The sequence below is a fragment of the Rattus norvegicus genome, chromosome 4 (genome assembly GCF_036323735.1).
Source record: "Rattus norvegicus strain BN/NHsdMcwi chromosome 4, GRCr8, whole genome shotgun sequence".
NCBI lineage: Eukaryota > Metazoa > Chordata > Mammalia > Rodentia > Muridae > Rattus > Rattus norvegicus.
In genome coordinates, this window is record NC_086022.1 from 60,767,526 (window position 1) to 60,839,614 (window position 72,089).

Genomic DNA, 72,089 nt, shown 5'->3' on the forward strand with positions numbered 1-72,089 from the left:
AGAACAGTGTCCTTCATACTGCCAAGCAAGACTTGCTAAGAATGGAGAAAGGCCTAGACACCAACCGTCATGAGCTCCAATCCCCTCAGCTTTTCTCTGATACTTTCGCGAAAGCTCCTCTTCCCTCACCCCTTACAGATTGTTCCAGACTGTCGGGCTTCCCTCGGCCCAACTGCAGGTCCTCCTCCCAGGAGCCACAAAACCTATTCTCCAACCCCAAACAAAGCAACTCTCAGTTGCAAACAGCAAAATTCCCATAAATTTATGTAACGCTGGTCTCTCAAACTCTTAAAGAATAAGAACTGAAAAGTGCGCCCACCCCTTAAAAACTGGCCTTGAGTGTTACTACTGGAGGGCTCCTTCTACCAGATTTGAAATTTGGAAGATCTGGCCTTGAATGAGTATCCACCCCAGTTAGCTGAGATGCCAAGCATTGGCCTGGGGGCCTGAGGAGGCCCCGGTTCAACTGCAGCAAAGAACAAAGTACAACAAACTATATCCCAGACCTGGGAGGGACCCTCCTCAGTAATTCCGCTCCAAAGACCAATCCCCACCTGGTAACTAGGCGGTATCTAAGTCAAAGCTCAGGCTGCTTAGCCGATTTTCCTTCCAAGTCACCTGAGTTTTTGATACAGGAATATTGTTTGCCTGTTGTCAATTATGCTACTAGCCAGCTATGTCATTTTAGGCCAACTCTATGACGCAGGACTAACAGGACTGCATCTCATTAACTCTGGAGGTCATAACAGCTAGACTGTGTGCTCATCCAACAGTGGTGTTCTACACAATTTGACTGTTATGCTCTTCATACCAAACATGATTTAAGCAATTTAATAACACCGCTTGAACCCAAACAGTATTTTTGTTCAACAAATTTGTTAAACAGTCCTGAAATCTGTTACTTAAAAGACAGCTTAAATTCTAGCAAGTCTTCAAGCACGCCTCTGAATCCTGTCTGAACGCCTCCTGAAGAGCAAAGGGCATATTTCACACCTACTTTCCATCCAACCAGGAAGTAACCTATTATCAACCAATTAAAATTTCAGAAATACTTCCTGTTCATTACTATCCATCAGTGTTTATAGACTAAAACGATCCTAACATTAGAGTCAAAGTTGTCTTCAGCTTTAGATGGTCATCAGTTGGGGTGGGGTCAGGGGATGATGTGGGAACTTCCAGAATGTTTCTGGGAAATTTGTTTTGTGGGGAACTGAACCCAGGGCCTCGTGAGTGGGAGGCAAACACTCTTCCAACTGAGCTATTATGTCTGCAGTCCTGGAAAGAGCACACAGGAAAGGCAGAGAGACAGAATAGAACCCACACCAAAAAGAAAACTTGGAAAACTGAAAGTAGAAAAGAGACAGAAAGAATGGGGGAGGGGCAAAATTGAGAAGGCCAGAGCCACAGCCTACCAGCATCCCACAAGTCTCCCAAGGCACACTCCAGACACAGCCAAAGCCTTCGCCTGTTTCCTTTTGGAACAGAAAGTGTAACCAACCAGAGTTGTGTTTACTTTTAGTTAAGCCCTCCATACTGAAGACTAGGAGGACTCTACTGATGAACAGTCACTCACGTCCACAACCTCAGACATCTGAGGGGGCATTGGTGGCCTGCAATGTCCATGAGTGAGGAACCTTGCCTGAAATGAAGAGCTCTTACTTCAGAGTGCCACCGTATGTTGTTAGCAAGTGTTACATAAACTTTTGCGATCGATCGCAGGTCTGTTCTTAGATCAAGTGATTCCTCCAATACCAACAAAACACAGCAGGCATTTCTAGTCGACTCTTGGGATGTTGCTGTGGCTTTCCTCAAGAACGAAGGACAGCTTTCTGGGTTAACGACCCAGGGTCACTTGGACAGAGGCTGTGCCTCATGTCACCACCTTGCCCCCAACAGAGGAACTAATACATTCCACATCTGTTATCAGGAAGACCATTAAAGACAATGGAAACCAAGTTTGCTGATTAGAATCCCAAATGATCTTTTTGGCTTTTGTAGCGCTGGACTGAACCCAAGGCCCACACTTATGCAAAGCTCTCCCACCCAGCAGTACCCCCAGCCCTGATCTTGTATTTTCAAAAGTTCTGGTCTTGAAAGTATTATGCAGATAATATGAAATGACTAACTAGGACACTGGTTCATTAAGCCAAAGAAGTCCTTGTTGCACATGGCTCATTAGATAGTCACAAAGATGGGTGGCTATGAGCAGAGCCCTTGGGTCCTCTTCCAGAACTAAATTGGCAGCAGGAAGAATCCCAACTTGGAACTCCCTAAAAGTAGGGACAAGGAGGGATTTGGGCATACTTAAAAGGACAGGCACGGTTATGTCTCACAAAGCAAAGGCATACGGTATAAATTTCAAAGATGAAATCCACAAAAGAGTCCTGAATGACCTTTAAAAATGTTTCACTTCTTCCTATCAAAACATAAGCATTTTCATGCAGTAAGTGCTTTTTAAAAAATGTGGTGCCACCATGACCACCATGATGCTCTCTGACAGACCATAAAATTCTGAAGCTAAAAAAAAGAAAAGAAAGAAAGAAAGAAATAAAAAGAAAAGGCAAAGCTAAAGGAACATAAACAACTCTGAGACCAAGGTGGTTAGCTGATTGATTAATCAGCCTTAACTATGCTCACTGGGAATCATCGCAGGCTTTTAACATGGATGGTATGTGCACTAAGTGTGAGCCACCATGCACAACCAGCAAGCACCAAACAAGTGCCAACGGCCTTGACCACAGATGGATAAGCAGCCTGGTGTAGTTGTGAACAGACAGACTCCTCACTGGCAAGAGTTCCCTGAAAACAGGACACAAGCGCTCAAGGTCACGCACAAGTTATGCACAACCTGAGTGCAAAAGAGGTTAACAGAAACGCTGAGCTGACCCCAGAAACTCCCTCATTGGTTCAAATACACAGGAAAGGCTGTCTTTAGAAGCCACTCCTCTTGGGAGCCACAGAGTAGCAGAAATCTTCCAAATCCTGATAGGTGACCTTTCCTGGCTACAGGATTCAACTTCATCTGCCAGGACACTGCAAATGGCCCACTGTGTAGAGGGTGCCCTTGGGACCCACTCAAACCCCAGTGGGAGGGAAAGGGGGAGGGCCAAATGGATGCAATTTCAAGGAAGAGGTGGGAAAAATGATGGAGCCATAACAATTCTTTTGTCACAGAGCCTGCATTAAATAGTATGAAATTATAGGAAAACTACAAAATTCAGAGAGCTAAATTCAGAATGTGAATAAGGCATGGCCAATATGATCAAGTGTTCGAACCACAGCAATGACTAAACTCATTTAAGGGATTTTGGATTCTCTCCCCTTCTCTCCAGGAAACACCCCTGTGAGGATCTGTAACTCTAGCACTGTACATACAGAAGCTGGGGGCCAGGAAACCCTTTGTGCATCCAAACTCTCACAAAGGAAGAGAGTAAGAGGCGGTTTTTTCCAGGGCCCCAAAGCTAAGGGGAGCAAGTGTCAGCACAGCCCTAAGCAACCACACATCACTATTAAAGGGATGGCCAGTCAGCGCTACATCTCAATGCTCAAACTAAGACCAGCCAGAGCACGGAAAGAGGACAGACAGGGAAAGGAAGACTGTGTGGGGACAGACTCATGAAGATCCACACGGAGGCGTTGGCCAACCACACCCAGTGTGAAAGGCTGCATGCAGGGCTACGACAGAATTCTCACAGCTTGGAGTAAAAGGAACTGAGAGAAAATGAGTCCGATGCTCCCGTATAGAAGAAGCATTCCTTGTCATTAAAGACAAGAAAAAGCAGTAACTGTCTTAGCCTTTCAATGCTGTGACCCTTTAGTACACCGCCTCATGTTGTGGTGATCCCCCACCATTATTTTATTTATTTATTTATTTTTGGTTCTTTTTTTCGGAGCTGGGGACCGAACCCAGGGCCTTGCGCTTCCTAGGCAAGCGCTCTATCACTGAGCTAAATCCCCAACCCCCCCACCATTATTTTATTGCTACTTCTTAACTTCAGTTTTGCTGCCATGAATCTTAATGTAAATATGTGTGTTGTCCTATGATCTTAGGTGACCCCTGGGAAAGGATTGTTCAACAATCCTCAAGGGGGCCATTGAAAACTGCTCTGGGGAGGAGGGAGGAACACTCAAGGAGGGACCAGGAGAAGAATCTACAGCAGGCCTGGCTACTGACTCTCTGGGTCCCAGAACACTCAGTCCGCCCATCCCAGAAATTAAAACTATGTCACAAACTTAACTAAGAGTTAGCCGTGTACAGCGGTTTGTGCTTTTAATTCCTGCACTGGGGAGCCCGAGACAGGAGGGGGATGGCTGTAGAATTTAAGGGTGGCTTGGGCTACATAGGTGAGTTCAAAGACTCCTTGGCTACAGCATGAGACCCTGTCGCAAAATAAAAATAAAATCTAAAGATTCAAATAAATAACTGCACCTCAACGCTCAGTGTCAAACACTGACATGTTTTTGTCAAAAATCAAAAACGACTGTAGATCTCGGTAGCACGTCTTTTCGACATAACAGATTCAAGCCTAGAGCTCTATTTATGAAAGTCTAAAGTCAGTCACGTGCATGGAAAATCAGCCCTAAGAGTCTAAGTTTCAGTATTTCCTAAGAACAGTTACAAAATATAAAATTTCAAGATAAAACTAAGTTTCATACAGAGGAGCCAGTCTGGAGGCTGCAGACCGCTCTGGCCCACACAAATCCATCAGACACACTCCGGAAGAAGCAATAATCCTGCCTTCCAGAAATCGGATTTAAACATGCTAATGATTATCAAAGCCATCTAAAAGTGTAAGCACGGACTCTGAGCAGAGCAGAACTATGAAGAAAGTCTGACATGAGTTAAATAACAGGACGTGGAGACAGTCACAGAAAATGAAAGCTCACGACCATTATTTCCTGACAGAGAATACTGTGCTTGCTTAATTAGTCTTGGTAATAAGTCTTAAAGTGTTTTAAAATCTTAAAAGATCTCTTCCTTGCCACCAGTCCTTCCTCTCTACAGAGCCCATTGGATTTCTCTCTCAGAGAAGGCTGTGCAGACTTCAAGTGGGAATCACTTTCCACTGAACTCCCTTGCTTTGGAATAGGCTCTGAAGTCTTACCTCAGCTTATTTCAGACAGACTCACCTGATCAGCATTTAGTGGGCCTCCAGAGCTCCCGTCCTCTTAGAATCCACATTAGAGCATCCCACAGAGCCCCAAGTACACCGTGATGTCTGCTTTAAGACAAGGCCCTGTTATCCCTGACCGACCCCTTGTCACCAGATACCGCTGGCCTCGCCATAGAACTGCTACTGCGCCCGCTGCCTGTTACCTACAGGCTGACAGTGCTCTGACTTCCTACGTATCCTACACACACACCATGAGAATCTCATTCCCGAACATGCCCACTTCCCTGAGTCCACTGTGTTCAGGGGGCCTCTGTGTCACTGTTATCCCTGTCCAGTACAGACTCAAAGCTATATAATCTCAACTAGAAAGCAGTTCTGTGTGATAGGCCCACTTTTTTTCAGTGAGCCCCCAATACTGCTTTGCAACTGCTCTGCCGCTCTATCTTAAAAGACATTTGCTGGACTGGAGATGAGTCCGTGGCTGAGAGTACTGCCTGCTCCTCCAGGGGATGGAGGTCCCATTTCCAGCACCCACACGGTGGCTCACAATCATCTGTAACTCCAGTTGCTTGGCACACTCTGGCTTCTGACACCCTCTTCTGGCTTCCTCAGGAACTGTCAAACATACACTGACAAACGTGCAGGAAAAATACCCACATGGATTTGTTTTTTTTTTTTTTTTTAAAGGTGACTGGTTAGTATTTAATATGTGGGGGTTAAATCAGAAGTTCAGAATTGTGACATTTACCATCAGAAGTATTTTTTTAAAACCATGATCTAAGTAGCCCTTGCTGTGTAGACCAGGCTGGTCTCAAACTCACCTGCTTCTGCTTCCAAAGTGCTGAGATTAAAGACATGGGCCACTAGACCTGGCTATTTTAATGCGTCTTTACTGAGAATCCTCTGGTTACTCAGGAATATCTAATCTGAGTTTGAATAGACCCAAGGTTTTCAGAAAACGTGGAAATTTGTCAGAGTTATAATCATTACCATATGGCAATTTTTAAAATGTCATGATGGAGAAATCAAGCAATGGTAAGGGTTGCGACGTAGCAGAGGGAGGGTGTGTGTGTGTGTGTGTGTGTGTGTGTGTGTGTGTGTGTGTAAAATCTACAAAGAGTTAAGAAAATAAAGTTACCTAATTTCACATGTAGTCCTTTGAGCATCGCAACCAGTAATCCTGGGGATAATCCAGTTTACATTAGTGAGCCTACCCTAGGCCTACCTAGTGAGGTCTGGGAAGCCAGCTGTGTGTGTTCTAACAAGCAAGCCCTCTGTAGTTGGAGAACCATGGGTCCGCTGTAACCAACTCCACAAAGAACCAAAGCCAATCATTTCCTCCTATTCATTTGTGTTTGTTTTTGAGATAGTCTCACTACGTAGGTTAGCCTTGAACTTGTGATCTTCCTGCCAATATGGTCACTGGAAACATACCCAGCCCCCTTAAATTCATATGAACTTAGTGGCCCTGGTCACTCACTGGCAACAGTTCTGTGTGTAAGCCAAGGTTCTTTCATACTGCACCTGAATCCAATCAGTCCTATGAGCCCTCACAGGCGAAATGCATCTTGATTCTGCATCGTCAATCTAACAGCATTACCAGATATGTAGACAGGCAAATGTAAAGTTATTTATACCTAGTAATTTATATTGAATACCTAAAAAGCAGCCTACACACAGCTGACCTCTGAACACGTGAAGTATCAAAGGCTTCCTTTCATTTGTTTGGCTAGGTTCACTTCTGTTGCTATCAGTAGTGTTTGGTTATGTCTTAGGGTTCTGTGTTTGGTTTTGTTTCTAAGGCAACAGGAGGAATTACTGGAACACTCGGTTGACAGTTTGAGGAGCTTACACTTATTTATGTATTGTTATTTGTACCCATCAAAAAAGATTCCACCAGGCGTGGTGATGCACACCTTTGATCCCAACACTCCGGAGGCAAAGGCAGACCAGTATGGTTTACATAGTGAGTTCCACAGGGCTCACGGTCAGACCTTGTATAGAGACCAGGGTGGTTGGAGATTCACTCCAGAATTATTTCAAAATCAGGCACAGAAATTCCTTAAGAAAAGGGTTGCCTGTCCTTTCCTAAGTTCACATTTCACACTGGAATATTTATGACTTTTGATTTTGTTTTGAGGGACAGACAGGTTTCCATTTCCCTGTGTTTTATTTTATAGTAAAATTGGTTTTCACTATGGGACATGCAGTGGGGTAGAATGACAGGCCTCAACATCAGTAGTTCTAGAAGCTGTGGAAAGTGCAGGCTTAAAACCCAGGTATAACGGGGCTGGGGATTTAGCTCAGTGGTAGAGCGCTTACCTAGGAAGCGCAAGGCTCTGGGTTCGGTCCCCAGCTCCGAAAAAAAGAACCAAAAAAAAAAAAAAAAAAAAAAAAAACCCAGGTATAAGGGGCTGGAGAGATGCTCACGGTTAAGAGCACTGACTGCTCTTCCAGAGGTTCTGAGTTCAATTCCCAGCAACTACACGGTGACTCACAACCATCTGTAATGGGATCTGATGCCCTCTTCTGGTGTGTCTGAAGACAGCTAAAGTGTACACATATACATTAAAAAAAAAAACCAGCATACGTCACAGCATCAAGTGGGCCTACCACCTGCTACACAGGATGGAGGGCAGACTTATATATGGGCTTCTGCATGGTCATGCAGCCAGAGCACAGAATCTATCACGTGTAAGAAAATGGGAGTTTTCCACCTTCGAGCTCTTGTTCTAAGTATGTGTGACATGTCCTATACCTTTTTAATATAAATATTCCCTAGTAGTTACTTACATCATAAAACACTTGCTTCTGCCTGTACCATAAATAATCGACTGGGAGCTGAGGCTGAAGGGTCATAAAATGAAGCGTCCATTCCCATTCTTAAACTGAAACTGTTTTCTCAATGCCATGCCATGCTGGGGTTGTGTTTTCAGTCTTCTTTTCAGAATTATTAACATACATAATTATTTTTTACTTCACGGGCCAGATAACCTGACTAGAGCTCTTCAATGCACGGACTTTTACTTTCTTCACCACACAAGCAAAATAAATACTTCCTTTTCTCCGTGTGCATAGAGTTTCCTTCTAACCCGTCGTACACTGAATCTTATGACTTTACTTTTACTCTGCCATCAAATGAGGGTGACAGCTACGGGAAAGAAATCCAGGTCACACTTGACCAGACTGCCTTGGAAGAACGGTGGCGTCAGAGTGACGTGAGAACTGTGTCCTCCGTCTACTCTTCCACTCTTTCAACCTGCACTCTGGGGCTGAAATTACGCGGCCGACTTACTAATATCAGAGTGTTCCTGGGGCCAAGCACCGCGCTAAGCACTGGAGAAATAACCGTCGGCCAGGCACATCCAGCCTGGCTCCTTACAACACACTGAAACACAAAACAAAACAACACCTAACTCAGCTTGTGAGGCATTCGTTTGGTTCATGCTCCAATTACTCCCATCGATTTGTAAATAATTACTCATTGTCATAGCTGTCCCCAACTTCTTCACTCTGCTCCTCAAAGGGAGACCACGGGACCACATACAGTACAAGACCAGCTTATGTAATAACACAGATGTTCTTTAGCCGAAGGCCTCATCCAGGTCAGAAAAAAAATGCCACCAGCAAGTCCCTAGAATCTAGGAATGAGAAGCATTTGTGCCAATGCCCTAGAATCATCAAGGTTTCTCTTTTAAAGGTACACGGCCTTAGCTTCAACGTCTGCTGGTTCTGTGTTAGGACTCAGGGAAGCAGATCCTCCATGCTGTCCCTTACGTAGCCACTAGTGGCTATCCATCCACATTTGCATCGACTCCAAGTTCAGTTTCTGCGTCACACAAGCCACACTTTAAGATGTAAGATGCCTGAGGACCTCCATCAGGTAACATACTGCAAATCGCAGGTTAAAAATGTCTTCTTCATCTCGGAAAGCCCCACAGGGCTGAGGGTCTCTCACATGGCTCTGTAGACTAACTCTGAATATTACTGTGTAATACAATATGACGGAGCATTTGTGCCTTACCACACTCAGCACATAAAAGCACATCCGCTGGTAATGCCTGTCATTTCTTCCCAAATAAGGGGGAAAGTGGCAACAGTAGGAAGTTACTTTCCCAGTGCCTATCTAAGAAAAGCCTCTGTGCATGGGGCCAAAAAAAAAGGGGGGGGAACAGGAAAACAAATGAAAACCATTGGTTGTTACTGTCCCCTTTTCTATTCCATTTGCAGAAAAGCATTACTGGTGCCATATTCTGTGCTGTTCACCTGGCCGCTCATAGCAGGGGTGGTAAAGATGCCTCAGGATGAATATGGGTGAGGGAGGCAAAGATAATTCAATGGTAGCGACCAATGGAAAGAGTTTTGTGCCGGGGGTGCCACTGATACACTTAATTTTTTTTTTAAATCATCCCTAACTTATTTTGGTGACAAATTCTGTGTGACAAAGTGAGCCAAGGTCATGCATAAGACATACTATATGACATTAAAAAAAAAGTTGGAACTGGAGAGATGGCTCAGCAGAAGGGCACTGGCAACTCTTCCTGAGGCCCGGAGTTCAAATCCCAGCACCTACATGGTGGCTAACAACTGTCTTTAACGATAGCCCCATGGGATCTGACGCCCTCTTCTGGTGTGTAGATGTACATGCAGACCCATAGACGTAAATAAATTAATGTTTTCGGAACAAGTTCTTCAAAAGAGGAGGCGCCCAAGAAGCAGATGAGCCCTCTTAACAGAGCTATGCAAGGACCCCCAAGCCCTGGGTTCTTAACCTGGGGACCTTAACCCCTTGGGGGGGGTCAAAGGACCCTTTCACAGGGGTAGACTAAAACCATTGATAAACACTGATATTTATATTACATTTCATAACAACCAAATTACAGATATGAAATAGAAACAAAAATAATTTTATGGTTGGAGGTCACAACACCAGGAACTGGATTAAGGAGGCCAAAGCATTAGGAAGGTTGAGATCGCCAGTCCCTTAACAGTTTGACAATGCTTAAGAAAAAGGTGTCACTCGTGGTGATGGCACCAGAATAGACAGGGGAGGAACCCAACATGTGGCTGGACAATTATTTATTCCAGACCAGCGAAGTTCACATTTATGATGCGTTGGCCTGGGTGTGTCTTCAAGTCGGGTTCACCAGACTGCAAGGAAAGTGAACACTAGCCTTTAAACCTTGGTCTCAAATATACTTACCGTGCCCACCACGCAGCCAAACGTTATTTGGTGGCAGTCATTAGTATGCATATTCAGAGTTCTTTAGGCCACAGAAGACGATGACAAAGCAAATGGTCACAAGATTATTAGAATTATAACTGTTTAGGGAGAAACTTGACTTTAACGTGTTATTTGGTATGGCCTTAGGTTATCAGCAAGCACATTTTCCAAACAAGTACCGGAACCCCCACATCTCGCCGTTCCCACCAAGATCACATAAACGAGAAACAGACCAAGGAGGAAAAAGGGACATCGGTAAAAAGCAAAGCTTCTATATTCCAGAGTGTGTGTGCTTCCTCCAAAATTTTCACGACAGAACTTTTCAGACACTGCACCCAATGAGGGCAACTTTGTCCACATCCAAACTGTGACCCACCATGTCGTCCTTATTTATTGAGCATTGGTGGGACACAGGTGCTCCCTCTGGACGCGTATGTTAAACGACAACAAACATGAAGATATTCTGAGGAATCCATCCACCTGTTAACTTCAAATTGCTAGGAGCGCCCCCCCCTGCCCCCTTCCTCCACAGAAAACTTCTAGAACAGGTAGCCTGAAGGCATTATACCAAATGGTTCTCCCGTCCAAACAAAAGCCGGAACAACAGAAATCCACGTACAGAAACTCAGGCCCTCAGGCTAACGTTCACTGTTCCTAGGCTGTTCACTAAGGTGAAAGGTCCCTCAAGCAGTCCCAAGTAATGATTTCAAATATAAACTCTGGGACCTGCTCCCATGAGCACCAGTCAGGGAGTCCTCAAACATCTCCTCTGCCAGAACCTCCAGTGCTTCCATTCCTCCAAATGTAAAAACTGTTACTCCTCCAGGTTGTCGCCATGTTTGCGCAGTCATCCTGTCTGGCACCTAAAGGCCCCATTTAGTGATAGATCAACACGTTAACCATTGTGGCTATTTTTCACTCTTCGATGCGTAAGTACAGATGACTCAACAACTATCTAGCCTGTCAAGCTGGCTACCTATCAGTTTTTATTCCAACTGCGTCACAATCACTGGAGAAGAAGGAGGTGAAGAAAATGGCCCTCAGTCCAGACTCTTATTTGGATTTCAGTTCCCTAACTATGAGAGTGGGTATCGGGGTTAACTCTAAAGCTCTCGGGTTGATTACACGGTACAGCCTGGATGAAGAGCCAGATGGGTACTTCTGTGTTCAGGGATATAACACACCTGCGAGGTCCGCTGGATCCCTCTGTTGAGTCTCCGGCCCGGAGGAGGAGGGGTGGAGGGGACAGCCGACTGGCAGGGATGCTGTGACGACGATCCCAAATACTGCTCCTGGGGTGCAACTGCGACCAGCCCCACAAGACTGTACCTCTCGGTAGTTTTCGGACAAGACTGTTCAGGGTCTGCGACCCTCCCCCGCGTCCTGTTCGCCGGCGCCCAGCCCCTCTCGCGGCCGCGGCACGTGACTCGACACGCGCCAGCTGCACGCGGGCTCCATCAAAACAAAAACAGAGGAGGCGGGACGGGCGGGGGCGCGCGCGCGCTCTCGCCACCGCAGCCCGTCCGCCACGATCGCGCGCCTCCGCTCGGCCGGGGGCGGGAGGGCAGAGGGCACCACCCTGTTTACCCGGCCCTGAGCCGGAAACGGTCTCCGGGGAGCGGGCGCGTGAGTGCGCACCCACCCACCCGCGGCGCGGCCCTGCGTGGGCAGTGAGCAGGGGCCACGGCGGCTGCGTGTCACCCCCGTCACGACTCTTGCTACGCACTTCGCCCCCAGCCTTCAGCTCGCGAGCTGCTGCGGACCCCTCACGTGGCCGCCTCCTCCCTGACACGCCGTTCCGAGCGAGCCGTGGCTGCGGACCTAAGCGCTCCGAAGTCTTGTCCCCACCCCGCCTCGGACGTCACCCGCCTCGGACCACCCAACCCACACCTTCCGCCCCGGGCGCGCGCGGGAGGGGGTAGATGGCTCCAAGCTGTCAGAAGCCTACAGTGTGCCACATGACGAAGCTCGCCCTCGTCCTCGCCACTCACGCAGCAGCTTCGCTGCGAGCTGAAACAGACATATTTGGGGGGGGGCTGTCTTGATATTTCTCCACTGGTTTTAAAAGCACCCCCCTCCCCATACATAAGCGTTAGACTCGGTTCTGCCTACGCACTCTTTGCCTCCCCCACGGTCTCCTACCAAATCCAAGCGACTTACCAAATCCAAATGCCCACCCTACACACCTGCTAGGTGACCTGCCTTCTGGAACCCCGAAGCCCCACCCACCTCGCCTGTGGGTGCAACCTGTGTTGGGGGGGTGAGGCAACACGATCAGGTAGTGACAGAAAGAGGGGAGACAAGCACCCCTTTTTACCCACCCCCACCCTCACCCCTCATCTGGAACAAGAGGACTCATCCTTCTTCCCTCCGCCAAAATAATAGCTTAAGTCAAAGCTCCGGCTTCCCAGGGGCTGCCTCTCCCCCCCGCACCCCCCAAGAACCAAAACGTCGCGTCCCTCCCAACCGCTCGCCCCCAGCCCTTACTTCTCGTTGACGGCAGAGGTGGGGGGGCGTGGGAGCCATGCATGAGTTGCCTCTAGGTTCGGGATGTTGGTCTCCTCTGAGTGAAGAGGTGGGATCTCGAAATGGAAACAGTCCTCCCTCCCCCCCCACCCCCCCGCCGGTCCCTCCCCTCCTCCTCCTCCTCTTCGTCTGTTTACCTCAAGTTTGAATTTTATCTGCGCAACATTAGCTGGAATGCGGACATTGAAAAAAAAAAAAAAAAAAACACTCGCTCTCAACCCGGCAGCAGCTCCGGAGGAGCCATGTGGCATCAAGCCACCGCAAAGGGGAAAAAAAGTGCTCTTAGCAACACAAACATGGCGAAATAGCTCCGACATGCCCGTTTCACGCAGCAGCCCTACCTTCCTTCGCTCGCCCGCTGAGCATCCTGGCCAGCAGCCGCAGGCCCCTTGCGGGGGGCGGTAAGGGGGCCTCGGGGAGTGCGAGGGTGGACGTCAAAAGAGTCCACCGGGAAAATAGCTCGGATGACGCGCCAACCCATTTGCCTCACCCGGAGTGCGGGGACGCCTTTTCCACCCCCAAGGTGGGAGTCGAGCACCCAATCCAGTCCCCAAGTCCTGCTGGACCCGTTTTCCCCACCCTAAAGAACTTACCTTGAGGCTGAACACTGCGCCGCTTTGCTCTCTTTTCTGGTTCCTTCCTCCGGAGCCAGGAGGAAAATGATGCGCACGTAGATTCCGAGAGCGTATTCTTCTAGAATTTTCCCAGGATGGTGGCAGGGAGCGATGGAGACTCTGAGACAGGTGCGGGGCTGCCGGTTAAAAGTTGCTCTGCGCACGGTGGGTGGCAGGGTCCCCGGAGCGGGCGGAGGACCCCCACTCCCTGCCCCCGGCGTCGCCCACTTGTCACGCCAAGCTGCTGCGTGCGCTCGGCTGCAGAGGAGGTGGTGGCGTAGTTTCTCTTTCTCCCACCTCTTCTCACTCACTTGTTTTGTAGCCGTGGGCTCCCCTAATGCTTTCCTCTCCACAATGTTGTTTCATTATATCATGTCCATCATGTGACACCGGAGAGGCCTCTCTATGGAAACTTAAAGGGGCTCCCACGTGACTGCAGCAGCAACAACAGCAGCAGGACCCGTGGCGGCGGCGCCGGCCGCAGCGTTTGTACCACCACCCACCGGGAGCCCCTCGAAGCATCCCGAAGGGGCTTGTGGCGCTGCAAAAGCCCAGATAAGAGAGCCACTGCATCCGGGAGCTATGGCGTCGGTGCGTGCGTGGAGCCAGTGCTCATTACACAGCAAGCGGAACAGGAGCGTCCTTAAATCCTTTCCTGCAGTCACCAAGCCCACGCTCTGTTAAAATGACATTTCGTGGTTCCTACTTTATTTTCCCCCAAGAGCTGTGAGTTCCCTATCAGGCCTGATTAAATTTTACAAAGTCAAAAAGGAAAGCCAGATTTGCCCTCTCAGTGAGCTCACTCTCAGATCTTGGTAAAACAGAAAGAAATGCCAGAAAATAACAACCAGAATCGGGCATTTGGTCCATAATTACCATCACTACCAGTTTCGGAGCTTTCTGGAATTACATTCCTCCGGTAACTGTTGATGATGCTCTCAAGAGGCAAAATGTAACGCAGTTTTTTCTCTTCCGCGGCTACATTAGGGCTTTGTTGCTGACAACAGTAAAAACTTGTTTGTGTCAGGAAGTGAGGTACGAAGCCATGACCTGTAAGGTACAGACAAAACCAAAGTGGCAGTTTGGGTACTACTTTTCTGACCACATTCTTCCAAATGGTGACAAGATGACTGCTGTAAAATGCGTGCTTGGTTGGAAATAAGATGATCAGGAAAACATGCTTATCCTTTAATCATACTGTACATGCTACACACTAGAAATTATACATATATATGCATGTGTGTGGACAGAGCGCAAGCATACATTTTCATGATATTCTAAACCACTAATTCTGTCCCCACTGCTAGCATTTAACTTAAGTATTAACGTTTAAAGGCGTATTCGTGTCTCGTGATGTACAGGAACTAATAGTTTGAAGTACTTAGTCTTACTGACTTGAAATGTATGTGGGGGGGTCTACTTAGAACGGCAGTTCTCTGTCTCTACCTTTTTATGTACCATGGGAATCGCCTATAAATAAATCTATGACAAATTGCTATTTCTCTGTTGGTTCACTCTCTTCCTTCTTGATGAGGAAAACTAGACTGGCAGAATTGTGAAAAAGAAAAAGAAAACACTAACTCAAGTGACTGACGAGTGGGGATGGGAGAGGTTCTACCTTCCGGCCTGGCCTTGATTGCTGTCTTTCTAAATCACTTATAACTCTTAACACCCATCCTTTTGGCCTTCCAACCTCAAGACTAATTCTTTCATCCTTTTAACCCTCTTTTGCCTGGACCTCCCAGCTCAGACCCTTTGCTTATGCACCCAGCTCAGGCCTTCCCAAATACTTTACCCCAGCAGCAGCAGCAGCAGCAGCAGAAGCAGCTGGTTCCCTTCTCAGCAACTCTACCCCCTTACCTCTTTGACCTCCTTTAATCTCCTCCACAGCCTGGCCCTTGACTTCACAGATTCGTCTTACCTTTCTTCACCTGAAAGGGCCTGCCCTTTACTGGGGTCTCCTTTACCCCTCCTCTCTGGTCCCATCCCTTCTGCGGGCAAGCCCCAAAGCATTCCTCCACGGCTCGGCCTGGTCAGCTTGAACCACATTTTGTCGGCTTGCCCTGGGCAAAGAAGGAGTTTATGGTACAAAGTGGGTCCAAGACTACCACTGGGTTAGACCCCTGCCTTGCCCCATCCGCCCCTGCCAAGCCCTGGTTGCGGCGCTTCCTGGGCGGATGGTTTGGACTTGCTGCTGCAGCTGCGGTTCTGCTGTGTCATGCAAGAAGGAGGCGGCGGCGGCGGCCGGAGCTGGAGGGGGAGGAGGGGAGGAACCTGATCCTCGGTAGCGAAGGGCTGGAGGCAAACACCGAGCTCCCCCTGAGTCGCTTGGGAGCAGGGAGGGTTCTGCTACCCTGAGGGGCCCTCCCCGCGGGGCAGAGGGTAAGTGGGGCGGCGCAGGTGGTCGCCTTGGGAAGGGAGCGCGCAGGGGGGTCAGGTGGGACGGCCGGACCACTAGGAGCTACCCGGGCCCCAAGGAGTCAAGTGCCCGACTAATAGCCTAGGCCATAGAGATGGTCAGCCAGTAGCAGCAAGAATAACTATTTGCCTAATGACAGTTGTCCCTAGCTACACGATGGGTGGAGTTGTAGATCCCGAACTCAGGACCCAGCTAGAGGCAATGATTCAGGGTTGCAGGAACTTAATCCCAGCAGCCCTGGCGCTGTAGAACACCCTTGAAAAGCAAAGGCCAGCACACCCCAGGTTCCTCTAGCCTTTCTGGACTTTCTGGGTTGTCTTCTTCAAATCTAGGGGAAAGGCTGGGAAACCGGCCCAACCCCACTTTAGCCACAAAAATAACGCTCTTGGCCAGTGGCCCTGGACAAGCAGCCTCTGGTGCAATTAAACAATCAATAGGAAAAAGCCCACCCTCCCCCCTCCTCCCCCCTCCTCCCCCCTCCTCCCCCCTCCTCCCCCCTCCTCCCCCCTCCTCCCCCCTCCTCCCCCCTCCTCCCCCCTCCTCCCCCCAGGCTCCTTCGACCAAGGTAATTCACAGGGCTTAAAGGAGAAAGAAAATGTGGTATATTTTGCCCTATCCAAGCCTTCAAGTCAGTCTGCCACTACACAAATGGCCACCTGTACACTCCAGGGTTCACCCTGCCTTCAGAGGGATGCTTCTAAGAGACACAACAATATTGCCCCAGGTAGCAAGAGAAGACCACCTTAAACTCCCGACAATTTCACCTCCATTGCCCTTTTCCACCCCCAGAAGAAGTGGAAACCTAGACTTGAGAGCAATAGGAACATTTTTCTTTTCACCTGCCTGCAGTCTCAGGACAGCTATATTATTATTATTATTATTATTATTATTATTATTATTATTATTATTGATAATTTATATTCCTTTCCATGTCCCTACTGGAAATCTTGAGAAGCACTTCCTGAAACGTTTTAATGTCAGTCATACATTTAGAAGTAGGGGTTGAGGGGATTAACGGAAAGGCTAATGACTGTCTCAAAAGCACATGCGGTTGCTAGGGAACTCAAGCTCATCCCGCTCTCTAATCACCAGTGTGTTACAGGGAAATCAAACTGCTCCGGGTGTTATTAAAATGAATGGCATTTGGTTAAAGGCTTCTTTGCTTATGTTGTAGCATCCTGGATTATTATTGATTGCCTCACACCCACATACCTTGTTTTCCTAATTTGATTTCTGTATTTGCGTCACTGCCAGGGACACTCAGACTAGACCAGTCAGGTTCACTTCCTGTTTCTCAGAACTGGTTTATATTTGGTCTCTGTGCTCTAGCTGGTAAGACGTTATCACGCTGATCCTCTTGGAAAGGAATCTTCGCTTTCCGTTGACAACAAATTATCCCAATTAAATGCTAATTCTTGTGGAAAACGTCATTGTAGGAGGGTTAAGGCACTGCCAGGCTACTTTATTAACCATTTGAGAAAGCCATTCTTGACATGTAAAGCCAAGAAAAACCCATCCCTCTCCCCCCCACACACCCCGCCCCAAGAATCTCCATTCCTCAGCTTTGGAACTAAAACAAACTCAAGACGAGAAAATATTTAAGTATGATATTTCCAAAATGAAGCATAAAAAAGCACACATTGAAACTGGAAGAATCATTTGACTAAATAAGGCATAGAACTGAATCCATTCCAGGCCCAGGAAGGACAAATAACCGTGGGTTGGCATTGTGGCCCTAAGAGTACAAAGTGTGGTTACAAGGCTACTTTACAAATAGGAAATCCCATCACCTTGTGAACTAAATGTCTCTTTTACTGATTCCCCCTGTGTCCCCGATAAGGCAGCCTTGCTTTTTATAGTTTTGCTTCGAGTTCCTTTCACTTTGCAACAAGAACCTCGTCAAGGCAATAGCAGACAGATAAGACTATGTAAATAAGTGGGCTCTGATGGAGAAAATTTGTTTGCTGAAAAATAGAGGACATATGGCATTGAAGAAAGATTGCTTTCCACTTCTGTGCACGGGATGAGCTTGGGCAGCCATCTTGGGTCTTGCAGGTCCGAGTCCTTATGGAAGCTTAGTAAAAGATCTCAACATTGCTTTCGATTCTAAGTTTTAGCTGCTAGATTGTTTTTAAATATGCATTGGTGTTTTGCCTTCGTTGCCTATCTGTGTGAGGAGATGTTTATCTGCATGAGAATGTCAGATCTCTTGGAACTGGAGTTACAGACAGGTGTGAATTGCCATGTGGGTTCTGGGAATTAAACCAGGGTCCTTAGGAAGAACAGCCAGTGTTCTTAGCCACTGAGCCATCTCTCCAGTCCCTATTCGATCTGTCTGTCTGTCTTTCTTCCTTTCTTTCTTCCTTCCTTTTTTGCATTCAACCTTTGCATCCATACCTAGCTGTAAAGATTGGGGAATTGGGGGGGGGATGTTCATGTAAAAGGTGTTTTATTGTTAATACATTGAGTTTTAATGTCAGTTGCCACATGAGTAAGATCTACCTTGTTTCTTGTGCATTCCTTCTCTCTTCACCTTGTAGTGATATAGAAGCAACAGTCTAAAAGGCACAGAAGTTTGTGAGACCAGTCAAGGGCCTTGCAGTTGCTCCAGATGCAGTTAACCCGAAAGCCGCCATCAACAAGTTGGTGGGATGATGGAGGAAGGGTTATCCAAAAACAGTTATCAGCTGGATTCTGGTGGAGTCATACATCTATGTGCACATGCTTTAATTAGCAACAGACAGAAACATGCCCAGTTGTCATTTAGAACCCCTCAAATTCAACATATTAAAAAGAATACCGTGGAGAAATATGAGATTTGTGCTGGAAAGAAAAGTCCTGACTTTGAAACCCAACTCCGTTACTCAATTCATTATTGAGTGCTTGCTGTGGCCCTAGAAATACAAAGATAAATAAGACACGGCCAATGGCCCGCAGGCTCTTCTGCCATGATGAGACACACGACAATGCAGATGGCCTCACAATAGTGAGATGCCACCTACAGGGGAGCTCAAAAGGAGTTGCTTAGCTTCAGAAGTGAGTAAACCAGCCAGAGAAATACAGTGAAGGGAGCGATAGTCCAGACCCACCCCACCCGAGCAAGCAAGAATTTAAGGTAAAAGGGCACACTCACGGACAAGCTGAGCCTAGAGGACGGTGTTCAGGAAGTAAAGGATGCTCCACAAATATTTACATTGCATGAATGCATGGCAGGAGTCTGGAAGTATAAACAGGCTTCTGTGTGGTGAAAGGCTTTGTCTTCCCAAGAATTTTATCTAGAAGACGTTGAAAAGCTGTTGATTAATTGTTTTAAATATTTATTTATTTATTTATTCATTTATTTAATGTGTATTTATGTGTGCCTGAGTGTATGGATGTACAGCACTTGAGTATAGGAGCCAGAGATCAGGAGACCCCATGTCAGGTATCCATGGAGCTGAAGTTACAGGCAGTTATGAGCCGCTATGTGGGTATTGGGTACCAAACCTGGGTTAATTTAATTAGTTTTAAGGAACATTCTGACATAATCACATGGCCACTTCAGAAAGCTCTCTGCTGTTGAGATAATTTGTTAGTGACACTGTAAGCCAGGGGATTAGTCAAAAGGTTGTTTCAGCATCATAAGAAAAAAAAAGAGGAGGGAGAACCTCTCAAACTAAGACAGCAAGAGAGGAAATAGAAGGGATTCGATAACTAACGCAAGTGAGTCTGATTGTTGATTTTCTCTGCATGATTGAGAAATGGTGGCAGAATCATGATTTAGGTAAATAGGATGGCAGGGTGGTAGGGGTATCAATCACCAAGAGAGACCTTAGGAAGAAAGCGGGCCAGAGAGCAGGACCTTAGTTTAATGTTAAACCTACTGAGGTGAAGTGTCTGTAGGATATCAGAGTGAAACTGGGCACTGCTTGCCGGGGGGGGGGGAGCTGAAACTCAGGAGATATCTGTGTTAGTGTCATCAGAGGAAGGGGGAGTCCATAGTTGCACATGGAATCCCCCCAAAAAGAGGGTAGAGAAGACAAGAAGCACCATGGCAACGCCATTGAAAAGGGCAAGGAAGGAAGGGTGTTAGGGAGGCACAGAACAGATGGAAGGGAGACGGAACAAGGAACTGTAGGTGTCAGACGATTGTGTGGATGCTCTGGGAGGACCAGAGAGTGTCGAAGATAAATGAGGACCGAAAAGCCCTTGGATTTAGCAACAAAGGTCATCTGTGTATTTGGCAAAAAGCATGTCAGTGGATGGGGAAGAGTCACTAGTCGGTGACGGATCGAGAGGGACATGAGAACAGAGGAAGAAGCTCAAGGAAGTTCTCTCCTCCAGGAAGGACTAAAGGGCATGTCGAGAGGGAGATGAAGGTATTAAGAAGAGAGTGTTGGGATTCATGGTCTGTGAGGCTAAAGATGTATGGTTAAAAAAAAGGAAATGGAAGAGAGAGAGAGAGAGAGAGAGAGAGAGAGAGAGAGAGAAAGAGAAAGAAAGAAAAAAAGAAGAAAATTAATTGAGACTGTTCTGGATTCTTTTGGGCTTCTTCAAATTAACTAGCATCATACCATCAATTACTTTACCAGAAAAATAATGGGTAGACTATCTTGGCTCTTCTGTTTCCCTAACTTGAACATCCATCGCATGAGGACTTAAAGACAGCTCGACCGCCAAAGTATTTCTTGAACATAAATGCTACTAATTTAAACCAAACCAGCATCCTCTTTCTATACCCATTCTATGCCTTTCTTTTTTTTAATTTTTAAAAAAAAAAAAGAAATTAAAGACACAAGCCTCATTTATGTGTTCTTGAGCTGGCCTCAAAGTTGTGGTCCTCCTGTCTCAGCCTCTTGAGTGTTGAGATTACCCATATGTGCCATCCTCCCAGCTCTAGAACAGTTGCTCTCAACCTTTTTAATGGTGCAACTCTTTAATACAGTTCCTCATGGTATGGTGACCCCCCCCCCAACCATAATTATTTTCATTGCTACTTCATAACAGGACTTTTGCTACTGTTTGAAACTTAACATAAATATCTGGTATTTCTGAAGGTCTTAGGCAATCCCCTTGGAAGGGTCACCCAACATCCAGAGAGGCCACAGCCCACAGGTTGAGAACCACTGCTCTAATGGTGTTTTCTTATTCCCATGATTGATCTTGTTCTCTCCAGCATACCTAGACCAGTGATTCAAGCCAGGCATCGTGAGACATAAATCACAGCGTAGCATACGGTTCTCTCCTTAGATTCCCTCCATGTCATCCGCTTGCACTTGGAATACAGTCCAGGATCTTTTTCTGGCATTCCATGCCCTGTGCAGCATCCTAGACGAGCTCTCCAGCTTGATGATGTCCCTTCAGTTTCTCGTGTTCCAGTCCCACTAAGCCCCAGACAATTCCTTTTCCTGGGATACTCTTAGGATACATCTGGTTTTCCTTTGAGCATCATCTCCTCTTTCCAACCCCCGAAGTATTCTTCCCTAACCCCCTTCTAATCTCCGTGTGCAGTTTCTTCACAGTAATATTATGGAAGTCACACCACCTTTTGCTTTATTTGCTGGAGTTGAGAGCTTCTAAACTGAAAATTCAGTGGAGATTCTCGCCACACAGTTGGAGCTTAATCCTGTCCAATGGGTGTTTATAGAGAGGAAAGGGAGTGGCACATTAATAGAAATTAGAGAGACCAAGAGCCACCTTCCAGAGGCAGGTATGGTGGCACACAGCTGTGATCCCACCGTTTAGGAAGGTGATGCAGAAGGGTCATGAGATGAAGGCCAATCTGGGCTGCATAGTGAGACTCTTGTCTCAAAAGGAAAAAGAAAAAGAGAAACAAGTCAGCGTCTGATGTGTTGAAGAATGACCATAGATGATGACGTTGCTGGCTTTAGGGCTTCAGAAGTAGAAGAGTTTACAGCTCTGTGACCCTGGCACTGACATTCTCTGATCCTTGTGTTATAGTTAGAGACACTCTATGCTTCAGTAAGCTGTTGGGGGAATGAAGTCAGATGGTGTAGGTAATCTGATAAAGAGATCTAGCCAAGCTCTTTTAGGAAGTCAGGAATTCTAAGGGCCAATCTATAGTCTCCAAACGGGAGTGCCCTGTCATATAACTCTTGGTACTTACTTGTTCGAATAAGGAAGTGAGAAGTCATTGAGATGACTAAAGTCACTTGCTTCCAACCCTTATGACCTGAGTTTGATTCATGGTACCCACACAGTTAGAAGGAGAGAATCAACTCCTATAGTCATCCTCTGACGTCCATATACATGCCATAGCACAAGTGTGGTCCCCTCCCCGACAAACACACAAATAACTAAGTGTAGTAAAAAAAAATGACAAAATCATGACTTTAAAAAAATGGTCTGCAGTCATAGAACCCTTAGCTTTGATATGGTCATAAAAATACTAGGGCTTCTGACTGAACCTAGGGGTTAGTTACTTCAGAAGAAATCAGTAACCAACCCAAAGCTCTACAGGTGGGCAAAGTACATGACGAGCAGACTGAAACCAAAGAAATACAAAAGAGATTTAAAATTTGTTAGGATATCCCCCCTTGCTCTCTCAACACAGGGAGCATGCCCATTGCAAATGCCGTGAGATAAATTTTCAAGTATCTGGTGGTCTGGGCAGATGAAGAAGCGGCCGTGTTCTTAGTAAGAGGAAGGGCAGTGACCTCTGTGGAGAGCATCCTGGCAGCGTTTATCACTTCGAGCATATGAAACCTTTGACCTCCAAGTCGACTTTTATATCTTTACCCAAGATAGATTCACACACCTACTGAAAGATGACTCTTCCAGGCTCTTCACCAAAGCATTATTAATAGTCATTAAAGACCAAAAGAGCCATCGATAGACAAGTGCTTACCTACAGAACGGATTGGTAATAGGAGGGAAAGGTCAGCAGCTGTTAAAGTCTGTAAGACACTCCTGCCATGACCAGCCTCAGCTTAGAGAGGGGTCCTGAGAGAGGGGGTGTGTAGAACGGTGAAACAAACCTGAAGTCAATCGTGGGTACAAGCTGGCGGCCTGTGTTCTGCTTGAGATAGCTTTCTCAGGAGAGCTCCACAGAGCTCAACTCTCACAGACCAAGCCCCAGTCTTTGATTTACATTTCAGTTCAGTCATTTACTCCAGGTTCCCTTTTGATTATCCCTCCAATCAGCATTCCATGACCCCCCTGAGTCTTAGAAAATGACAGTGAGGATATTTTTTTATAAACATTGCAATTGAATTCAGAGATCTGCCTGCCTTCGCAAGCACAAACAATATGTTTAGCTGGGTGGGATCTCACCCTGAAATTTCCATTCCCACCACACCTGGGCCTGGACCTAAACTTGCCCTGTCCCAGGCTGATGTTGAACTCAGGAATCTGCCTGCCTGTATATTTCTGACAAGCTCATTGTGTCTCTGTTCTTTTAGTTCTGTGAAGCTCCTTACACAATTCATATTGCATCCTTTATTTCACATAGTTGAGAAATTATATATATATATATTTTTCTTTTCTTTTCTTTTCTTTTTTTTTTTTTTTTTTTTTTTCGGAACTGGGGACTGAACCCAGGGCTTTTCGCTTGCTAGGCAAGCGCTCTACCACTGAGCTAAATCCCCAACCCCTGAGAAATTATATATTTTTGAACTCATGTTTTCAGAGTTAGTTTCTACAGCCTTAAGGAATATCCTGAAGGTCATAGTGTTCTATCATTTTGCTGAGACATTAGACACACCCTCACTTTCTGCACTTATGTCTCTAATTATCATGGGGTCATTAACCTTAGCAGAGAGGACATTCCCCAATAACCTTGGCAGGGAAATATTTCCCAAAGGAAGAACATGAAGTAATATTATATATATATATAAACAAACTTCATGCCCAGCCACTGTCAACACTCATGGAGGACCACACCCTGCTGGCTATGTTCCAGAGGCAGGAAACATGTCACATTGTCCCTTCCACATGGCCATTCAGTACACAGCACACTCCCCAGACATAGCGATGGGAACTGAGCATCTCAATACATTACTAAGTAACAAAAAATAAATAGGCAAAGAACAATACATGTATTTTGCTGCCCCCCCTTTTTGGTCTCAAACATGTTGTCTGGGTGAACATATCAAGGTGAACAGGCCAAGAACATGTGGAGAGACTAGTCTGAAGGATGTTTCAAAGACATGTGTGAGAAAAGATGGCTGCCAGGTGAAGAAAATGGCATGAAGGGGTCAAGAAATAGCCGAGGCCTACAGCAATACTTTAAATGCTTTAATGACAGACAGGACACGGTGAGTGACGTAGAAAGAGACATGGTCACTGTCTCAATGGACTGGAAGAGTCTTCTATTATCCTAGAAGAGAATAGATGTGTGATCAGATGTGTAATCAGTCTCAGTGGCTAAGATGGGGAATCTCGCAGCAGCCACAGGGCTGAGGAGACAATTAGAAGTTCTGCCCCTATGACCATGTCTACCATAGACCTGGAGACAGGAGTCTGAGGCTCAGAAGAGCTACAGGAGCTTGGTATGCGAACTTAGGAGATCACCTAGGGTGAGCAAAAGTAAGATGAAATAAAATTTTAAAAATGTTCAATATAGAGGTTGAATACAAATGAAAATTGGCAATGGAGACACAAAGAGATCCCGGAGAAACAGAGCTAAGGGACTGTAGTGCTGGGGGGTACCGAAAGGAGACTGGGGTCAGCACTGTCACGAAAGATTAGCATGGCTCGGCAGTCTTCCTCTTGAGTCCTAATGTCTTTAAGAGTTGGTTTTTTTTTTTTTTTTTTAGATATTTTTGTGTGTCCAATGTCTCACACGTAATAAACAGCCAGTAAATTTCTGTTAAGTTGGGAGAGTGACAGAAATACACAGACAGACAGACAAAGACTGTAGAATTTATGTTTGGATACAGGCTAAGGAGGAAGTTCAGGAGTAGAACTCACCTACTATGTAGAAGGCCCTGGCTCTGCCTCATAAATAACTGAGCGAGCTGATAAATAAGACTCCTTTGAGGTTCACCACAAGGAATCTTACTTAGGAAAGAGATAACCCTGTGTACTTGGTTTTACTTGAGAGCTAACGCGCAGATCACTTGCTCAGAGGACCACAGTCCTTTTTTTTTTTTTTTTTTTTTTTTTTTGGTTCTTTTTTTCGGAGCTGGGGACCGAACCCAGGGCCTTGTGCTTCCTAGGTAAGCGCTCTACCACTGAGCTAAATCCCCAGCCCCACCACAGTCCTTTCTAATAACTGCCTTCTCAGAGCGCTGTGACAAGTATTTCGGTGTCCGGGCCACCTAAATCCCTTTCGTATGTCTTTATGGCCTAGCAGGTAAAAAGAACAGTTTGTTTCACCCCATCCAGAGTCAGTGGCTCTCCTCTGGCGAATCCATTTGGGGGCTGCTATAATTCCAGAAATCACTAGAGCCACTCAGATTCCTAGCCTCAAAGTGAAAGATGACCTAGGCAGGAAGACTGCTACCCTCCTAGATGGCATCCCCAGCTCTCACTCTCCCACGTGGAGCTGGAGAAGTGGTACTTGCTCCTAACTGCGGAGCCAAAGAACTCCATTTTGAATCACAGTGCCCACCTCGGGCAGCTCACAGCTATCTTTGACACCACTGCCAGGGCATCTGGCACCCTGTTCTCATCTCTAAGAGTCCGGGTACACATGAGGCATGCACATACACATTAGTAAGCATGAAAAGAACCTAAAGAACACTTTAGAAACTAGAATACTAGCCGTAGCTTTAGCAATACGGAAAGGCTTATGTCATCCTAACATCATTATGATCGGCGATTAGCAAACATTGTCTACAAAAGACGAGATAGAAAATATTTTTAGGCGTCTCTGCCCCTGTTCCAAATCCTCAATGCTGTCACTGCGGCGAGAAAGCAGCCATCAAAATATATCAATGGAGCTGAGTGCAGAGGGCACACACACCTGCAGTCCCAGCCCCAGGCACTTGGGAGGCTGAGGAAGGCAGGAAAATCTCGGCCTCAAGGCCAAACTAGGTTAAATAGCAAGATGGCTGGAAGAAGGACAGAAGGAAGGAAGGGAGGGTGGGAAAGAGAGAGTGTTGAATAAGTATGGCTGTGTTTCAGTAAAACTATGTATGCATAACAAAATTTGAATTTCATACCATTCTCCCTTGTCATTTGGTTTCGCTCCTTCTTTAATATGTTTTCACCAGTTTTTAAAATGTGAAAACAATTCTCAGTTTATGAGGCACAGAGAAACAGGGTGTGTGGGCTGCATATGGGCTGCACGGGGAGGGGTTTTGCAACCTCTGGTTTAGATGAGTGCAAACATCTTATGAGAAAAGCTATCCACATTTGGGCTTCCAAAGACAATGGTTTGCTTTGTTTCCATATTTTTTCACCTTTATTTCTGTGTCTCAATTCTCTTGGACGTATCCACCTGTTGATCTGCACTCAGGACAGACGTGTCCCCCTAGGAACTGTAGTCTTCCTGTGGTCCACTTCTTCCTTGTAATGTATGTGTTGCTAACTATTGCAACATTTTAGCCAGCAGTGGACGTCTATGTGGTAATGGCCCCTTAATATCATGATGGGGTTGAAAAATTCTTGTTGCTCAGTGGTGGCATAGCTTTCGGGATGCTGGCGCAGAGTCATTATCAGCACGGATAGGGTGATGTTGGTGTCAGTGAGCCTACCGTACCTCTGGTCATATAAAAGTATAGCCAACAGTGAGGGAATAACCTGACCGTTATTTTAACGGACTGTAGTATGGGCTTCTGTGCTTATTGTGCCGTGTGTTCTGTTACTTTATTATTTGAGATCATACTCCTACCCATAAATATGGTGAATGTACGATGATATGCCATGTTACAGCAGCATCAGCCTCATAACTTTTTATTTTTCTTTTTTTAAAAAAGAATTATTATCTATAAGTACACTGTAGCTGTCTTCAGACACACCAGAAGAGGGCATCAGATCTCATTACAGATGGTTGTGAGCCAACATGGGGTTGCTTGGATTTGAACTCAGGACCTCTGGAAGAGCAGTCAATGCTCCCAACCACTGAGCCATCTCTCCAGCCACCTTATATCTTTTTCGTATGCTTGATTTAATGTAACGTTTTATTTATCATGGTCCTTTGAGCAATATACTGTTTTATATGTGTGTGTGTATGTATAAAACAGGCATAATAGATGTTGTCTATATAATATACACTATAATGTGTATCATGTAGTCCAGGTAAATAGTAGTGTCTACAGTGTAGGCTTCTGTGAGTACTCTCGGTTTATCAAACAACAAAATCACTTGAGGACATTTCTTGGATCATGTCTCCACCATTAAGTGACTCTTGACTGTGTTTTATATGATAAAGAAGTCTTCCTAGTTGGCTTTATGTATTTATAAAGCTAAAACAGAAATGCTAATGAGTCTTGTACCTGCATGTCTTAGTCACTTTTTTATTAATGAGATGAGACACCTTGACCAAGTCAGCTTACGGAAGAAATTGTTGATTGGGGGCTTATGATTGCGAATGGTTCATGACCGTCATGGTGGGGATCATGGCAGCAGACAGGCAGGCATGGAGCCACAGCAGTAGCTGAGAGCTTACATCTTGAGTCACAATCAGGAGGCAGAGAGAGAGAGAGAGAAGGAGCACATTAAGAAAGGACCAAACCTTTTGAAACCTCAAGGCTTCCACTCGGAGACAGACTTCTAACAAGGCCGCATCTCCTAATCCTTCCCAAACAATTAGACCAATTGGGAAGCCAACATTCAAATATATGAACCTATGGGAGCCATTCTCATCCAAATCGCTACAGTATGTTCGTGAGTGTGTGTGTGTAGGTGTGTGTGAGTGTTCCTATCTATATAGGTTTATCCATATGTGTGCATGTGCTTATAGAGGTCAAAGGTTAGTCTCAGGTGTTATTTCTCGGGAGCCATCCAGGGTAGGTCCTTGGGGGTGGAGCGCTGGGGTGGGCATGGTTGTTGTTGTTTTTTTGTTGTTGTTGATGATGATGGTGGTGGTGGTGGTGGTGGTGATTTGTTTATATGTTTGTTTTGAGACCAGGTCTCTCACTGTGCCTTGGCCTCACCAACCAGCTCTCCAGAGCCCTTTTCATACCTCCCCCGTGGTGGGATAACGAACTTGTGTCTTCACATACAGATTTTGATGTGGGTGTTAGGGGTCACACTCAGGTCCCAGTGCCAACAAGCATTTCACTAACTAGGCCATATCCCAACTCCCACTACTCTTTTTTTTTTTTTTTTTTTTTTGGTTCTTTTTTTCGGAGCTGGGGACCAAACCCAGGGCCTTGCGCTTCCTAGGCAAGCGCTCTACCACTGAGCTAAATCCCCAACCCACTCCCACTACTCTTATGTGCACTGGTTTTTGTTGTTGTTATCATTTGGGCTTGTTTGTTTGGTTGTTTGGTTGGTTGGTTTAGTTGGTATTGTTGTTTTTAAGACAGGGTCTCACTGTTTAGCTCTGGCTAGCCTGAAATTCACTATGTAGACCAGGCTGACCTACACAGAAATCTCTCTGCCTCTGCCTCCCAAGGGCTGGGATTAAAGGGATACACCAGCACACCAGGCATGGAACCAATAACTGTCACAATTCATCCATCAGATGTTAAAAATCTGCTTTTACATAGTCCTGGCCTGGGTATGACGGAGATAAAAGAGGGTAGAACACAGATCGGCGGCTATGTCGCTATTTAGAAAATGAAGTGGCTGAGAAAAAGATCTGTGAGAACTGCCTGGGTTTGTTTCCATATAAATGCATAGAAAGTATCTTTAGAAGCAACTGAAGGCAGCCCGGGGGAGGGGGGGATTGAGGTGTAAGCTCTTTTGCATTCCAGCTGTGTGACCTTGGGCTGATTATATAAACCATATGAATTTCATTTTCCTTAATTCGAAGTGGGGATAATAATAACTACCTAGGAAGGAGGTTGGGGATTAAATAAGGGGGTATATATAAATCACCTACTCCTTGGGACACAGTGAACAACTGGTCCGTTTCAGCCGTCGTTGCAGTGGGGCAGCATAAAGGTATACAGCTTATTCACACACAAGAGGCACCTTCAGGCAGGGCAGGGTACCCCAGAAGGCACAGAGTCACAGACATGTCTAGAAACCCGCAAGCCTGATAAGGGACATTTGGGTGAAAATAAAAGCAGAAGCGATATTGTCACAGGAGCATTCGGTAAGGCAGCTGGCCAGTTGTCCGTAGCAACCAGCTGCTGGGTTGCCTGTGAAGCTCCGCCTACTTAAGGGCCTAGCTCCACAGCATCCCTCACCCCAGCACTTAAATGCCAATTGTAACTGGGGAAAAAATACGTGATGCTCCCTCCCAGCCAGGTCATCTGAACACCTAAAGGTTGCGCGGATTATGCTCCCTGCTAATTCTGGGCTTCTGCTGTAAGCTCTGACCCTCCCTCTGCCTTTGGGCATTGTGTGTTGAATGCCAGTCTAGCTCCAGCGGTATGCATCTCTGAGCACTGCCTGTTTCACCGCGGCTCAATGTCTTGTTGATCTCAGCTCTGTCTAGCTTCATAGGCATCTGTATTCTACTGCTGACACCATGTGTCTTCTCCCCTGTGAGGCCCATTGCAGGTGTAGTGCCCTCACGGAAAACCCGCTAGAATAAGACTTACCTACTTCATGGCAAAAGCTTCCTGCGTTTTTATCGTGGTGTGGGACAACGGGTCTTTCACAGCCCTGCTTTCCTACTCCAAGCTGGCCTCTGTATTCACTATCCATACCAAATGGAGTATCCCGACTCCAGCGTCGGCTCCTGCCCTCTCTCCACTGGCTACGTATTATCAATTTCTAGCATGTCTTGTGAACCTTTGATGGCAACATCAATAATGTTTTCCCAATACAGATGACCACATTAGTGGCGTAGGGGCCTAACATAGGGGGTAATGGCTAACTTCAATTTATTTAGAATCAACTGACAATATCGTTCTGCTGAGAAGCAAGCATTAAATAAGGTTGACACAACTTGAATTCAAACTAATTCCTTATCGAAGAGCTGCTATTCAATGCTTAATTCCTACCAGCCAAGAAGAATGTGTTGGTGAAACAGAAGTGACAAACAGGTACTGCTGCACCCTCGAAATGGAAATAGCCAGAGAAGGCACCTCTGCACTCACAGAGCCAACCCGGATGGGACTAAGCATGCGCAAGAGAACTAAGGCGCATGGGACTAAGAGAGCATGCGCAGGAGAACTAAGGCGCATGGGGCTAAGAGGGCATGCACAAGACAACCTCTCTTTGGCCAAGAACTAAGAAGGAAAGCTTTGGAGGGGTAAAATGTCTACAAAGTACATTTCTGTACAATTAATAATGTCAGTAATGAAAAGGGGATTGTTAAAAAAAAGTCAGTGTAGTTAGTCGTTCAAGTAACAGTCTGATCGGCTCCCGGTTTTAACGGAGGAAAAAGGCAGGGAAAGGGAGTGCTACAAATTTGCTTTATCTGGGGCATCCTGAGACCTCGGGAGGGAATGAGGGATATAGCTCAGTTGATAGCATACTTACCTAGCAAACATGTAGCCTTGGGTTCAGACAAAATCTGGTGATGCACGCCTGTCACCCCCAGCACTCCGAGGATGCAGGCAGGAGGATCAGAAGTTACCCTTCAGCTATGTAACAAGCTTGAGCCCAGACTGCGATTCATGAGATTCTGTCTCAAACAAACAAACAAACAAACAAACAAAACAAAAAAACAAAAACAAAACAAAACAAAAACAAACAAACAAAAAAACCAAAACAAAATTAAAAGACCACCCCAAAGATCTCCAATCCCTTCAGTAGATGCCCGAAATCATGGAGACTAAGAAACCCTATGTGTACTGTGGTCCTTTTCCTATGCATGCCTCTGATACAGTTTAATTCATAAATTAGGGGCAGTAGCCGAGATAGCAATGTATTAGAAGAGATGCTATTTAAAACCTATACGCTGTCTATTTTAGAAGTGTTCTAGTTGACGTTCTGGGATAACGGTTGAAATCATAACTGAGACCACAGCGGGGAGAACAGATGAATGGACTCGCTGTATAAATGGGCCATCTCAAACACAGGGCTAGGACCTGAAGTGAACAATGCTGGGAAGGCTAAGGTCCACAGGCAGCTGGAGTCTGGGAAAGCGCTGGAGACACTGAATGGGTTTTTTTGTCTGCTTGGTGGAACCAGACCCACTGTCTTGGGCGTGCTAGTGAGTGTCTTGACCCTGTGCTGCTTGCTGTCTCAGCCCCTTTGTTTTGTTTATGTCCATGGTAAAGAATAATGGTGAAGGGGTGATACTGCTGAATGGGGCAGGCTAGAGTCGCTGAATGAAAATGGGCTCATTCAGTTGTAGCTTTTCCTTACAGCCCAGCTCCTTCCCCTCATACATTCTCACTCACAGCCCTATCCTTCCCCACCTCTTCCTCCTTCTACCTGGGGTCTCATGCTGAGTGGCTGAGGATGACTTTGCACTCTTGGTTCCATGTCCGAAACCCTAGTTCTTGGAATCGCAGGTCTGAACCACTGCGGAGAGCGTTTGGCTTCACTTTGGTTTGTGAGGTTTTTGTTTTAGCCTTTTGAGACAGGGTCATAGTATATAGATATAAATATAGATATAGATACAGATATAGATATAGATTTATCTCCTAGGCTAGCCTCAAACTCAAAACAATCCTTCCCTCTCAGCCTCCCCAGTCTTAGGATTCTGGCTTGTACCACCACGCTTGGCATTTGATGCTGAAGACTAGACTCAGACAGTGATTCATGGTAATCACGTGCTTGACCACTGACCTCTACATACCCCAGGCCACTTTTAGAAATATGTCTTTGTGTGCGATCCTATATATGTGGGTGCATGTGCACGGGTATGTCTGTGTTTGTGTGGAGGCCAGATGTCAACCTTGAGCCATACCTTGTCAAACCTTACTCTTTGAGACCAGGTCTTTTCGTTGCCAAGAGCTCAAGTATTCAGTGAGGCTGGCTAGCCAGCAAGTGCCAGGGATCCACCTCTCTCAACATCCCTGGTTCTGAGATTACAGGCGCGTGGTACCACATCTGGCTTTTTACATGCATGATTTGATTCTGGGAATCAAACTCCGTTCTTCATGCTAGCGTGGCAAACACTTTACCAAGTCTCCCCGGTCCCCTTTATTACTGAACTCGGAGTAGATGTGTCTAAAGTGAAAGCATTTCCTAAGGAGGCACGGCATCATTGGTCGTCGTGTAGCCTCCTGCAGGCTGGCTGCAGAAGAGAGGAGGCTTGAAGCTGGACACATCTAGGTCTCTTGGGATCAGTAGCTCCTGGCAGATAAGAGACATGCTTTTGTGTCCTGAAAGTGGTAACTGTAAGCCAGTGGCCACACCAGAATGCTGGCAAGAGTCAGACGGGAGCCGGGAGGCCATGTTGGGAAGTAAGTCATCATGTGAAGGACGGAGAGGCCGTCAAATGAGCACCATTGCTGAGCAGGCCTTGAGGCAGAACAGATAGTAGAGGTGTCACTGGAGATAGAAAGCAGACTCTGGTCAGAACTTTCCAAGACCTCCTTGTCTTTAAAAAGAAAAAGAAAAAATCCCAAGACAATGACAGGAGATCACTGCAAGACAAGTATCTCCCTCTCCCCTCCCCCTCCCCCTCCCCTCTCTTCCCACTTCCAGTCTCTCTCTCTCTCTCTCTCTCTCTCTCTCTCTCTCTCTCTCTCTGTGTGTGTGTGTGTGAGAGAGAGAGAGAGACAGACAGACAGACAGACAGACAGACAGACAGACAGACATAGCAAGAGTGAGCTGAGAGGGAATGTGTTTTGGAAAGGTCAGCATGGTGCACACAGGGACATTATCTCAGATGGGGTCAGATGACAGAGGCTCGCCCTCAGCAGGATATTTAGAATTATGCCCAGCACACTGGAGTATGTGTCACTGCGCCCTGACATGGAACAAAATCAACTGGGTGATTGACGTAGAGTCTTGCTGCTCCAGGGTCCAACTTACTTAGCTTTGACCCCATGGAAAGGCTCCTCCAGGAAAGCCGTTAGAGCTTGGGAAACACAAAAGAGAAAAAGACATTGCAGAGTGGTCAAGCGAAATTCTGGTCAGTCCATGCCTATGTAAGACAAAGGATGGTCTAAAGGGCAGGCAGAGACAACATCAGAATGAAGGACCGATTTGGAGCATTTGTTGTCTAGCCCATCTTCGGAACCCAGGCTAGGAGAGGAAAACATGTTTTGACCTTGATCGTGGAAAAAAATTGTTCCAGCCACAAATAATCAGACTTTTAGAAGCCATGATGTACCCAAGTGATTCATAAGCAATATGACCTTCTGGGGAAAGGACCATATCTTCTCTGTCTTCAACTCCAGTGTCTGCATCTGCGACATTAAAGGAAACAAACGAATCTCTGAATGGCAGAACACCTCATTCTCTTTTGCAACGATCAGATGAAAAGATACAGCCTTAGTCATCCTTTTAAGTATGCCCCACCCCACCCCAGCTGCCCCTTAGAACTCTTGATTCCACCCTCATGTCCAGTGGATGAATCTTGTGGCCCAGGCTCAGCCAATCAGAGAAGAGCCCCCCTTAATAAAGGAGTCCGGTATGGACACGTGACCTAGGTTCCTCCCACCAAAGCGAGGAGCGAAGGTCAGGACTTGTGCTGAGATTGCTGAACTGGGATGCTGTCCTGAAATTGAAAGCGGCAGTCTGAAACTCTGAGAGTTTGTGGGCACTGTTGTGGGACCATGAGGGGAAGATTCTGCAGAATGGAACTGTCCCCTGGACCTAAAATGACAGGGGTGCTATCAGGTCCTGTCTAGACCTTCCCTGGTAGAATGTGTGGTTTACGTGTACGTGGCTTCGATACACAGTGCTTGTTAACCCACCGGTCCGTCATTAAGTAGTAAGAGTCAGGTGCTTTGTGCTTCCTGACACATCAGCAACAACTTTAAAATGATACAACTGCACGGATGAAGTCCCAGAGAAGTCACTGGACTCATTCTTTATTGTGACTATAAAGTGATATATGACTTCTAGGGCGCAATGGAGTATTGTGTGTTTAAAACCTTACTTAGCATATACAGTAAGACATGGTGACCCACATCTGTAATCTTAGCACCTGGGAAGCTGAGGCCAGAAGATCGTAAGTTCAAAGCCAGCCTGAGTTACACAGCTAGACCCTTCCTGGAAAAAAAAAAAGAGGAAGACCCAATAACAATGAAAACCCTCTTCGTATATATGAACCATTTAAGGGTTAACGTAGGATTTTCATTTCTCAAGACTTTCTCCAAGGAAAATAATCAGACATGCTCACAAAATTTAATGTGGCATATTTGGCAAGGCATTCTTTGTAATACTGACTATTTGGAAATAACCTAAGCGTCTAAAAGGAGCCATTGTATGAATTGTGAGAGACTCTGTGGTAGAATGTAGGCACAGACTAAGAAGCCGCTTTTGGAGACTATATATATATATATATATATATATATATATATATATATATATATATATATATATATCGATCTATCAGCAGTGTCTCTATATTGCTCTGGATGTCCTGAAACTCACTTTGTAGACCGGTCTGGCCTTGAACTTACAGAGATCCACTTGCTTCCTCCCAAGTGTTCTGTGAAGGTGTGTGACACCAGCCTAGCCTGGCTTGGTCACTTCTTTTTAAATGTGTTTTCTCAAAGGGAGGCATGGGGAGAACAGACTGGGGAGTTATGCAGATATATATATATATATATATATATATATATATATATATATATATATATAGAGAGAGAGAGAGAGAGAGAGAGAGAGATAATACCTTGGTAGTAGAAATGAGTTGATTTTCTTCCTGATTTCTGTATATTCTAAACTGCCTTGGTATTTTAAATCTACATGCAAGCTCTTATAATTAGAGAAAGAAAAAGATTCACCAAAAAGAAACTTACTATGAAGTGGAAGCCCAAGATGAATGAAGGATAAATTTAAATGAGATTTAAATTTCAATTTAAATGAGAGATTGGAATTTAAATGACACCCAAAGCTCCTGATCCCTATATGCTACAAAAAGAGTTTCCAGCTATGGGCGTGTCCTTAGGAATTGCTGAGGAGGGAGGTACCACGTGCCTGGGATTATGCAACTTTGCTAAAAAAATTTTTTTTCTGTTTTTTTCTGTTTTTCTGTTTTTTTCAGGTTTTTCCCCCCATTTGTTTTTAGTCAGAGTTATGCTACATAGCCCAGGCTGGCCTCCCATTTCTCAAGCACTGACTTTGCAGGCATGTTCCATCAGGTCCTGCCAACTTTGACCATTATGTAAAAAAGGAAAAGTGAATTCCAGACCCTACTGAGTGATAAGCTAACCACTTAAGAAAAGAAAGTCGGTATCTACATGAGCCAGCAGGGGGTTCACTGAAGTTAAGAGCTTGTAAAGAACTCTGATTTCCTCATCCCCACGTGCCTTAAACCATAAACCTCAAAAATCCTCATTCCAGACCTCCAAGGTAGGTAGTACATTGTTCCCCTTGGGCTGAAGCTGGAAGCCTCGGAGGTCAAGTGCTTGGCACATGATCTTTCTTCCCTTCCCCCTCCCCATCCCTCCTTCTTCCCACTCCCCCTCCCTCCCTCTTTCCCCCCCTTGCCCCTCCCTCCCAGTAGCTGAGGTTACTGGGTGGGAAGATCTGAGGCATATGTGTCATACCAGGCATTGTAGAGAGATTTCAAACGGGATCCTAGTACAGTATGATACATCACGGGGCAGTATTATGCCATAGCATTAGATGAAGTGACCACACACACAAAAATTATTGAGGAATAATAAAACCTGGTTCACTGGGAGGTTTCAAACTGGTTATAGTAGCAGCTGTGCTTACTGTGTGCAGAGCTCTATGCTGAAATGCTTTCCACCTGTCATCTTCCCCAGTGTGGGGAGAACCAGCCGTTATCCCCATTTTACAGGTGCTAAACCAAAGCTCAGAGTGGCATGTGGCCCCCCGCTCCTGGTTATGTAAGCCACGGGAGTTGAGCCAGAGTCACAGAAAATCTGAGCTCGGAACCCATAGTGGATACTTAACCATCAGTATTTCTTCATTTGGTCTTTGGGTCCAGTAATGGCTCAATTCATTTCTTTTACTAAAAGAAAGGTTTATTTATCTGAGCAACAACTCAAAATGGCACGGGAGTTGGGAAGAGAAAGAGCAAAAAACCCAGATCACTTCCACACAGAACCACCCGGCTCCGGTTAGCGCCTCAAGAACTGCTCTGTAGTAGACAAGGTAGGATCTCCTGTCCCACCCCACCCCTCCTACCCTCAGATGATTTAGGATCAAAAAACACTGGGCTGCTTAACAAAGCCAAAATTCAAAAGTAGATCTGCCTGACTCTCAAACCTTTGCTGCTTTAACTGCCAGCTAAATAAACGTTTAATGGTCATTTATTTAAACACTGTATTTCAGGAGTGGGGAGTAAATGTTAAATGTGTACGTGTAAGATCTGGGTGGTTCGTCAACACATATAGTTCAGCTAGGTCTATTGCTGGGGCAGACTGAGACAGGAAGCTGGCATGGGCTAAATCGAGTTCCAGGCCAGCCTGGGTAACAGGGTGAAATGTTGGCTCAAACATAAACCAGACCTCAAGATATGAGTCGCCGATGCAGCACCTCAGGCCAGCAGTGGCTGTCAGCAAATCCCTGTGAGTTTTAGTTACTATGGCAAGAAAAGCTCTCTATGTTCTAGACAGGGGAGATGCCCACTTAGGTCTGGGCACTGCTTATGTATACCAGCTGGGGACAGTGGCACCTGAGTGTGCCAAGCTCTCAGAAGTACTTTGACATGTCAGGCTACGGATATCTAGAGGAAAGGCAGCCAGCTGGCAAACACATGGATTAAACTGGATTATTTCGTAAAAACAGAATAACTAGGAGAACCCGGGGGGCCAGCTGAAACCCTTCAGCTAGAGGGGACAGCGCTCTATGGAGGAATTTTTTAGGGTGCAAACGGGTTGAAAGGAGAGGCAGCCTTTGGGAAAAGGCAGATGCAAGACAGCAAATGAAAACCTAAAATATTATTGCACCTTGCCTATTGTTTGGGGGACATAAGTGCTAAGCCTAAGTGGCAGGCACTCAGGAAATATACTGAACCGGATGTACTGGTATGTCATGGGACCAGAGGATAGACTCCCGTCTTTGCAAACTTGGCCGGCTCCTGGTTCTCAAGCTTCTGACATCTCCAAATTCTGGGATTGCAGGCGTGCACAGCTGTGATGCCTGGTTTTATGCATGTTGGGCAAGCAGTCTACCACTAGAACCACATCCCTCCAGCCCCTCATCCGGAGATCTAATGATAAAGCCTACTGCACTCCTCCCCTCCCCCAGGGAGGGATGTTGACCCCCACGGAAGGTCACTTACTGAAGACCCCATTTGGTCCCTTTACCATCCATCTCTCTAAGCTCCTTTTCAGGCTCTCTCTGGGCTCTTTCTTTAACAACTGTCTGCATCCTTTTCTTCAGGGGTCTGGCTCACTGTGCGCCATCTCCAGGCTCTCTGGCGGTGGAGTATGGAGACACACCTGAACCCTTACATTCCTGGAGTACTCAGCCCTTGTTTTCAGATGTGTTCACTCACCAGGGGCTTTACGCAGTCACTCCAAGTTCGACATGCTACTAACAGTACTTGGCACTTGCTCCCCTTCCCAAGTTTGAGCCTTTTAAAAAATGTATTTATTTTTATTTTACATACATTGCTGTCTTGCCTGCATGTGTGTCTGTGTGAGGATGCCAGATCTTGGAGTTACGGACAGTGTGAGCCGCCATGTGGTTGCTGGGAACTGAACTCAGGACCTCTGGAAGAGCAGTCAGTGCTCCTAACCACTGAGCCATCTCTCCAGCCCCAAGTTTAGCTTTTGTTAATGAGGTTGACTGCCACCACGGTCTCCTCTACACTCTAACCTCTGTCTGATCAGTGTGTGTGTGCCCTTGGTGCTACTTCAGAATCTCCTTTGAATCTGTCACCCCTCTGCGGCTATGGCCATTAAGACCTTAGTTGCATCCTGGCCTCTAGTTAGCTTTTCTGGTTCCCTGGCTCTGCCAGGCTCTCCCTGTGGGGGGTGAACCCCACAGGGGTTTTCAATATGAATGGCAACTGTTTTGCTTTCAGGAACTCTTGATAATTTCTTACTATCCTCCGTGTTAAGTTGAAGCTTCTTAGCCATGAATCAGATTTCTTCCCAGCATAGGCACAGCCTACCCCATTGCTACTCACTGACCCACACCAGTCTTCTTCCCTGTAAACGCTGTTCTCTTTCATACCCCTTTATGCATTTCTGTGTCTAGTTCCCTTGACAAAAGAAAACTCCTGTTTTAGAAGACTCAAGCTGCCCCCTTCAGTGTTCCACCCAAACTTTGGCTGACCAGGAGAGAAAGCCTTCTTTGGCTTCCGGGCAGTGAGTTTGAGTGAGCTATTATGTCGTGAGCTTTTATGTTGTGAGCGATTATGTCATCTGTTTGTTTCTTTAATATTTACTTTTTCATAGGTGGAATCAGACCCATGCTTTGATACTAGGTAAGAGCTCTACCACATAGGCAATGTCTCCAACCCGTGATATTTATTTAAAGCAGTGTCACCACGTATGGTGGCTCACGAATATAATTTCAGGAGACTAATGGTAGGAGAATTGCTGTAAGTTTGAGGCTATCTAGTGCTACATAGTCAGTTACAGGCTGGCTTTGGCTATAGAGTAAGAGAGGCCTTTTCTCAAAAAAGGAAACCAAGATGGGAGGTGGCACATGGTGGGAAGAGGAGGAGGAGGAGAGGGGAAAGAAGTAACTTATAGTGAGACCTTGTTCCAAAAGAAAGGAAGGGAAAGAGAGAGAGAGAACCAAGGAAGGAACCACAATGAAGTCTCAAAAACAAAGAAAACCAGGAGAGGAGAGAGAGAGGGAGAGGGGGGGGGAAGGAAGGAGAAAAGAAGCTACACCAGTGAACCATGAGGCCATTGTAGAGGGACAAGTCAAACATGGCTTCCAACACAGAGACCAGAAGGACCCAATAAGAGACCAAAGACCTAACCAGGGATACAGGAGGAGGGTGGGGGTGGGGCTGTGTAGAAGGCAGTCACAGATGGTGTTTCCATAAGAGGAAGTGATCATGGCCACCATGACCTTCTCTCCTCTGAGAGGCTGCTGGGAAGGTGGGATGACCTAGCATTGGCCTTGGACTTGACAACACAGAAGCCATTTCAACCTTCACAGGTACGATGCCCTGTGATCTTCATGGTGTGTGCTTAGCAGTGTGATGAGGGCAGATAGATAGCACATTCAGTTGGCTTTGAGAGAGAAAACGGATGCTTGTTAATGAGTGACGGTTGGACAAAGGAAAGCTGCTTCATAAATTGGTCAGGCGCCGATACGGATACGTCAGTGAAGTACTTAGAGACAAGGATGTGACTCAACACAGAAACCTTTCCTTGAATAATAATGGGATCTGGAGGTGGAGCCCAGGGCCTTAGTTCCTGAGGGCTCTTCAGGACTTCTTTGCTGACTGTACCATTTTCTCCTCTGGCCAGTTCACACAGGTCTTCTCACATATGGCCGGCGAGGAAAGGGCCATCACAACAGGGATATGGTGTCAGGTTTTCAGAAACCATTTCTAACCCTTCTTGCCAGTATATGAAGTTGCTGGTAATCCTTTTGGGGACAGGAGGACATCCCTAAGTCTGAATACTCCCAACGAGGTGAACAGAAGCCTGAGTGTATGTGAACATGCTGGACCTTGAAACATTTTCATATAAAAGAATTAATTTAATAGTGGAGGTGGTGTTAAGCCACCACCTAGATTTGAGACTCAGCTTAACTGTTTTTTTCTAGATTTTAGCTGTTAGGAAATCGGGAGAATACAAACTTTGGGGAGCCTGGATTAAAGTGTTGATTTTCTGCTTTTTTTTTTGTATGGTATTCCATATGCAGTATAAGTTCCCAGAGGGGTCATGGCACGGAGCAGATATAGAATGTTCTAAGTAGACATCTGTGAATGAGACCTTTCCCCTTATAGAATCATTTGTGGGTTTGTCTAGGGTCTATGCCATGACCAGCTGCAGAAACTCTTGATATATACTCTCTCTAGTTCTCCAGCTTCATTCGTTGTCTGTCTTTGTACATCACCTTCCCTGTACCAGAATCAACCACTGCCTCGTTCTGGAACGGTCAGTTCTGGGAGAAAGCCATCTTTACCCACTCAGCCAGCCAGACCTCCACTCTGTGCTCCTGAAACCATGGTTTCAGTTCCATTCCCAATGCAGTACCCAACAGCTGTAGACCCTTCCCGCACTCTCATTGGCTTATATGCTTGGTTTTTTGTTTTGTTTTGTTTTTTTAAGTTTATGATCTGTTTTTATCCTTTGCCCTTAGAATAGTGTTTATGTGTTTTGAGCAATCACATTTGTTGAGTGGATACACGAATGTGTTCAAGAGTGTGACAGAATAAGTGTGTAAATGAGCAAGAACATGGAAGAGTAGAAAATTAGTACCTCCCAAATGGAAAATCATAAGGTCAGGTAACACCTGACGGAATGGTGCCTGCCTGCAGTCCTAGGATCAGGAATTCAAGAGAACGCTTTTATTACATAGTAAGTGTAGGGTTAGCCTGCCCTACTTGAGAGCCCGGCTTAAAAGAGGAAGAAGAAAATTGAATACATCTGTGCAGAATTTGTATAATATAATGGCACTTCTGAAATTCCGTTACAGTGACATGATCATTGTTACATAACACACGAGTGTGTGTGTGTGTGTGTGTGTGTGTGTGTGTGTGTGTGTGTGTGTGCGTGCGTGCATGTGCTGACACAGATTACACAATTGGAGTAGGATGAAGCCAGGGCTCCTGAAGCACAGAGCTGGGTGGTGGAAATTGACTGGTTTTAGATCTAGGTTTGTGTAAGAGATTAGATCTGAGGAGCCCAGAAGTATTTTGGTCTATGTTACTTAAGCAATGTGTTTTTCACTTTAAAATTTAAGAATGAAATAAGCCTCTCTAAACATGCTGATTTAAGGCAGTAAAAACACAAAGAGTAAAGCAGCCAGGACCCCTTGGAAAGGGAATGCCATTGAATGAGCCCTGTCTCGCCACCTCCTCCCCTGGGCTTCCTTTATGCCCAGTCTGTAAACTGCTAATAGCCCCTGTTAGTGTTTACATTATAAAAGCATTGTCAGGGTGCTTTAGAGAGTCTAGATGGCTATGATGTCTTCTTGGAAGATAAGCATTATACACAAATGAGGTATTATTATTTAGTTTTTCCTTTTTGGGCCTATTAAATGAAAATTAGATGAAAACTCTGCTTTAAGCAATAGCCAGCAGGTAAATGATTATTGACTCGAGTCAAATGAGATTAAAAAAGAAAATCTCTAGCTGTAACTGAGCAGCGCAGCCTGTCTGCACTGACTGGTGGGTGCACTATCTGCCTTTTCTCTCTTGTCTGCACTCTCATCAGGAACTGAAGACAGGTAAGCCCTTGGGTTCAGGCCTCCCAAGTATGTCAGAGAACCCAAGATCACCTGGAAGGAATATGCTTTGGAAATAACATTCCCACTAGTGAAGTCATTCAGCTAGTTTTCTTTTGGACTTTGGGCCTCAGCGAACCATTAAACCCTGTTTCCCCTTTGGGAACTTGGGGAGACTAGCTGACCTGTGTGGTAGTGCCTGTGTGCCCGGGAGAGCAGTTCCAGGACACAGCTTTCTTGTGTTCTCAGAATTCAGGATCCTGGTAGCAGGAGAAGGGGTTAGGGAGATCCTCCTTGCGGATGATGAATATCAGAGACTTGGCTTCGTATTGTTAAGGGTGGGCTGGTGAGTAAACAGCCAGGGAAGATGCAGAGTGACTGAGGTGTGCATCTGTGTAGCACTGGTGTGTGGGAGAGAGGAAGAGAGAGAGGAGAGAGAGAGAGGGAGAGAGAGAGAAGAAGAGAGGGAGAGAGGGACTATCTATGCCTTTTTGGTTCTTCCTTTTACAATGCTTCCTACCCCCTCCCATTGCCAAACCCTCCCTTGTGTCCATCCCTTCCGACTTGGCTCACCTTCACTCCCCAAGACCAACCTTCAGTAGTGCTTGTCGTTGTGGTCATCTGTTTTCCACCTGACCCATTTATCCTGGCTTCTAAATTTTGCTTTCAGAGAGGCTCCCCACTTGCATAGCTGCCTGACCAGCTGTGGGGCCAGCTGCCTGTTCCAGATTCCAAGGTGACCAAACCTCTCCTCTCCCTCTAACATGAGCCCTGAAGACAACAAGGGAGAGAAGATGAGTGTGAGAAGTGGGTCTTTCCCCAAAGAGATCATTTCAGTGGCGGCGGCTCAGGAACTCAGCCATCACAGTGGGCCTTGGTCCAGCATGGCTGGGTGGGACCTTTGAGCTCCAGGAGGGGAAGATACATGGCAGGTTTGGTTGAAGCTTTAGCCAAATCCAGCACTGGTTGGTAAACTACTTTTCCATATTCTAGCTATGTCTCCCCAAAGCCTTGCTGTCAGTCAACTGCACTGTGGTCAAGGAGGTAGGGATGCCTTTTAGAGATTATCTGTATTGTTTCCCCATGTGTAGGGGGAGTCTGAGGATGAACTATGTCTTCTTCCACCTTCAAAGCAAACTGTCTAAAATGGTTGGCTATGTGCATTGGCTCCATTTACATCTCAGCTCACAGGGAGCCGATGCCCAACTGGCCATGAATCCCTGGTGCATCATCAGTCTTCATCTTTGATCTAGAAGCAGAGTTTGCCTTTGTTGACCCCAGCCTATTGCTGTAATGCGTGTTACCACAGACATCCCTCACCCTGACTCTATGGATGTGCCTTCATACTGTCTTGGGGGATCCTTTCTCTGCCCTGGCTTTGCTATTCCTCTAGAATCTTCAATGATCTTTTTCTTTTTCCCAGCATACCCTCCCAGACTCTCAATCACTACTCTGAATCCATTTTTTTCTGTGTGTGTTAGTTTGCTTCTCTGTGACGATGATAAAACACCAGCCAAGATCAACTTGGGGAGGGAAGGATTTATTTTACTATACAAATCACAGTCCATCATCAAAGGAAGCCAGGGCAGGGTCAGGGAGGAGAGAACTGAAGAAGAGACCTCAGAGGAACACTGCTTACTGGGTTGCTTCCTCTGGCTTACTGAGATGCCTCTTGTGTATAGCCCAGGCCCATCTGCCTAAGTAAAGCACTGCCCATAGTGGGCTACACCCTGACTAAGGAAAGCACTGCCCACTGTGGGCTGGACACTGCCTAGGGAAAGCACTGCCCATAGTAGGCTGGACCCTGCTACATCTACTATCTATCAAGGAACTGACCTGAAGATGTGCTCAAGGGCCAATTCAATGGAAATAATTCTTTAATCGAGGTTTCATTTTCTGAAGTATATAGGTATTTTGTCAAGTTACAAAAATTAACCAGCAAAGTTGTGTTGATGTCCTAAACCTATTTCATTCAGCTTCTAGATCCAGCTGTCTCCCTCGGCTCTATGAATGTCCCCAGGTGTTGCAAACATGGCCAAGGCTTAAATGTGTCTCTGCCTCCCTGCAGCTTCTCCGTCTCATCTTCATATTTATTGTTGTATTAATGAATGACATCTAATCCACCCTGCATACATCCCAAGTCAATCCCCAGTCTTGGCATTGGCCTTTACGGCCTTTACGAAAGGCCACACTTTCAGTGGATTCTGTGTCTTGTAGAATATGCCCTGTAAGCTTCTGTTTCATTTGGGCCTCTTTGCTTTGCCAGCCTCACCCCTGACTGATCTGACTGGTGCTCTCTGCCTTAGCTATGAAGAATAACTTGCGGATGCAGACACTCAACCCACAGTCATTACTGTGGCTTCCCCAGGGCGCACCTGCTGTGTCCACTACTTGAAGTAGACTTCCCACCTCGGTGGGTAGGACTAACTCCTGCACATCTCCTGCCTATGTAGACATCACCAGCTGTCCATGCCCTCTCTTTTCCTTTTGGAAAGTCCTGATGGTCACCTCTGCCTTTCCTGCTTTTATCTTGCCCTTTCATGAGGGACTATACTTAGCATATACCTTTATAGTCTTAGCACCAAAGGAAGTATTTGGTACAAAATTGTTGGTCAAGAATGAATGAATCAATGAATGAATCAATGAATGAATCAATGAATGAATGGATATAGCAGAAGTGGGCTGTGGAGATAGCTGAGTTAGGAAAGTGAAAAGCTAGGGCCAGCAATGGGCTGCTGTAATCCCACCATTGGGGAGGCAGAAATGAGAGGATCCCTGGGACTTGGTGGCACCTTTAGGATGGTGAAAGACTTAGATGATAATGAAGATGACAGAAATTCAGAGAGAAACTTGAATTCAACCTCTGGTCGCCATACACATATGCATGATCACCTACCACATATCCACAAAGACAGGCAGGAACGCATACACACATGCATACACACACCAGAGAGAGAGAGAGAGACAGACACACACACTCACACAGAGTGAGAGAGACAGAGAGAGACAGAGACGCACACAGAGACAGAGACACACAGAGTGAGACAGACAGACAGAGACACACATACACACACACAGGGAGAGACAGACAGACAGAGACACACATACACACACAGGGAGAGACAGACAGACAGACAGACAGAGACACACATACACACACAGGGAGAGACAGACAGACAGACAGAGACACACATATACACACACAGGGAGAGACAGACAGACAGAGACACACATACACACAGGGAGACAGACAGAGCCAGCGAGACAGAGACAGAGAGAGACAGACAGAGACAGAGAGACAGAGAAGAAAAAGAAATATCATGGGTATTATTGTGAGGATATAAGACAAGTTCGCATCAAAAGAGTACAATTAGTATTTTACTAAGCGAAAATATATGAAATTCCATTAACATCAAAAGATATTTCTAAGTTGTCCCCTGTGGGCTTCTTTTCCAAAGCTCATTGTCCAGACTCTGAGCCATCTTTTGGGGCCACTCAAATATCCACCCCTTGACTCTCTGTCAGTGACTGAACTCGTGACTGGCTCCATGTTGAAAGCCTGGGGGATAAGGTGAGTTGTTGCTTCAAAGCTTCTCTATTATTTTGTTTGCAGCCATTCACTGTATGTCTTGAGCAAAACTCTGAAAATTCTCTCAGGAGTCCTCCCCAGCAGATGTGTCTGGCCTCCTGGTGACTTGACTTGTTCTTACACTGTTTGCATAGTCTATGAGTACAAAGAAGCCGGAGCCTTTCTGAGCAGGCCAGTTTTCCTTTTTTGTTTCAAGACAAATTAAATTCTTCATCTTTGCTGTATTGACTTTCTAAAAAATGTGATTCCTCATAGAGAAAAAGAATTTTGAGGAATAAGAAAGACTCACTGCTCATGGTGGGGCACCTCTTGGGCCAAATGTGTGCCAAGAATTCAGGACAGGAGTAGTGTTGTCACAGACAGCTATGCACCAGGCATCTGGTTCCCATACAGACCCTCCTCCACCTCCAATTCCAAGCTTCCTCAGCCCCTTACTTGCTACATCCAAATACCTGACAAAAGCCATGGGAGGGAAGGAGGAATACAGCCCATCATGGCAGAGAAGGCAAGGCAGTAGTAGGACTGTGAAGCAACTGGTCATGTTATGTCACCAGTCGCCAGAGAGAGAGAGAGAGAGAGAGAGAGAGAGAGAGAGAGAGAGAGGAAGGCTACTCCTCCTGTTTATTCAGTTCAGGATCCCATCCCATGGAACAGTCCCACCTGAAATCAGAGTACATCTTCCATGTTCAGTTGACCTCTCTGGAAACACAGTCATAAGATGTACCCCAGAAGTCTGTTTCCATGGTGATTCTAAATCCAGTCAAGGTGACTGATGACTAACTGCCACACTAACCTTTTAGAATGTACACCTCAGTGGGGCCCAGAGCTTGTTTGGTTCAGCACTGGTAGGATTATGAAGCAACTGGTCACATTATGTCCCCAGTCACGAGAGAGAGAGAGAGAGAAAGAGAGAGAGAGCGAGCGGGGCGGGGGACGGGGGGGAGATGGAGGGAGGGAGGGAGGGAAGGAGGTAGGAAGGAAGGAAGAGATTTAAAGGTTCTTTGGGATTTTTTTTTGTTCTGTTTTCAAGATGCTGTAATGTGCATGGGTCTTTAGGGCTTCTGTGCAGGTCCAGTATATGCACCTGTCCCACCCACCTTGACATATTCACTGGTGACTGAGATGATAATGTTGATGGTATACTAGGCAAATTTCCAGATGACACACAAGTGAAGTGTTAGTACTTTAATGGATGCAGTCAGGGTCCCCTCTACCCTAGTGCTGATGGGATGCAGTAGTGAATCATCTGGCAATATGAAGTTAATGGGTCCAAATATCAAGTCCTCAAAGATCTCCGAATCCAATTAAACAGGTACAGAGTGGGCGCAAGATGACTTGCAACCACACACGTCAGGAAGATTTAGAGCCTCCTGTTGATTGTGGATGATGAGTCAACACCGTATGATGTCCCTTTTGAAAAAAAAATCAATCTCCTGTATTAATAGCAATAGAACATTGGAGAGTGGAGCTGGCTCTCCGGTGCTCACTGGGGAGCCGACCACATTTGCTCTGTTTTATGAATTCTGGGCTCAGACAGTGATGTTGATAGAAGATCATCTAAGAAGAAAACAGAGGAATAATAAAGGTTCTGGTGAACATCATTATTTAGAAATACAGAAAGAATCCAAGGTCATAATGAGTGCACACGTGTGTGTGTGTGTGTGTGTGTGTGTGTGTGTGTGTGTGTGTGTAACAAGCTGAATAGATAGTTGTTTTCTAAATTCTGAGCTTTAAGAGATCACATTTCTTCTGTGTAATCTAAATGTCAGATTGAGTGCCCGTAACTAGATACAACATGTACGTTTTAGCACCTTGGGATTCACCAGAAATTATATTCTCTTAGCCATCAAATGGACAACTACAGGAAGGAATAAATGCCTTGGCTTTCGTAGGTGCTCCATAAAGTCTTTCTTCTTAGAAAAGAAGAAACCACATAAGCTTTCAGTGCATCTGAAATGGCATCATAGTATGTTCTACAAGAAGGAAAACAAGTCCTTTCTGGGTGGTTCTCTGATGGCAAGAGATGGATGTAGTGATGCCTAGTAAAGGGTTTGAGAATTCTTGCTCAATTATTTTTGACAATAGCTATTTAAACAATTGTGTGTTGAGTGTCTATTCAGGCCCAGGTGCGTTCAATGGGTTGGGGATGTATAGGTGGTTGGGAGGGTAAGCTGTTAGTATGGGGTGAGAGTGGTGCAGAGATGGACAGGTAAAGCAGATCCTCGTGGTACAGTATAACAGGTGCTTTGGGGGTAGTGGCGAGAGGCAGTGGCAGTGTGCATGTGTGTCCTTGACAGCACTGACATTTAACAACAGAGAGGAACTGAGGCACGATCTTGAGATAGTTATCTTGAGATAACTTGCCCAGAGTAACACAGCTTCAGGGTAGAAAACCGGGGTTCATGCCTATGCAATGAACATTAGCAAACATGCTGGCCTGCTGTACTGAGTTATCTTCACTAATACACATACACCACCACCACAACCACCACCACCACCACCACCACCATCATCACCGTCACCATCACCACCATCACCACCACCACCACCATCACCACCACCATCACCACCACCACCATCACCACCACCACCATCACCACCACCATACCACCACCACCATCACCACCACCACCACCATCACCACCATAACCACCACCACTACCACCACCATCACCACCATTACCACCACCATCATCACCGTCACCATCACCACCATCACCACCACCACCATCACCACCACCACCATCACCACCACCACCATCACCACCACCACCATCACCATTACCACCATCACCACCATCACCACCACCATCACCACCACCACCACCACCACCACCATCACCACTACCACCACCACTACCATCACCACCATTACCACCACCATCACCACCATCACCATCTCTGCCACCACCACCATCACCACCACCACCACCACCACCATCACCACCACCACCATCACCACCATCACCACCACCCTCACCACTATCACCACTACCACCACCACCACCATCACCACCATTACCACCACCATCACCACCATCACCATCTCTGCCACCATCACCACCACCACCACCACCAAGAGCTGGCACCCACACAACTGTTCTCTGAGTCCAAGTTGCTTTCTTTCATATAACCTTGTTCTTTGGCAGATGTTGCATCCAAATGAGAAGAAATGGTCCCATCCATACCCAGGGGTTATGCAGATCCTGTATCCAGGATGGTCCGGGAGCCTCATGGTGAAATCTATTATGTGCTTTAACACAGTCACCAACATGGTTTAGACCAGTGGTTCTCAACCTTTCTCATTCTGCAACCCTTTAATATGGTTCTTCGTGTTGTGGTGACCCCCCCCCCATCATAAAATTATTTTCAATGTTACTACGTAAGTGTAATTTGGCTACTGTTATGAATTATAAGGTAACTATCTAATGTGCAAGATATCTAATATTTTACACCTGTACAGGGTCATTCAACTTGCCACTGAGAGCCACTGGTTTAGACTTTCTGGGTTTTAGGTGTGCGGGACTTTTAACAGCAACAAAAACCAGCTTGTCCCCAGCTCCGAAAAAAAGAACCAAAAAAAAAAAAAAAAAAACAGCTTGTCCGTGAGGCTGGAGTCTCGGTAGCAGAGGATAGGACTTGCAGTTCCTAGCAACTGGTCACCAGCCCTTCCCCTTTGAAATACAATTTAAATTCTTTTCTAGAAAAAAGAGAATAAAATGTAAGGTTTTACAAATAAAACTAGTTACATTGAATACCTCATAAATTAGCAGAGGAGGAATAGAACACTTAATTGCTTAAATTGTCCAAGCCTTGTTACACCGGAAAATGGTTCAATCCAATATTCTTGTGCCTCCTAATTGAGTTGGGCTGGAGCTGTGGCAAATCTGACTGAGAATGGGTTATTAAATGAATGAAGTAGGTGACCCCTTCGTTGATAATTACCGCTTATGCTGATGCAGGCTTGACCTATGTGATCAAAGCGATTGTGTTTGTAAGCTACCCATCTCCTGTAATTTTTGGAGATTTGGTAATTTCAAAATGGGCTGCCGCATGGGTTTCTGCGGTCAGCGGTGGAGCAGCTAAAGGTCAATGTATTCTTCCCTTGCAGGTGGGTGGGGCTTGGGGTCTGTTTGTCTCCGGTATAGGGACCTAGTAGAGCAGTTTTTGGCCTTCCGTGGATATCTGTCTTCTGGGCTTCCAGTCCCTGGAACATTTGTTCCGCGGTGAGAGAGTCTCCTCATGCTTTAGTTTGGTTGCTCCTGTTTCTTCGTAATGCCCTTCCAATTTAAGTCTGCTTTCGAGGTGTTACTTAACCTGTGTTTGTGTCCGCATAAATCCTCCGGTTAGAACTCCCATGTAAGCTTATAGCAGCGCTCAGCCATGTGATGCGCAGTGGGTGCGCGCTTCTTAGGATGCCCCTGTAAGGTTAGTAGCAAGAACTGGGAACTGTTTGGGAAAGTAGACTTAAATGTCTCGTTGGATTTAACGTTTAGCATTCAAAGGAATTATTTTTTTTTAATTACCAAGGATCTATGTTCTTATAAATATTTTCTTTTCATTTTATCACTCAGTCAGTAAAACTTGGAAAATTATTTTCTTGCATATCCCATTCTTTATAACTGAAGGTAAATTGCTTTAACGAGACCACATTCCAAAGAAATAGCTTTTCATAAAGCCGAGAGTAAATGAGCAGAATGGGCTCTCCTGGCATTCGGGATGTACGTCTAATTAGAACTTCCAGTATTTCAAACCTATAATTTGCTAAAGTTGAGGTTTCTAATTCCAAATGTTGAGCCCACTGGGTTGGAACAAGTGACCCATGCTGGAAGGATGTCAAGATTCAACTTTCTTCCGTTGACTTCTAGTTTGTCACCAAATCAAAAATGTTGTCTATTCCCAGACTTAAGCTGCACACACTCCCTTAATTTTATTAACATCCGGGCGGAAAGGGAGCAGCTGTTTCCTCTCTCCTCAGTGATGCCTGATTCTGGGGTCTGTTTGCAGAGGGAGACTCCACGTCAGCTGGCTCTGTCTCTGCACTGGTCAGTGTCAACATTTTGTACATCTTCCAAGGGGTGGAGGAGCCCAAGGTAGATACCAGCCATACGGTTGACTTGACATATTGTCCAGCTCAAGGCTAGGTCCTAGATGCTCCAGACAGTGGCAGTCATTGCCTGTTGCCGTTGTTTATAACTTGAAACTGATTTTGTAAGACTTGGAATAGCTAGATTATTACGTGACCTTTAACAAGCAATTTAATCTGGATTTTTTTTTTTGATTGTTTGTGACGCTGGGATTGAACTCAGGACCTTGAGTATGGTAGGCATGGATTTCTTGTCTGAACTGTATATCCAGCCCCTTAGCCTAGTTTCTGGTTTTTTTTGGGGGGGGTTTTCTTCTTAAAGATTTTATGTTATTTTTAACCACATGTCTGTGCATGGGTCTGTGCAGGTTAATACAGTCACCTGAGTTGGCCAGAAGAGGGAGGTGGATCTCTTGGTGCTAGAATTACAAGTGGTTGTGAGCCACCTGATATGGGTGCTGGGAACTGAACTCTGGTCATCTACAAGATCAGTGCATGCTCTTAATGGGTGAGCCTAACTTTTTTCTAAAACGATGATTTCACAAGGTTGTTATGCTCATTATTAAGTGGCTGGGATTATGTGTGAAAATGCCTAGCAGAGAAAGCTTGGAGCATAGATCTAAGTGTAGCGAGATGAGTCAGAGGAGCCCAGACAGGCAGGGAACCCACCTCAGCGTTATCTGTCTGCCTCTAGATACTTGTTAGCCAGAAAGTTTCCCTCTCAGGGCCATGGCTACATCTGCCTCTGACTTTATTCCTGTGCCTACATGCAAACACTATTCTTCAATAATCATCCGTCCATATAATTCCCAACATATTTCATAATGATTTATTTAGGAGAAAATGATGGGCAAAAAGCAGAGGGGAAATTAAATGAATAAGATGTCTATTTCGAAATAATTTTGAAATAGCTGCCTAGTTGTCGAAGTATTAAGTGTTTAGAAGATGCAACTATACGTATAATTACAAAATGGGTTTGTTTTTGTAAAGTTATCTGGTTTTACATTTTTTATTGATCTTAGAGGACTGATTTTTTTTTTAATGGCCTTATCAAGTGACTAACAATGTGGTCTGCTGTGGATTACCAACACACTAAAAATATCCATTAACAGCCTCTGATTTCATCACTTCTCCTGTGCTTGCCTGTGTTTCTTAATGTGATTCAGTGTGATAACAGCTTGCCCTCACTGGGTATCGGATGGATAACAGGAAAGAGAGGCCTTCCCCCTGAGGTCTGAAGGGAAGACTCTCCCAAGCTGTCAGAATCCAGTGTAGGAGTAAAACGCATGAACTTTCGCTAAGAAACCTTTCCTCCTCTGTCAGCTATCTGACTGAAATCTGAGGAGCAGGATTCCAGTGTAGGGGAGGCTTTGGAGGAGAAAGGTAGGTGCCAAACGGATCTGTCGTTTTTGTGTTATATAAGAAGGAGGAAAAAAAACCCAGCTAGCTGTTTGCTCTCAGACCGTACCTCTGAGATGATCCTGTTACAACAAATGACAGAGTCACTAACCCCAAACTTTACATTAGAGCTACATTTTCATAAATGGTTATCTATACCTACAGAAAACTATATACACTGAGATACTGAGGGACTTACCCTGCTCCATCATATATAAAGAGTCCAGGTCACTGTACCATTTCATCAGAAGTGAACTCCAGCTGAACTGCATAAGTGATATTGTTAATTAAAGCACCTATCTTTTAAAATAAAGTTTTCGTGATTATCAGGAATATGTGCAGAGTTGAGGGTTGGCTCATGTGTGCTCAGCCTGTATGAAATCTTTAGGTCCAACCTCCAAACACCACAGGGGGAAGAAAATAAAGAAAACCATGCATCATAAGATATATATTGAGTATACAGTTGAAATAAAAGACAAGAAAATATGATCACCAAATCCTCAAAATTTCGTGACACACGTTTTGTCACCATTAACATTCTTTTATTGTTTCCTTACCGGGGAAAATAAGTTCTCACTCTCTAATCTAGGGTGGCCTAGATTTCACTGCAATCCTCCTACCTAGACATCCTAAAATGTGAGCCACAATACACACACACACACACACACACACACACATACACACACACACACACACACACACACGCACGCACGCACGCACACAAACGCACACACAAATAGACTCACCTGCACATATCAGATATGCATTCGACAATATTCATGACATATGTGTGCTCACACTTTATTATAGAAAATTTAAGAACATAAACCAACATTGCTAGAGAGGGTAATGGCGAGCATGTCAAAATCTCCTCTACTTCCCTGATTATTTTTGTATCTGTGGTGCCAGGGAACAAAACCAAGGCCTCGGTCATACCTGGCAAGCATTCTGACCCTGACATGAATTCCCAGCCCTACTCCTGTTACTGTGAAGCTAACTCCAGGTGCTGTGTCATTTTATCCATAAGTAATACAATCCAGATCCTTAAAGGGTAGAGACTTTATAAAACATAATCATTATTGAACTTGGGCGAGTAGTTCTTTAGAAGTATGCAATAATCATTGTTCCAATTGCCAGTTATTTCAGTAATATTTGATCTTGAATCAGGACACAAAGAAGGTGCACAGGTTGAGACCGGTTCAAATGTTTCTTTGGCTTTGCGTGTGTGAGAGTGTGGAGTATGCATGCATGTGAGCACACACAGAGAGACACACAACTCAGAAAGGGAGGGAGGGAGAGACCTTGGTGGGGGGTACTAGAAAGAATAGCTGAACAGGATGTGGTATATCCACACAATGGAGTTCATGAAAGCCATAAATGGAATAGGAGATCTTTAGATATACACATTATAGAATAACTTCTAGGGCAAATTATAGGTAAAACAACAGAGCGATGCCAGGCATGGAGGCACACATCTGTAGCTACTCAAGAAGCTGGGGTAGGAAATTCTTTGAGATCTGGAGTTGAGACCAACTTTCTTTTCCCTGACTATAGTTCGAGAATCTTGACTAATATGGGAAAGGTAACATAGCTATAACATAGAGAAAATTAGGTAAAATTCACAACCCTGGTTTTAATTGATGCTTCTGAGATACAGCAGTGATGCGTTTGTCTGTGAGAGAGATATCCCAGCTCCTCTGTTCATTGACAAGACCCAGATGCTAAGCCATTAGCAGCAAGTACCTCTGCCATCTACACGGTGATCCAGTTCTGATCTAGGAAAGAGTCTGCATATTCATTAAGTACATACACTGTGAATATTTCCATATATACACATATTTAGTATGTGTTTATCATCGATCTCTTAACTATTTCACTTGGTGGTGTAAATGGCTTCTGATTCTTTCTCATGTGTGTAGTGTATGTGTTCATATGTCTGTATGTGTGGAGGTAGAGGTTCACGTTGACTGTCTTCCTTTTTTTTGGGGGGGGTTCTTTTTTTTCGGAGCTGGGGACCGAACCCAGGGCCTTGTGATTCCTAGGCAAGCGCTCTACCACTGAGCTAAATCCCCAACCCCGTCTTCCTTATTTTTTAATATACATATATGTGTACGTGTACACACACACAACACACACACACACACACACACACACACACACACGCTGGTTTCCATGGAGACTGGAAGAGAATTGTCAGTTGCCCTGGGGCTGGAGTTATAGGCAGCAGTGAGCCACACAACATGGATGCCTTTCAGGAAGCTGAACGTTTTCTCTTTGCAAGAACGGCAAATGCTCCAACGTGCTGAGCCATCTCTCCAGGTTCAGTTTCTAATTCTTTTTGAGGCAGAGTCTCACCATGTCATCCTGGCTATACTGGAACTCACTATGCAAACCAGATTGACCTTGAACTCACAGAGATCCCTCTCACTCTGTCTATGCCTCCTGAGTCCTGGAATTAAAGACTCCAGTCCCAGTTCTTTAAAGATGTATGTAATGATGCCTGGAAGTAATATCACCACCACCACCACCACCACCATCGTCACCATCATCACCACCACTATCACCACCACCATCACTACCACCACCATCACCACCACCACCACCTCCTCCACGGTCACCACCACCATCACCACCAACACCATTATCACCACCACTACCACCATCACCACCACCACTACCACCATCATCATCACCATCACCATCACCACCACCACTATCACCACCACCATCACCACCACCATCACCACCACCATTATCACCACCATCATCACCACAACCATCACCATCACTATCATGAACAGCATCTTATGTATTTCGGGCTAACATCTTATGTATTTCTTTATAGCCAATGATGACTTCGAATTTCTGTTCCTCCTGCCTCTACTTCTATAGCCATGGGATTATAGATGTGTGCTACCACACCTGGTTTATGCCATGCTAAGGATTGAACCCAAGGCTTTGTGCATGCTAGGCAAGTATTCCACCAACTGAGCTACATCTCCAGACCTGTCTATGGACTTAGTACATATTTCTCTAAGAGTAGTGTCCTAACGCAATGGGAGGAACACTTTTAAGCTCCTATGAGTATTGTCAAATTGCCCTTCAGAAAGGTCGCGCCAGGTTACATGCCGTGGGGGGGGGGAATGGAAGAGAGGCAGGACTTACTGTTCATCTTGGCAGGTAGCTTTTAGACTTGTACCCTGACCTGTCTCTGCTCATCGGATCCATTAGCTAGAACGTCCACTCTCCTCCTTTGTATGTCCTTTTCCTTATAGAGAAACCTTAACAGAATTATAAATACAGTGTGGGAAGTTTCCCCTGATGGAACAATCTCATGTTTACATTGTGAACGACGGTTCAACGAAGATTAGACGGACCATATCAGATTTAATATATTACTTATAACACTTCACTTGTATATGGAACTACCATGCAAGTAGTAAGGTACCGATTTGTATAGCTCTTGGTAACCTTGGTAGCTACCTGGGGGATTTCTCAAGTTTTTAATTACAACCTTTCCATTACAGACTCACTGTGTGCGAAGTGTTTTCTCCGGATGTAGTATAAGGAGTTAATGACCCATATCAACATTGCTTGATACCTCCATTTCCCTACAAGGGTTGTGAAAGCCCAGAAAAGTAGCTGAGAGACAGAATCACCTCCTGTTGGAGTTGAGAGATTTTTAAAGTTCATCTGGCTTCACCCCTCCATTTTATACTTGGGAAAAGTAAGGCAAAGGGCAGTTATGTAACTTTATTAAAGGCGGACAGCCTCTTGGAGACAAAAGCCCAAGTCTGATTCAGCGCAGTATTCTTTCTCCGCAGCTTCTCGGAATGAGCAAAACTCCAAAGAAAATCAACGTTGGGGAAATGGAATTCAGGGTGTCTCCTCTCAAAATTCCAGGGTGTCATTTTTTTTCTTTAAAAACTTAAAAGAAGAAAAGAAAAAATAAAACTTAAAGAAAGTGGACCGGTAACCACAGTAGAAACCCAGGTGGAAGAACACTTGTGTCTTTTGGGAAGCTAGGTATTAAGAATGGGACTTCTAATACTGGGGTTTATAGCAATCCAAACATACAACCTCGGAAGGCCTTCGGTTTGTGCCCGTGGCTGTTGTAAAGCCCGTGGCTTTGTCTCATGGCGCTCAAACCAAAATCCTCAGTACAGAGAGGTTCTGTGGCTTGCCCTGGAAGTCTTCTCATTGCTGTTCATCTGCTTTCTGCTCCCCTTTCCTTACAGAACCAATGTTCCTTAAATATCTATTCATTAGAACTGGGGAGATGGCTCAGGAGGTAAAGCCCTGGCCACACACATGTGAGGACTTGAATTTCAACCCCCAGAGTCCCTGTCGATTCTGGATGCGGTCACGTGTGTCTGAATTCCCAGCATTCTTATGGTGAGATGGGCGGTAGCAACAGGAGAATTACCAGTAGCATGTTAGCCAATCAGATGGACAAATTCAGAGGTAAACAGCAAGGGACCTTTTTACAAACAAGGTAAAAGGTGAGGGCTAATACTTGAGTTTATCCTCTGTCCTCTACAAGTATGCCTTGGCACCACCCCCATCGTCCACATACGTACACACGCACACGCAGGCACGCACGTAAGCGCATGTGCAAAGGTTTTAAAAACATATTCATTGGAGTGCTATGATGCAACTTAAATCTAGAATCTTAGAGATATTTTCAGCTCTTTGTCTGCCTCGTGGAACGTTTGATTCTTTTTTCATTCCTCATCTGTAATGTGGATAAGATTATATCTACCTCAAAGGGTGGTTGGCGTTGCAAGCATGTAAGATAATGGTGTTGGTTGTTAGCATATCTGGCCCACAGTAAATAGCCTGTAACTGTCACCTACAGGGTCTTTGTCATCATCGGCAGGGATATTAATGTCCTCATCATCTCTTTGCCTTAGTCCTTCTGTTCCTCCATATTGACCTCTTTTCTTAATGCGAAACTCCTGGAAGGGGTGACACATTTCCCAAGGGGCTGGTGAGTCACCAGTTGTTTTTCTCCGGTCAACATTACACAAAGGCCTATTACAAGGCAGAAGTGGGAGACGTAGATGAGAGGTGAGCAGCCCCCTAGGACGGTTAGAGCCTCCAGACTAGGCAGGGCGGGTTTATACAACAGCTCTTTGAAGTCAGTGTGCTGGTCTATGGGGCTTTATTAGGGCTCCAGAAGGCTCTGTGGAAAATGAGAGAATTAGGAAAGCCATTATCTGTCGCCTTTGTGTCCTGCCCCAAGGACTCCCAAGCCCTGTGGCCACCTGATTATCTGGACTGCAGTCGTACAAGCAAGCGACATCCTTCCATAGACGGTCTGTTTACTGTGCCTGGAAACAGGCCCTGTGCCATGGAAAAGTACCTCGCTGTACCCGTAAGTTCCCGACACAGATTGCGCAACACGAAAGATCTTATTAAAATTTCTTGTCCAGGCTGGGATGTAACTCCGTAGTAGAGCATTAACCGAGTCTGACTCCGACCATGGCTTCATCCTTCAGCACCAGAAATAAATAAAAGTGAGTTCCTGTTGACCGGTACACACTCTATACCTTCAGCCTGTGCCTGAGAGCCGTTTCCGAGTAGGCCTTTTGCAGAGCCCTTGCCTGTCCCTGCTGTGAAGGCCAACTCTCCCCTCACAGTAGGTACGTTTCATGCCCTTTCATCCCTCGCTGCCGTCATGGAGAAGTCATAAGCTTGAGGTCCCTCCCATAATAGACGGCACAAACGGGACCGTCTCCGATTTGACTCTCCAGGTCCTATATCCGCCCACTCAGAAAACAGCATGGCCTGTGTCCTCCATCTCAGGCACCATCCTCGGTTCTTTTGATAAAGAGGCAAAGAGGTCACTCAGACACTTGTCTCCTGGTAGAGGCTGATGGCCAGGGGCAAGGGCCAGGAGCATGTGGCCGCAGGGAACTCTGGGAAGTGCTACCAGAAAGAAGGAAGACCGGGGTCACAAATCACAGTTGGGCAAAACACCAAGGGAAGAGCTGGAAAACAGTTCTGAGGAAAGCAAGTTCTCCCTAGTATGGGGTATGAAGGCGGGGCTTGTCCTTATAAAAAGTGCTTCTCATGCCAGGCACTCATCTGAGAGGATTACATTTGACCCCACCCCAGTCTTCACAAGACCAGACCTCCCCCGCGCCTGCCAGGCTCTCTCTGTGTTTGTCCTAACTCTCTCTCTGTAGGTCAGGCTGGCCTCAAACTCAAAGTTCCTACTGCCTCTGCCTCCTGGGTGCTGGGATTAAAACCAGGTACCACTACTGCCCAGCAGCCCTCGAGTGTGTGTGTGTGTGTGTGTGTGTGTGTGTGTGTGTGCGCGCGCGCGCGGAATGCCCTGGCTGTCCTAGAACTCTCTCTGTAGACCAAGGCTGGCCTTGAGCACAGAGATCCACCAGCCTCTGCTTTCCCAGTGCTCGACTAAAGTCCTTCTTATAATGGGAAACTGAAGCACTGAAGAGGGAGAGAAGTTGCCAGAAAACACAAAGCTAGAGACTAGTAAAATCTGGACTTTAACCTGGGTGTCTTCCTCCGGAGTCTTCAGCTCAGCAACTGTTACCCCTGCTGCCTCATTGTAGGGCAAGGCGGTACACAGACATGTGGGGATGATTGCCAGGGGTCATGGAACACAGCAGAGTGTGAACAGAGGAGCGGCAGGTATCCAGGTTAAGAAATTCTATCCCATCCCATATATGGACATCTGTGCATCTCCGTGTGCCTTGTCTTTAAGTTTGTGCCTACTCAATAATAGTCAACGCTTGATTCTAAACTTTCAAACAGTTCTCGTTTATGGGAAACGGGACAGGTTTGCCATGAAGTATGCTGTAGTTCAAGATGATATCTTATCAAATAATGTTTGAGTCATGAGTAATCGCTTCTATTTTTAAATACTTGTCTATTCTAGGGCTCTGGCAGTACTCGAGTGTGTGATTCTGCTTCCTGTGAGCAACAAGTTAACCTTTGGGTTGAGCAATTCATTGGTTTTTTAGTTTGTTCACGCGGTGCTGCCACCACTGCCAGGATCTAATTCCATAACGCTTATCCCACAAGAAAGAAACCCCCAGAACATCTGTCACTATGAGTGTGGGTACCGTGAAGATCCCGTGTAACTGGAGACCCACAGTCTGAACTCAGCGCCTGGCCTCTTTCACTTAGCGCACTTTTCAGGATCCACTCATGATGTAGCACACAGTCATCCTTCATTCCTTCCTGCAGCTGAACACTGTTCCATGCACGGTATGAGCCTACCACGATTGACTGGCCTATTCCTCAGCTGGTCTGGCTGTACAACTTCTTGTCTGTTGTGAATGGTGGACAGTATTGGGGTACATACCAATAGGTAGTGTATACCTTGTGGGTGGGTGTGTTTTGTGTGTGTTTACATATTTTATGATTCTTCTGAGTATATACACTTAGTAAAATTGCTTAGTATTGTAATTCTATGCTCAACTTGTATGGTTTTTTTTTTTTTTTTGCAACAATGTCTCATGTAGCCCAGGTTGGCCTTGAACTTGATATATTCATTCCCTGAGTACTGGGATTACAAACAGTTTAACAAGCCAACTTTGATCAGCGTATATTACTTTAGGACCTCATTATTTGGAAAGAGGCAAATATAAGACCAAATATCCAGTATCAACCTGTTGTATGAAGTGGTAGGCTCCAAGAGTTGGCTCATCCTTAGGGCTTCATGAGTCAGTACCCTGAACATCGCTGGCTCTTGTGGGGCATTTTCTTGATCAGTGAGTGATCTGGGAGGGCCCAGCCCACTGCTGGTGGTGCCACACTTAGACAGGCAGTTCTGGAGGAGGTTGCCTCTAAGGTAAATGAGGGCCCAAAATTGAAGAGCCAGCCTTTCCAAGGATTTCCCAGACCCATTGTGGACAGTCTACAGAAGCTCTGAGATTATGGAGTTCCCTGAGACCAATATCAATGCTTATTTGTGTGTTCTTTATGTACCTAGTACAAAACCAGATGCCTCATGGCTTTTCCCTAGCTCACTCTCCATCAATCTTATCTGGTCATCAAGAGCTTGAAACGTGGTACAGGAGTGAAGAGAGGCTGTCTAGGGCTGGAAGGACACTCAGTTAGTAGAGTGCTTGCCTAGCGTGTGTAAAGCCCTGGGCCCATTCCTCAGCACCACATAGAACAGGCATACTGGTGCACGCCGGTGATGCCAGTACTTGGAGAGTAGAGGCAGGAGGATCAGAAGTCTGAGGTCATCTTCAAAGACTCAGAGTTTAAAATACCTTAATACTGTGTGCGTGCTAAGTAAACTGTAGTATGAAAATTAGCTACACCTGTTTGCTCTCTTCTACTTTTCTAAATCAGCTACTTGAAAATTTTAAATCATACATATGGCTCCAGTTGTGGCTTATGCCCTATTTGTATTGGACAGCCCTTGTTCTAGATTATTCCTCACAGTAATTTGATCAGCTGGACGGCATTATCATTTCTCCATTATTGGCGAGGAAGTTGAGGCTTAGAGAGCTTAAGTAAATTGCCTGTGATCACACAGCTGGGGCTTAAGTACAAATCTGTCTCCAAGTCTCAATATTCTATACCCTCTTCCCCTACCCTGACCCCCAGTCCAGAAACGCAAACCTGTCCCACAGAAGCAGCTACGATCCTTTGCTATGACAAAATACTGTCTCCGTGTCTCTTCAGAAAGAATGAAAAAAAAAATGGTCCCATTCTGCAGGGACGCACTGAGGAATTATTATAGGGAAGTGCCGTAAATACAAACTATTTATAAAGCTTGAAGTCCCTCACCCAGGAAAGGAGTTAGGAAATGGCTTCTGAACTTCCATTTTATCACCGTTCTTGTCATTTGCTTTTGCTGGGGTGTTCTTAGGGAGATGTATGAAAGTGAGGAGAATCTACACCCCTACTTCACCCTCCCACCCACCCTACCTCTATGGCTTTCATTTAAATTCATGAACAACCCGGAGGGACAGGATTCCTCCTCTCCTCAGTTACAGTGGACACACTGAGAGATTGTGAGAGGAGGCACCTATCCACGCCCACCCACCCCACGCCACGCCCACTCCCTTCATCGGGTCCCCAGGCGTACAGGTTCACTGTCAGCCAAACCTTCCTCTTCCCCAGGGGCCTGCATGCCTCTCAGGGTGCACTCCTGAAGTCTCCTCCTAGCTCCTTCACTGAGGCTAGCTGTTACCAGTTTTTAAATGCGGCAACTTCACTTTTTTAAAATTCTCATTTTATACGAACTTGCATGTGACTTGTTTTGTGAGTGTAATTTACTTACTTAATTTTCGGTTTCAAACAGAAAGCCCAGCCTAGAGCACACTGGCCCTTCAGTTGCGTTGTCCTAGTTTGGAAGTCAGGGAAAGTCTAGGGTAATTGGGAATGAGACTTGACCACAGAACCTCGTTCCCAAGTCATAGTCTTAGGGACAAGAAGCATTACTAGGAGCTATTAAAAAGAGAAGGAAAACTCAAAACATACTTATTTCTTCTCTTTACTTCCTTGGACTTATACCAAGAAACATGTCAATTTAATGGCTGTAAAGCTCAACACCCAACTCTGAGAAGCTAAAAGGTTTCAGGGAGAGGGGTACTGGCTGTTGTTGTTCACTGTTTAAGTTTTAATTCAATTCAAATCCTTAGTCAGATATTCACATTGGCTTCAATTGCTACATGGAAAATAAATTCCAGCCTTTGGTTCATTTAATTATATTTCTTTTTGCCTAGTCATTCTGACTTAAAATCCTGCAGCTCTTTCAGATGCAGCTCAGCTGACAGTGGACCAGAACAAGAAGTCAGAAAGAAAGAAGGCTGTGGGGAAAGGTGTGCAGAGCTGGGAATCAAATTACTTGAGTTCAGGCTCTAATGACTTAGCAACAAAACCCTGATGAACCGGAGATTCACCAACACTGGCTGGACACCTACTGTGTTCAAGGGTTTGGAAATAGGGCCTGCTAAAGCTACAAAGTTTTTTTGTTTTTTGGTTTTTGTTGTTGTTGTTTTGTTTTGTTTTTTTAAAGTAACCCTTCTAAAGAGTTTTACTGGAGCCCCGCCTCCCTCCACCACCACCATATTGGCTACGAGTCTGAGCGCCCATCTGCCTTTAAAAAAACCCCACAATTTCTAGATAAGTGGGAAAATGAACTTATGTACAGGTTCAGTAACAGCTGGGAAGAGAGGCATTCTCAGCCTGCCTAGACCTTGCTCACAGCCATGTCACAATTTATACAAAATGTGAAGCATAAGCCAGAATGTCTACGTGTGGGGAGCATCTTTCTCCCAGCATTCTAAAGCGTGGAGTTTTTCTAGAGGGATCCCACTTCCGGTTATAATGTCATTGAGAAGGGAAGAAAGCACATTTGCAGCTTAGTGTGGCACCAGACAGACGTGGGAGATAAAAGGAATTAGTGAGTGAGGCGGTAAGTTGGCACAACGCTAGCCTGCCAGCCTGGGACGGCTCTGAGAAGGAGATGCTTGGGGTGGTCCTGGCCACGCGCACGGGCAGGGTGCGGCTGGGGCTGCTTGGCTCCGCACAGAAGGTACAAGGGAGGAGAGATAATGAAGGCGAAGCTGTATGATAGGAGAGTGCAGAGCTGGTTCGGGAAACTTGTTCGACAGGAAGGCAGCGTGCTTCTGGATAATAATGGGTAGTGAGTTTTGACCAGTAGATTAGATTTGTGGTAAGGCTCGGATTTCATTTGGAAGAAGCTGGACCTTCCTGGTGGTGGAGAACAAGGAAACAGCAGAGATGAGAACAGCCCTGGTTTGGATTCTTTTTTTTTCCCCCCTGTTTTTTTGGAACTTGGCATAAGCTACAGATGTCTGAAAAGAGAGAACCTGAATTGAGAAAAATGCCTCTCTTAGACTGGCCTTTAGGGCAGTCTGTGGAGTCATTTTCTCCATCAGTGATTGATATGGGAAGATCCAGCCCATTACCAGGGTTGTCACCCCTAGACAGGCAGTTCTGGAGTGTATATGAAATCAGCCTTACACGAGTCCTCCATGGGCTCTGCTTCCGTTCTTGACTTGAGTTCTCACTCTGTAGTCTCTGGAGGATGAGCTGTGAGCTTTAAGCTAAAATAAACCCTTTCTTCCCCTAGTTAGTTTTGGTCAGTGTCTTATCACTGCAATAAAATATAAACTAAGACTTGCCCTGAGAGGGACCAACCTGTGGAAGACAGTGGCTTGGCAGCCCCAGGTGGCTTGGTTGGGAGGGGAAAGACTGTGGGACAGAGAAAATGTCGGAGAGAAGCCATGCGAGCATTGACAGGTGCTGACAGCCACTGGTGTGAGATTGCAGAAGGGTCTGAGCTCCAGCAAGTCAGGGAGGACAGAGATGCTGAGAATGTGGGAAGCCGCCCGGGAAGAAGCTGACATTGGGGTGAATGTGGCTAGTCTGTTTCTAATAGGCTGAGTAACAGAACTGTATAAACACGAACCAGTTCTGACTTCAGCCTGCTACCTGAGCTTGACAGTGTCTTCTTCTCGACTTGCTCTGCTCAGAGCAATCTTTACAGTGTTTTATCAAGCCTTCCATGTCCCAGCAGACCCTTTCCCTCCATCCTTGGGTGGGCCTTGATGACACTGGTTCTGCACCAAGCATCTGCTTAGGGTGCCAGTGCTGTTGCTTTACTTGAACCCATCTCTCTTCAGTTCTCAGAACCTTTTCTTTCCTCCGGTCAGCTCTCAGTCTCCTCCTCCTCCTCCTCCTTCTCCTCCTCCTCTTCCTCCTTCTCCTCTTCCCCCTCCTCCTCCTCCTCCTCCTCTTCCTCCTCCTCCTCCTCCCCCTCCTCCTCCTTCTCCTCTTCCCCCTCCTCCTCCTCCTTCTCCTCTTCCTCCTCCCCTCCTCCTTCTTCCTTCCTTCCTTCTCCTCCCTCCTTCTCCTCCTCCTCCTCCTCATTCTTCTTCTTCTTCTTCTTCTTCTTCTTCTTCTTCTTCTTCTTCTTCTTCTTCTTATTATTATTATTATTATTATTATTATTTTGCAATTTGGGGTGTTGAACCCTGGGTCTTGGCTACAGTATATACTCAGTCTTCTATTTTTTTATTTGTTTCTTTTTAAAATCGTTTTAAACCTTGAGACAAGGCCTCCCTACGTTGCCCAGGCTTTCCTAGAACTTGTGATCCTCCTGCCTCAGCTTCCCTTATAGGAGGGATTACAGGTATGTGTCAGAATGCACAGTTAAGTACCTCCTGCCCCTTTTTGGAAAACCCTTCCCATTCATCTACAAAACAATAGTGCTGGCTCTCTTGCTGTTTTTGCCTCCCTCACTTGCCTACAAGTGGACACACTTAAAGTTTATTATCACAGTCTGGAAATTGAAGTTGTAATATATATATATATATATATATATACACATACATACATAAATATGTACATATAAAATGAAACAATCTAGTACTTTCAAGAGTGCAGCGGGGGTTGCTGCTCTGAGGCACCAGCCTTGGAACTGGAGTTGATAAACAATTTGAAAAGCAATTTGGCAGCAAATATGAAGAACTATAAAATGTTCATGTCCTTCAACTTTCTATGTTTTAGAAAAAGTCAGTTCTAAGAAGATAGTCTCAGATATGGAAAAAATATGCAGGAACATGTGTACTGGTATGATGTTATAAGGTCATGAATTTGGAGAGGTTTGAGATGTCAAACAACATGAGATAGTGAAATAAAATGAATTAGTCTTCCTTTACTACTGATATATTATTTGCCTATTAAAAGGACTGTTACAGGGTTGGGGATTTAGCTCAGTGGTAGAGCGCTTGCCTAGGAAGCGCAAGGCCCTGGGTTCGGCCCCCAGCTCCGAAAAAAAAAAAAAAAAAGAACCAAAAAGGACTGTTACAAAGGCTGTCTAACAGCTAGAAAATTGCTTCCCTAACAATGCTACATTTACAAAATGGCATCCGCAGCTATGTAGATATTCTTAAATATACAAAAATATTTGTATATAAAAATATGCATACAAAAGGTTGTATGGTTGTTCTTAAATATGCATTAAAAAAGATGAAGAAAGCTGGGGAGATTGCTTAGTCAGTAAAGTATGGGGATCAGGGTGCGAGCTCCAGAAGTCCCATAAATAAAGCACCATGCGGTGGTGGCATGTGCTTACAATTCCAGTGTTGGGGACACAGACAGGAAGATCCCTAGAACTTGCTGTCCAGGTACTCAAGCCTAACTGGTGACCTCTAACCCAGTGAGAGGCTCCGTCTCCAAAACAATAGGTTGTTGGTGCTTGAAGAACCGAACCAGAGACAGGTATGTTACACGTGTGTACACACATGCACAGATGCATTCACAGTGTGATGGTGGACTGAGAATGGTCCCTGTAGGCTCATGTATGGGGTGCTTGATACTCCGCTGCTGAACCGGGAGGAAGGATCAGGAAGCGTTGGCATTTTGGAAGAGGTGTGTCATTGGGGTGGGCTTCAAGGTTACCCCGTTAGCTCTCTCTGCCTCATGATTGATGTTTCAGGATCATGGCTGCCTGCTTGCTGCTGTGTTCCCCACCATGGTGGGCAATGAACTAAACTAATCAAAATGTTTCCTTTTATCAGTTACCTTGATCATGATGTCTCATCACAACAGTAGAAAAGTAACTAAGACACGTGATGAAGAAAATTTAACCCAAATGTTGGTATTAAATGTGTGACTAGTTGGCTATGGTTCTTCCTAAATATTGCATTTTCCGTATTTCAGTTCTACCCTAAATACAGAAAGGTACTAGAGTTCTTTTAAAGCCAGTCATTTAAAAAGGCCTTGTCTATAGCATCAGTGGTCAGTGGTGTTAGGTGGCTGGCCTTACAGATCATTAGCACCCAAACGCTCAGTATCCCTTCACTTCAGACTGCTTCCTCTTTCTCTTCCTGGAGGCTTCTTACCCTGAAGGTCACCACCACTGGGCAATGAAGGTGAAAAGCAAGCAACTTACTCCCTGTACCTTAACACATAAGCTAAGTCCCCACTTAAATAACTCTTAATTTGTTCTCATTGTAGCTTCTCCTACCCGCATTGAGAGAGACTCCCCCTTGGCTGGCTTGAGCAGTGCATGTTAGTAGACAAAACACTCTGTTTTAGCATGACTAGAGAACTTCGGTGGTTTTATTTCTTGAGATGGAGATGTCTCCTGTAGCCCAGACTGTCCTTGAACTTGCCATATGGCTGAGGATGACCTTGAACTTCTGGTTCTCCTGCTTCTTTCTCAAACCCTGGGACCGCAGCGTGTACCATCATGCCGATTTACACAGTGCTGGAAATAATGAAACCCAGGGGTTTGTACATGCTAGGCAGGCACACTACCAACTGAGCACCCAGACCTGTTTTTATTTTATTAGGAACAAAACAGATTTATGGCGTACATTGCAAGGGGCATAGGCTGGGTAGTAACAAGATTGGTGTTTCCAGCCTAAAATGATTTGAGAAAGAAGGAAAGAAAGGAAGAGAGAAAGAAAGAAAGGAAGGAAGGAAGGAAGGAGGAAAGAAAGAGAGAAAGAAAGAGGAAACAAACCGAACGATTATTCACTGAGCCCCAGGTAAACACTTGGCCTGTATTACTTCTTTTTACCCTTACTAACCAGAGAAATAAAGGTTACACGTTGGGAGGATTAGAGAGGTTAAGCAATTCACCTAAATTCACTTACACAGGAAGCCATGAAAGTGAAACTTAAACCCTCATGTCTCTGACCTCCAGGCCTGTACGCTTAGCTTGCTACCTTGGTAGACAGTCATCAGCTATTAAGGTTGACTGGGTTAACTTATTTTATAGACATTGCCCAGATGAGCAAAGATGTAAGTCACCCTAAAACTCACAGTCAATTGATGGCAAGGCCAAGTGTCTGTCTATGTACCCCAACTAACTTCTCGCTGCTTCAGATCTTGATGGGATATCTAGGGTCTCAACCACTGAAGAGACCATGGAATGGACAGGGTTCTTTCTCCAAAGCAACATGTGTGTGAGCGCGTGGGTGCTCACAAACCATGGTCTATGAATAGAAGCAGGACAGCTTTGGACCGTTTGCTCTTGCCTCTTGCCTTACTGCAGTGCCACCCCTCTGCTAGTGGCATACTCCAACCTGTCTGGCTCTTGAGGGCGATTGGTGATTTCCTTCTGTCTTCCCCCTCAGTGTAGGAGTGCTGGATTACAGATGTGCATCACCACATTTAAAAATGGATTCCAGGGATAGGGTTTGAGTCTCAAGCACTTTTGCAGGTTGAGCCAGCAATAAAATACTCTTAAGTATTTTAACTCTGTTTGTTATCTGTATTATCCCAAGCACTCGCTGACAAACTAGACTTAATTTCATCTGCTTTGATTAATGATCTCCTTTGGGGGATTTAGAGTTTCTCCTCTGGGTCAAAAAAATAATTTTTTTAAATGAAATAAAATCCTTAGTTGTTAAATACTAAGTCAGGTCTTTAAAAATGGTTATTTGGACTTTAAGAATTGATTCTATTAATAGGAGACATGTACGTTATCAAAAGGAATGTTCCCACAAGTTATGACTAATACTCTTTCAGAGGAAATCACTAACAAAAAGAGATTTTCCATATAACAAGCCATTTATTTCAAGCAACGAAGTTTAATAAAGATCTGAAATAAATCGGTTGTAACAGGAATTGAATAGAGTTTCTCAGAAAACATCGTTCATAATGTCCACCAGTCCAACAGCTCGCCAGTGTTCTTTTTGCCTCCTGTGGCTGAAAGGCTAGGCAGAAAACCATCTTAGTTCCTGGCACAGGTATAAGCAACCAGAACACGACCTTCCTCATTAACAAACAGCTTTTTTGACAGCTTCTGGTGATCCAGGCTTTGCTATATACTGTGCATGCTCAGATGCAAGTAAATTACACTCAAAACTGAAGCTAGTCTAAAAGATGGAGACATAGGGTTAAGGATATGGCTATGACAAAGTTCTTGCATAACCCTGAGTTTAAGCCCAAGAATCCATGGGCTTAAACCAAGAGCATAGTGATATGCAGTTGTAATCCCAGCACTGGGAGGTGGAGATAGGAGGTGCTGTTAAGCTCTTGGGCCAGACGAACTAGTCTACTTGGTGAAGTCTGGCCCACCATCTCCACACACATACACAGAGGGAAGGGAAAGAAACAGGCGTGCCCAGATTAAGAAACTAGTCAAGAAACACTATCGAAGCAAACACCAAGTCTGTTTCGTTGGAGGTTCCTTCCTTTCTGTCACACAGGGAGAGTGACATTTTCTACAGAAGCGGCAAGTTCAGCCCTCCTCTTTGTGAAAGGAAAGATGAAAGGCAGTTTGAATTGCTGCGGTTGTTGTTAGGCAACGACTAATTCCACTGGAGAATTGGTTCTATGAAAGGTGGAATTTTAGGAACCTAAGAAAGGTCTAGGGCAGTGTGTTTTTCTGCAAAGTATGAACTTCCTTCCAGGAGAGCCAGTAAAACCTTCCCGGGTGACCTGGCTGAGAGCTTAGCCTGAGGAGCTGTCCTTGGTCTGAGAGGTCAGAGGAAAACTTAGCATGTGGGTCTCTGACTTTCCTGGGGGCTGCTGTGCTGTTTGGTCTGTAGGACTTCGCCCACCACGAAGAACAGGCTTAAGGGTTTCAGGCAAGCCCCTGGAAAGGCCAAGCACTTTGCCTCTGCTCACTTGAACCTCTCTACATTTGAGCCGAGTTTTCCTGCCTTAGATCAGGAAACAGGAACCTGAACTTCGGTTGTTCACTAAAATCATATCAAATACCTGGTTTGTGCGCAATGAATTCTAAACACCACGGAAGAACAAAATAACATCTCTGCCCTCAAAGATCTTGCATTCCGGTTATAAGACACCCCCACATTAAATAAAAATCAAGCAGCTCAAGAACATACAGAGATGACTCAGAAACCAACAGACAGCCATGGGTACAAGTGTTTGAAATGGAAGGCAAGGGGATGAGGTGGAAGGAGGCTTCCAGGCAGATGGGAAATTTGAGAAAGAACCTGAGGAAGAGGATGCTCTATGGAGTACTGCATGCATATACAGTTTTGTTGCCTAAAACCAAACAAAACTAAGCATGTGTGTTACTTTATATAATATATTATTATACATGAATATTTATGTAATATGTATATAATATATGTGTGCATCAGACAAAGAGAGCCTGAAGGCTGCTTACTGATTTGTGAGGATGGATGCCTTCACCGCTTGCCTGTTGCTGGAATGGAATGCCACAGACTAGGTAGCTTGAAAAGAAAAGGTTCAAACAATACAGAAATGTACATACAGCATACACATATATTGGGTCACAGTTCTTGGAGCTGGGAAAGCCAAGAACACAGGACCTTGTGGTGTCTCACATGGTGCTTGAGAGAGCAATAGGATGGGAGGAGCAAAAGCTAAGAAAGCCAAACTTGATTTTCTGACAACTGACTGATGAAAGTGAGCCCACCGGCCTGAGAACTCGCTGACTCCTGGGAGAAGGACACTGACCCACTCAGAGGGTTAGGACCCAAATTCTTCTTCTGAGTCTCTCTCTCAACACTGTCACATTGGACTAAAGGTTCTAATCCTCAGACTTTGGTGAAAACATTGAAACCACAGCAGATGTGCACATGACTGTGTGGATATTTGTGTGTGTGTGTGTGTGTGTGTGTGTGTGTGTGTGACACACACGCGCGCCCCTCACACGCAGTTGGTAGTTGGTGGTAGAGAAGAAAGGTCTAGAATTGACTTTCAGATTTTTTTAACCTTCAATCGTTCCTCTATGTACACACACACACACACACACACACACACACACACACACACACACACTTGTGTTGCTTGAACCTATTTCCAAAGAGGATGCATTCATTCCTAATTTATTATAATTTAAAAGGGTTATCTTATAAAATAGTTAAGACTTGTAAAGGAAGGGGCTCTATCAGGGTAGAACAGCTGGAGAATGTGCTTCCAGGCGGCAGTGCCCAGGGTGTGTGTATGGAGTAGTGAGTGACAGAGAGGAGGGACCAACAGAGAAAAGATACAGCAGTTTGGTAGGTTGGAGCCGAAGAGGAACTGAGTACCAGACACAGGAGCCTAAGTCCTTTGTCTCTGACCAGGAACAAGGATGAGCCATGGAAGGTTTGTCAGGGATGAGAATCTGGATGCACAAACAGTCATTCATTAGCAGGAATCCTGAAGTCCCAGCAAATGAGATAGTAAGAAGTAAACATACCCGTCTTGTATCACATGGCAGTCCATGGCGGCATCTCCTACAGCGTGAAGCCCATTGCTGTACCTGTCAGCAAACTAAAAAGCTGTAGTGCTGTCAGATGCAGTGGGGAATAGCTGCCTATCCCTGATCCTCAATGTTAGTCTCACTATAAATCCTATGTATCATTTGACATCTCTGATGAAAGATCGAAATGTAAGAGAGAGCATTCCATCCCCATCCCCGGTATATGAGAAAAGATTGAGTCGATTTTTTTTAAAGTTGAATAATGACGACTTGATTTTTAAAGAATGGCAGTCCATAATGTATCATTTCTTCTCGTCTTAGATCGACTGACAAATCACTTTCTTAAGCATTTGCTTGTAATTATAGCACATTACACTGTATACATTGTGTTTTGTACATATACACAGATGTGTTTGTTCAACAGACACAATGGAACAAAAATCTGGCTCCCTTGGGATGGTAAATATCTGGCAGACAAGAGTATCCTATGTGAGGGGTCAGTACTCTATGTGACTGACCTTTAGGCATGGTGACTTAGTGGTCAGTACTCCATGTGACTGATCCTTAGGCATGGTGACTTAGGGGCAGTACTCTATATGACTGACCCTTAGGCATGGTGACTTAAGGGCAGTACTCTATGTGATTGACCCTTAGGCTTGGTGACTTAGGGGGCAGTACTCTATGTGACTGACCCTTAGGCTTGGTGACTCAGGGGGCAATACTCTATGTGACTGACCCTTAGGCATGGTGACTTAGGGGCAGTACTCTATGTGACTGACCCTTAGGCATGGTGACTCATTCTCAGGGGATGAATTCTAGGTGAGGTAGCTTCCTTCTTGATTACGAACAAAGAAGGGCACATCAGAGAGCCCCGATGTCGAGTGACACTTAGTAAGACACACTTAACTCCTGATATGATCCTGTAACCAGGAATGCTATTTGAAGTATACAGAAATATATGTATAACATATGTCAATATGCACATGACATATACACATATATGCATCATGTATGTATCTATCTATGTGACAGCAGGAGGTGCTTGCTGCTTTTCACTTCCCTCCTCCTCCAGGCACTGTGAGGACATTTAGTCCTCAGTTTCCCCATCAGTCCACACTTCCTGTCACACCATCCCAAGGTGTCTGTTGTAGAGCGACAGATGGAAAAAAGCTTTGAGATAGGGTCTCTGTGTATTCCTGGTTGGCCTAGAAGTTACTGGGTAGACCAAGATGGCCTTAAATACACAGAAATCTTTCTGCCTCCACCTCTGCCTCCTCACCTCTGCCTCTGCCTCCTCACCTCTGCCTCTGCCTCCTCACCTCTGCCTCTGCCTCCTCACCTCTGCCTCTGCCTCTGCCGCTGCCTCTGCCCATGACTCCTCTGGTTCTGTCTCCTTCACCTCCTCTGCCTCCCCCACCTCCTCTGCTTCTTCCCCTGACTCCTCTGCCTCCTCTCCTCTGCCTCTGCTGATTTAAGGCATTCACCCCCTCACCTAGCTGATGGGTGAGATTCTTAATGGACAGAGCTGAGTTTTCTTGCTTGATGATAGGAAAACAAATGAAGGATTTTTCCAAACCACATGGGAAGAGATTCCTGATTCCTTTGGCTCCATATTCCTTCCTTCTGTAGTCTTTCTCATCAGTTAAATGGCCTTCCTGCCCCCTCTTCCACATACAAGGAAGGTGTGTTGCCCCTGTGTGTTAAGAGAAGGCAGGGATGCAGATGACTCTGACCCTGCCTGGTCTGACACATGTAGGTCTGCCTTACGAAGACATTTTTCATGGAAAACAATAATCCTTAGATGTGTTTTCTAACAATTTGGGGATTGGAGATTAATCCAATTTACTTTGTCAAGAGGCCCTGGTTTATATACCCAGTACTCCAAACAAACAAACAAACAAACAAACAAACAAACAAACAAACAAACAGCTAGGTATGGGGCTGAGAAGATGCTCAACAGGGAAAAGATGTGCCAAGCAAGCATAAAGACTAGAAGTCAATCCACAGCAACCATTTAAGTGCCAGGTAGGCATAATAGCCTGCCCCTAATTCCAGATTCCAGGCAGGCAGAGAGAAGGGATTCCCACAACAGGCTGGCTAGCTAGACAAGACATATTGATGGACTCTGAGTTCAATGGGGAGAACCTTTGTCAATAAATGGAGCACAGTCAAGGCTCCTGGTATCCGTGACATCCTTGGGCTTCTGTGCACAGGAGCATGTATGTGTCCCACAAAACATAAGATCACACACTTACATACTCAAGAACAAAGTAAAAACTGGTACAATAATGTATACCTGGGATCCTGGCATTTGGGAAGTAGAGCCAGGAGGATTTTGAGTTTAAGGCTGGGTTACATAGCACGAGCCTATCTCAAAAATAAAAAACAAAAACTAGCATCATTTTCACATACTACTCATCATGATCTCGAGGAGAAATGAGAATTCAGTCCATTAACACCACTACTAGCCAAGTTGAGTAAAACAGATAGTGCTCGTGAGTGGGGTTATAGAGAACAGTCTATGCTTCTAGAACAATTCATCCCAT

General features: G+C 45.4%; 1 long non-coding RNA gene across 1 annotated transcript; it reads right to left on the reverse strand.

Annotated features, from left to right (window-relative positions):
• Positions 1-23,370: 23,370 nt before the first annotated feature.
• Positions 23,371-45,811, reverse strand: LOC120102487 (uncharacterized). Its single transcript, XR_005504155.2, has 3 exons — positions 45,563-45,811; positions 41,907-42,084; positions 23,371-32,349 (listed from the first exon to the last, which is right to left on the reverse strand). It is a non-coding gene; the product is annotated as an uncharacterized LOC120102487 (long non-coding RNA).
• Positions 45,812-72,089: the final 26,278 nt, after the last annotated feature.